The sequence below is a fragment of the Haliotis asinina genome, chromosome 1 (assembly GCF_037392515.1).
Source record: "Haliotis asinina isolate JCU_RB_2024 chromosome 1, JCU_Hal_asi_v2, whole genome shotgun sequence".
NCBI lineage: Eukaryota > Metazoa > Mollusca > Gastropoda > Lepetellida > Haliotidae > Haliotis > Haliotis asinina.
The window spans coordinates 85,740,531-85,801,088 of NC_090280.1; the positions used below are offsets into that span (position 1 = coordinate 85,740,531).

Below are 60,558 nucleotides of genomic sequence, written 5' to 3' on the forward strand. Positions count from 1 at the left end.
ACATCACTTTTCTTAAGAAATGAAATATCATTAATAATCGCAATATTTTGAAACATGATTTCTCTGCTGAGGACTGTAGTCTAGAACAGACAGGGGAAAATGTCTGTCCGTGGCTAGATAACATGCTGTTTTATTGAAAACAGATCAGAAAGATTCACGTCCCTAACAACTCAACTGATTCCAAGAAATGTTTTTTATCAATTGCTAATGGGATTAATTTGTTGAACATTTTTAAATGACTGTTTCACTGTTTTATCCTCTTTGCTCAGTATTCGTAGTTAAGTGGCAACGAAGACTTATACAAGACAGACATATACTAGAGCGGTTTTTCTGAATCAGTGTACATTTTTGTTGTAAGTTCTTTTCTATGAAACTCTGTTATCTGTTTCTGGAAATTGTATTTGTTGTGTACCTGTTGTTGTAAGATATCTTCTTGTAAATACGGATCTGATTCACACTCGGTCATTTTGGTGATATCGTGGTTTAATTACTTACCTTGTACATTCTTATGCTGTTAATAGCACTAATATGACTTGTAGTGAAAAGAAAATATATTTATCTAAACACTTTGAATGATGATCCTGTGTATAGACATCAACTCCCCTTGGCCTTTTGCCTATTTGTATATAGCTAATGACTCCCAACAGGTAACTATAAATGTCACTACTAATTTGTCTATCATCAAATCATACATACTCATTCAACATTAGTTTACACAAATTAGGTTTCTCGATGAATTTTTCCTTCAGCAAATGCTGTCAAGAGCTGCAAAGTTGCTGATGGAGCATTCAGCATAGGTCAGTCTTGTTCATCTTTAGGCAAATGAGGCAGTGTTCAAGTATATTCAGTATATGTTTCCATTACTATAACAAGTGGTCATTATATAATTGCTTCTATTTTCTTTAGATTGCCCATAGTTGTGTATAATGTACCCATCAAACTACAGACATCATTCACGTTCACTAAACATTCTGACAAAATTTGATGATTTTTGATGTTCACGATCGTAAGCTACTATGGCCTTTGTTAACCTTTCTGAAATTTATTGTAACTCATGCAAAAAATAATCACAAATGCTAAATGAAGGTATTCATAAGGTAGGAATGTTCAATGGACATACATTCACCTGTATACAATTCACCTGAAAAAAAAAATTTCCCTTTTTTAGCTCTGTCCATTATAAATGCCCATGACAGTTAGCCTACTGTCAGTATGGTTGATTTATGCTCTTGTATTAGTGCAAGGCTGAATGTCTCATTGGTCACTAAACTGCAGTGGCAATAGATCCAGTTACAATGGTGTTGTAACATGTAAACAGTACTGTGGGGTTTCATTTACAGGCAGAAGATTTGAACGTTCCAAATCCCATACTTAAGACAATCTTAGTTCCAACATTACCGTATGGAAAATTGCATTGGTGCATTGGGAAAGTTGCGATTAATGCAATGTGATTTTGGCCCTACAACTATCATGGGTCAGTATTAAAGCACAGAATTTGAGATTATCAACCATCAAAGTTCATACTGTGGAATAGATAGGGATCAGTTACCGTAGACTAATTAAAGTTTCTCAAGGACATGCATGTGGTAGGCAATGGCCATTGCCAAACCATCTTGGCATTGGGGTGTTTCAAGTTAGTGTTTGGAATTGGTTGAAGTTGCATAATTGATGATTGTTCATTTCCAGTGAGCAATCATTGGTTAGCATCATTTTTTAGATTTTCCTAATCAGGTTGTTATTGCTGATAGGTATAAAGAAAAAACTCCAGGTTCTCTGTTGTAAATCACTAAAATAGTGGTTCCAAAATGGTCTGTGTTTGATTAGGAAAAAATGTGATTGATTGGCTGGGTCGTTTGGTCCCTGTGACCAATCTTTGATTATTTCAATAACTGGAGCACCACTAGTTTAGGTAATAAGGGTGCAGAAACCACAGTGTGGGGATGTCCCTTACTGATAAGTTGAAGAAGACTGAATGCCGTTTCAGTGCTGCAGATGTTCGAGGTTATTGTGTCTTTATTAATCAAGGTGTTTATCAAAGCTTAAGTGAACTTTATAAGATGACAGGAGGGTAGTTTGGGCCAAGTACATTAGACATTTCCGGACCAACTTTTAACATACCTATATTAGGACAAATCAACATTATTTCGGATTTTTTTTGTGTTTTAAGGATTTTAATTTGTATTTTATTCTTATATATCATGAAATACTACTGGCGATTCTGTGAAACACGAAATAAAATTGGTCTGGCTTTAGGTAAAATTGTATAAAGTTTATTTTTAAAAAAATATTTGGATTGGATATATGTGCTTGTTTCCCCAATGAAGTTGACGAGTTGACAAGAAGTGTACACGCTCTACCAGTTGGTGCTAGATATATATAGACTGGTACTAGCCTGAAACAGACTACGTCTTTGCTGAAACTGACAAGATGGTGCCGATATGTACATACGACCATCCTTTCCTGTGATACGCGAACTTCACACACATTGCCTATATCTGCCAATCAAGTCATAATACTGTTGTGTATTTCACCACTGTCAACAGTTGATATACATTTCACTGTGGGGCTTTTGTTGTTTGTTTCATTGTTTGTTTGATCTATCTCCACTCTCACGCTCTTCCCACGTCAATATTACTTGTTGTTTAGAGTATGGTAACTTAGTTACAATAAAGCGTCAATATCAAGTCGTCCTTCTTGTCTGTTGGGACCTGTAAAGGTCAAGGGTAGAATAGGCCTTCAGCAACCCATGCTTGCCATGATAGGCGACTGTGCTTGCCGTAAGAGGCGACTAACGGGATCGGATTGGTTGACATATGTCACCGGTTCCTCATTGCGTAGATCGATGCTCATGTTGTTGATCGTTGTTTTTGACTCGATTATTTACAGACACCCGCCATATAGCTGGAATATTGCTGAGTGCAGCGTAAAACTAAACTCACTCACTCACTCACTCACTCACTCAGAGAATACCATCATTCAGCATCCGAATAATCGTCGGCCCCAAGCCGCTTGGCATTGTATCGGACCGGCAGTTTTAACTATTTGCAGGCCCTTGCGACCCAGTAAATTCTCTGTCCTTTTTTCCAAATGTAATCTGCTCCTTATTTTTTGCATTATTAATGATTCTTCATGTTACGATAACTTACACTTTCACTTTTTGGTATTTCACCAGTCTTAAATAAATACAAACGTATATCTGCGCCATAAGATTCGCAAGTTGAGTCTAGTTTTGTGTTCATTGCTTTGACTTTAACAAAATAGCCCTGCAGATTTCATTCAGGGCCTGTAGATTCAAAAAGCCTGCTAGGGGCCCTAATGACCAACTGGGAAATTAAAGCATTGCAAACACTGTCATCATGTAGCTGGGATATTGCTGAGTGCGGCATGAAACAACAAACATAAGCAGTATCTGAAAACCATTACTGGCGTTCCTCGCCGTGATTTTGTATTAATAACGTTCGAAGTGAGGTAAAGCCATGCATACATAGATTCTTGTCTGTGCACTCACGGAAACAGTCAAGTATTGCCGAATTCTCAAGCGAAAATAACCGCCAACAGCTGAAAATCTCTATCGTACTAATGTCACAGAGCCTCCGCAAGTCTAAGTACACTCTCGACCCCCACCAACAATCTCCTATCCCTGACGAGATCAAACAAATAGTCGCTACTTGCATTACAAATTGAGACCAGGCTTACCTACCTACTTTTCTGCGTTTAAACATTACTGGGACTGTGGATAGTTCCAAGACTTTCCGTTTTGATTTACTGCAATTCCATCACTAACATCGAAGTTCTGTGATAAATCGAGCGTGTAGATAAAAATATATAGCCCGTGATCCCAAGCTGTACTGACTGTCGGGTAGAGGAATGTCGGGTAAGTGGCGGATGCCCAAACATTTCATCTGCAGTTGTGTACACCATCGAGCACTTACCCCAGGTTCCATTCTAGGTATCCGGATCTAGGTTTGTTGTTTAACCGGCAATATCAGCTCAAATACGGCTGAGTGTGGCGTTAATCAACAAACAAAACTGCCAAAGGTACATGTTGAAATATGTCATTGTGACCTTTGAGTGGATTGTGTAGTCCGGCTCGTTGACATGAAAGCTCCATGTCATCCGATGTCGTGGGGCGGTGCTTGTAATACCAATCATTGTTTTTCATTGATCATTAGAGAATCATTACAGAATCGATCATTTACAAAATGTGATATGATAACGGCGAAAGAGGAGGATGAAATTAAACATGTGGTACACTGAAATTGCTTTGTCCTCTGCAACGAACGTGATGCATTCGACGACACGTGACCTCTTTTTAGGTTCGATTCCCCAGATGTGAAGATCATTCCTGGTGTCCCCCACCGCGATATTGCTGGAATATTGCTAAAAGCGGCATAAATCTGAACTCACTTAATGTGTTTTATTTTTCTCTTTCCACTTCTCTATCGTTTATTTATTGTCCTCTCCTCATCCACCCCACCCCACCCCTCCCTCCAATTCACTCCCTCTCAGTTGTGTGATCACCCCAGAAAGAAACGTCGGTCCTAACACACGTTGACCTCGTCAACGTGACCTCCAGTCACACACAGGAAGTTCACCACTAACAATCAATCATAACTGACTTTATATATTTTTTCACCCGATTGTACGAGGGGGTTGTCAAGATGGCCTCTGATAATGAAGGTAAAGCTAAATCAGATTTACTTGGCTAAATAAAAAAGTGAAATGTTTCTCGGGCATCAGCACGTCACTTTTATTTGTGCACGTCATAATGTTTTTATGGCCATGTAAAAATAATGATGTTGAGTTGACCGCGTCCATTTGTCCACTATATCAATAATTGTCTGTAAGAACGAGTGTGACTTAATCTACAACCCATTAACACGTGCTAAACTTTCCAAGCTGTATTTTTGGGAGAAAAGATAAAAATGTGTTCCTTTCTCTTCACACTTTTTCTATATATTGTTTTTTTTAAAAAGTCCTACCGCCCTCGTCACATTGGAAAAAAATGCCCGAGAAACATTTGTTTATGCAGCCTTATACACAATACAAATATACGATAATACTGAGATGTGCTTGTCACACAACTTACAACAACCTTAAGAAGCTGGCATACAAACATTTGCCAGGTGCTAGAGAGGTGGTGTAAATCCTGCTGAGGTACCGTGCAGGTAGCAGAGGGATTGTAAAGTGGCTGGCGATTTATTGCCTGAGTTTATAATTGTGTCGTGGTCAGATTCGCTGACGTGGTTGTCACGGTAACTTCCCTCTGTGGCACTTCTCTCAGTCACACATCACTGATTTCATAGGACACAGAAGGAAACTGAATAGAGTGCCACAGAGGTACAGGTGACAGTTTCAATTAACGAGGTGTAAATGGCTCAAGTTTATTAGTGCTAAATTAAAAGGTGTTAACGGGGCATAATTAATTATTTGTGAAGTCGCTACTGATGGTATTGTTGTAAAATGTTCGATTGTTTCACTTTGGACCCCTGAAGATCCGGAGTAGAATTGGTCTTCAGCATGCCATACGTTGTCACATGTCGTAGTAGATCGATGCTCATGCTGTTGATCACTGGATGTCTGGTCCAGAATGTCGACCAATCAAACAAACAAATAACTATTTCAAGCTAGCTTCTAAAACGTCACCCCACGTGTGATGAGATGGGTTTCACGAAAAAAGCCTCCAAAACATGCGCGTATCTGGTCACAACTCGCCTGAAATATCGCCGTGACATAAAAAGTATGTTCCACATATTCACGTACAGGAATGCTATAGGTAATCTCGTGCAGAAGGAATGAGTGCACTATATGATGTAGCTATTGAAGTACAAACTATAGTTTGGTGTAATTTAACAAAGTTCAAATGGGCTTCAGCAACCCATGCTTGTAGTAAAAAGCGAATAACGGGATCGGGTGATCAGGCTCGCTGACTTGGTTGACACGTCATCGTATCTCAGTTGCATACATTTATGCTCATGCTGTTGATCACTGGATTGTGTGATTCAGATTTGAATATGTATAAACCTCCCTGGATTCTCTGAATTTTTTAGGATTTTACCGAATAATTATTGATGGTGGTGTGAACAGAGTTATCGCCCTTCGGTGATCCGTTAGATGAAAATCCCTAGTGATCAAACTGTCAGCTTAAATCTCAATGAATAAAGAGCTGCTATCCTTATCATATTTTACATTTCCAGGTTCTCTGAAAGGCCTCGTTGCTTTGGTAACGGGTGCAACAAGTGGCATTGGTCTGGGAATCGCCCACAGTCTGGCCAAGAGGGGGTGCAGTATTGTTGTGAATGGACTCGGGGATGCGAAAGTGTTCGAGAACCTCAAGGAAGACTTTGCAAGGTAGGAGTTGTCATGCGGAATATAAATTATCCTGTTGTCGAGTGTAATTATTTCTCCTTTGTAAACTGCAGGGCAAAACAAAATATACATTAGAAAATTGGATTTGACAAACAAATTATAAACGTTGGGGAAACGCTTCTTTACGATTGCACGCTTAATAATAATAGGGGCATTTATATTGCGCCACTCACGGGGTGAATGCTCATAGCGCTAACAGTCAAAGCAAGCATATTATCACCCCGGATAACCCAAGCTGCCTAACAGGCGCTAGAAGGTTACAGTCACATGACTTTTGCCACCGGGTACCCATTTTCTGCAGGGTGAACAGAGACAATTTTGAATAAACCCACATGTGTCATGTGCTTCGTTGTGGGGCACTCCCAGAACCATTGCACAACCTTTGAATGTTCCAGTATATGTATAAACAACTATCCGTATCTGATATCTGTATAACAATTGATATGTGATCTTGTTCTTGTTCTTGTTCTTGTTCTCTTTTGCAGCCTTAGTTACCTTTTTGGTTGAAATCTCGTTCAAAACCCCGTGGATAGATCGAAGCCTTGGGAAAATAGTCGACATACATGTAGTTCGACAATTAAAATAGATTAAAATAACGAGACATTCAACGGGAAAAATAATTTATGCTAGAAATATGGCAGCATTAGTCTTTCGAACTGATAACCTCATCATCTGTATAAATAGTGTGGATCATGTATGCTTGTTTTTCTTCGCACAATATGACCGTTGTATGAAAATAATCAGACATAACCAAGACGATTCACTGATCGATATTGTAATGCAGACTTGATAAGTCACAGATCTATATGTCACATGTGTAGATTATTAATCAATGAAGATGTTTTGTTCTATAATATGTTACAGGCAACACGGTGTAGACACACATTTTTCAGGCGAGGATCTCGCAAAGCTGAGCGATATACAAAAACTACACAACGATGTCCTTAAACTCTACCCTAGAGGACTGGATATTTTGGTAAATAATGCAGGTATGTGAATATTACTGAAGTATACTGAACACCAAAATAAACGTAGCTTAGGATTTTTTAGAAGTTTTTAAATAGAAGACATAAACATAAACGCTTATTTCTATGAGATCATTTTCTATTTAAATGGCGTTTCTTTTGCTGTTCAGTATATATCGGTGATACAGCAACATGCTGGATAATTGCTGGATATAATAATTTGTTCAACTGCCTACATAACGATGGTCAACTCTAGACACCATGGGAAAAGATACACAAACTAATGCAGTAATTATATAATGTTCGTGTCCTGTATGCATCGAGCGTGTTCCAAAGTCGTCATTCCTGTATGTGGTTGGCCAAATACGGATCATCCTTAATGTGGTTTATATACACAATCACGACATTTTGCTGTTTGACGTGTTTCACTAAGAATCCATTCATAGATTTTCATAAGTACAAAACGGGTATTTACACTTGTAAAGGGTAAGAATTTGGTTTTATGGCAGGATGATAAATAGTGTATTGATTTGGTGTATTAATGATTTCATACCAGACCTGACAAACACATCTAGGTTTGTGCTCATGTGTACAGAACACAACATGATATGAGAGACTGTAGCTGTACATACAGTTTCGTTTCCCTTGAGTATCGTTAAATTAATTACAATGGAAGCTGTCGAATCCGGCACGCATTGGGACTTACGAAACCGTCCGTTTTAGACAATGTGCCGGTTTGCATAGCTGATGATAAATGTACAAGCCATGGAAAGGACTTAGATTTCATGCCGGCGTTGACAACTAGCTGGATTACACAGGTGCCGGTTATGACAGCTTTCACTGAAGTATGGTATAAGATGTTACTGAACTGAACGCGCACAAAAGGTCACCCAAACCACTTTCTCCCATAACCCTTTACAAACAGACAGTTCATAAAGACACACAGTTCATTACAAGTCTCGACAGCTTCGCAGCTGACGATGTTTAATACATTCTCCTTGCAGGGTTCCAGCATGTGTGTCCTGTTGAGAGTTTCCCTACAGAGACATGGGACGCCATGATTGCTGTGATGTTGACGGCACCTTTTCATCTTACTCAGCGATTCCTACCGCGCATGAGGGTCAAAGGTCAGTACACAGAAAAGGTTAAAATACTACTGAAGGGACATGGCACTGATGAGATTAGACTAACCCCTAGTATAATAACCCCTCTGAATATATATCGATAGAAACAATTAATTCCTTTAAATTGCAAAGGATCTCCAGTGAGATTTGACATTTTTGACCCTGAGGAATCTAGACCTACTCCATGCAGGACTTTACCGCTGCAGAACGGGCTGGGTGGAAGGGGAGTACCAGAGAGACAGTTATGGCCAGTTATGTGACTAAACTCAGTTTATACGATGTTGATTAATGCATCATTCCTTACGCTATTTACACATCGTCGATGTCATGTTTCTATTTACGAAGTCTAAATCAAGGCTGAAAACATGACTGAGGTGCAGTATGCATAATAGCCAATAGCCCGCTAGCCCGTGGCTAGTAAAAAATACAGTCGGACCAGTTATCGAGGATGATATAAAACAAGGTACATAGTATTGTTTTAGGCATAAACTGTGCTTTCATGAAAACGTATAATCCCAAATGTAACGCATTCTTTATGCAAGCTGTTAAACTGTTCTATTCTTAGTTCCCCAGTCGGTTTTGTTTTGCAGTCAGCCATACTGGTGCTGGTCTCGAGTGAAGAATGCGATTACTTGTTAACATAAAATTTAGCAGAATTGAATATTATTCCTCAAACACCGTGAATATTTTTGTTGGAAAATGACCCTTGTTCCAGGATGGGGACGCATCATCAACATGTCCTCGACTCATGGTCACGTGGCCTCAGCCAACAAATCGGCATACATCTCGGCCAAACATGGCATCATTGGATTTACCAAGGTACTATATACAACTTGTCTGTGAGTCGACGCCCCTCCGTAAGATGTATTCCAGAGTGTTTTTATCAAGGCGCGTAATTCGACTAGAAGATTAAACTGTTTACTACTTCGCGGAGACCCGCGACGGCGAGAAAGGTGCGGATAAACTTAGAAACATAATCAGCGCGAACCCGGATTCGAAACTAATGTCAAAGAGACGTAACTCCGCACAGCGAATTGCTGCTCCTTAACCGAGTTATTCCCATAATTCTGTAAACTATACATGACACGAGTTTACTAGTAGTATATAAATCCTGTTATTCAGAATTTCAGTGCGGTTGAGCGAGCAATGGGCTTCACAAATTATGCCCATGGGTAGAATCGAACCCGGGTTTTCAGCTTTACGAGTGAACGCTTTAACCGCTAACCTACCCCTCCGTCCCGTCAGAAATGGATGGTACTTTTGACGTTACCCTATCTAATGCCCGGGATGAAAGGGATGAAAAAGGACTGGTCAGCTCTGTTCGAGTATCTTCGTACACTGCCACAACTCTTTTCATATCTCTGACTATGCTTGTCGTAAGAGGCGACTAATAGGATCGGGTGGTCAGGCTCGGTGACTTGGTTGACACCAAGTCGGTTCCCAATTACGCAGATCGATGTTCATGCTGTTGATCACTGGATTGTCTGGTCCAGACTCGATTATTTACAGACCGTCGCCATATAGCTGGAATATTGCTCAGTACAGCGTAAAACTAAACTCACTCACTCACTCATCACTCTGATAAAAACTAGCATCCTCAGACTCGAGAGACAGTAGCTCCTGTTGTGTATCCTCTCCTTTTAAGACGGACAGGAAATTTTGGAATTCACGCTGGGCATCCGACGAATATGCATAATGGCGGATGCTGAGAAATGATATTATTTATATATCCTCATTGTCCAGTGTTTAAGGCTAAGTAAAAAAACGGGGAAACGTTTCTCGGGCATCGGCGCGTCACTTTTAATAGTGCGCGTGACGATATTTTACTGCCATTTTGAAAAAGGTAAAATGGCCGCGTCCCGATCATCCATTTGTCCGCTATAACAATGAGTGTCTGTAAGAACGAGTGTAACTGAATCTGCTACTCATTAACGCGTGCTAAACTTCCCAAGCTGTATGTCTGAGAGAAAATAACAATAAAAATGTGTTAAATCTCTCTATCGAAATGTTATAAAAAGTCCAACCTCCCTCGTCACTTTTGAAAAAAATGTGTCATAGAAACATTCATGTTTTTATTGTGCAGCCTTATGTGTCCATACTATCATATTCTGTGACCACCACAGTGACGTAGAACTCTCGTGTGTTGTCGCAAACCTCAATACAGTTACGTGTTATTAAGTCTCTGGAGTTCGTGGAATGGTAGTGTGTGTCAATTCACAGCTCTAGTTTACTCACTGATATGTGACTTTTGTCTTTTGCACAGACGGTTGCCATCGAGACGGCTGGTTCCGGTGTCACGTGTAACGCCATTTGTCCTGGTTATGTTGAAACGCCATGTACGTTTGTTTGCTGTTCACCATAATTGTTGTAAGAGGGATAGGGTGGTCAACCTCACTGAATTGTTGATGCATGTCAGCGTATTTCAGTTTCGTAGATCGTTGCTCATGACGTCTGTCACTTCATTATCTTCTTCAGACTCAATTACTGGCAGACCTCCGACTGTGGTTCAGGGAAACACCCCCAACAACACAAAACAAAAAATACAAAATAAAAAAAAAATTAAGAAAAAACAAACAAACAAACAAACAAAAATAAAACGTGACAATATACTGGACTCAAACATGTAACCGCGAACCTTGGACACACCGAAATGTTGCGGCTGCTGAAAAAGTAACCCTAAAATATGAAAATCTTCAACCGTGTATAATTTTGTGAGGTCATTACTCCCACCAGTGTAATATTAATGTCCAGCGTTTAGATTTTCGAGACGTTCGTAGCCCTAAGAATTCTCAACTTTCACCGTAGCCCTTGTGTTAAGAATGGGCTAAATTTGTTTACTTATAGTTTTGTGACACGAAGCATTGACTAGGATGTTGGTATTTGTACTTTTGTGAAAACCATCTGGGAGAAAAGAGGATGTGACACACGCACGCACACGCACGCACGCACGCACAATGAAGGTCTCAGTAGCCTGGGCAGTATTCTAGCCATGTCTCGACTAAAATTAATGTAACACTCATGGCACATAAACACATCTTATAAAACCTATGGATGAAAACAACTATCACATATACAAATATAAATATAAAACTGAAGACAATGCAATATATAACATACGGTACATGTACAGCGGAAATTGGTTTTCCTGCGACATTTTTCAGCCTAGTGCAGCGTTCAATGTGTGTAAATTACATTGATGTCCTACATACCTACGTCTGTATACTTCCAGTGTCTATGAAGCAAGTCGAGGATAGATCTCGAGACCAGGGAATAACATTAGAAGAGGCAAAGGTATAACACATTACACCACTAAAACAGATCATTTAAAAATCATATTCTGGATGATCCAGTGTGTAAGGTCTCCATCCATGTTCTTATAATCGATGGATACTCTGAAAAGTTTCGTAAACATATACTATCAGCAGAAGGTATGAGATTTTGTATGTACAAGTTTGATGAAATGCAAATGCAGCAGGGTGGTGGATATAACCACTAGTTGTAACCACATAAATACCATCCTCTCATAATCCCATCCACATCATATCCATAAACTATATATACATATTGTCATACATATTGTCATTGTCATCATTTCATGGTATTTTATGTTGTCCTTGTCTACAGTTGAATGTCAGCCACTAACATCTTCAGTCTTCAATACCCTTAGCAGCCTCTCCAGCTTCACCTGGACTTCCCCTTCTGTATTTTTAGAAACTTCCACCACCTGACATAACTTTCTAGCATCTCACTTCCTTTCTCACCTGCCCTCCTCATGCAGTCTGCATGAACTCTTACAGGAGGGAGGTTCTCTTTTCAGCCTTCCTCCCAACTTTGGCACTGCAATAAATTCCATCACTCATTTAGAACTGTGCTTGTTGTGACTAGCAGTCCAGTGGCTGGACATTATACACCACACCCGGCTACACAAAGGATGAAGCCGAGTAGGAAACAGATTATGAAGAGAAATTCATTTCACTTCTTTGAAAATATTTAATCTTTCTGGATATATGCTACTTTTCTCATATCCATTGGCATTGGTCATGGCTAGCGGTATGCTCGCAAAATGGAACATCCCCCACTTTTTTTAATGGTACACTTATATTATCTGCTTCCCTTTCGACTAAACAGTTGTTTTTCTTGAAGTAGTAAACGAAAACATGCCATGTCGCTGCGAATATTGGAGAGCGGCTCACTACGACATTAGGGAAGATCTACGATAGTGAACAATTCTGGAGAAATATTGATAACTAAATCCCTAACCATTTCAGGCTCAAATTGTTGGCGTCCATGCTTCTAAACAGCCAGTCAAGCTGGAACATGTAAGCATACTTTCCATTGGTTTTGATAAATATTTACAACATTATTTTCGAGGATAAGTACATTTCAGTCATTTTACAAATTGGTTGAACTATCTATGTATTTATGTGACAGGTTAAGAGGTTCAGAAAAGCTTGATAACGTCACAGGAAATTAACATTATTGTCGGAATAGAGATCCAACAATGTGTAAATATATACACATTTGACTATCGTTGTCTTTTAATGCCATGTTTGGAAATTGTGATCTTTAAAGAACAGGAAGATAATTAGTTTATATCATGTTAACTATTGTAGATTCAGGTCCTCTATTTTCGGGTTTCCAAGTTTTCTGAAACCTTAATTTTGACAGATCGGCGAAATGGCAGCGTTCCTGTGTTCCCCCGCAGCTGACCAGATGACCGGAGCGTCCCTTGTTGTGGACGGTGGGTGGACAGCACAGTGAATGGTCCTTGCTATGGAAATTTCTCTGCGAGAAAATACTCCCTCTCAGTGGTGAATGCGGAAGTGACGTACATGGTTGTAGTGATGCAAGAAAAGTGTGTGGACTATAAGGACCTTTTTTGTTGGAAGGACGTTTCCATATTTATAGTTCTTGTGAGACTGAAAGAAGTCCAAAGTGATAACTCGGCAGCGCATGTACCGATATATTTATAGGATATTAAACGAGCTGCCCCTTTCATATCAAGTTTATGTCCCGAGTGAAATAATTTTGATTTGTCACGAGCTTTGACCCTGACCCTGACCTAACCCTGACCTAACCCTAACCCTGACCCTAACCGATATATTTATAGGATATTAAACGAGCTGCCCCTTTCATATCAAGTTTATGTCCCGAGTGAAATAATTTTGATTTGTCACGAGCTTTGACCCTGACCCTAGCCCTGACCTAACCCTGACCCAAACCTAACCCTGACCCTAACACGAGGGACATAAATTTGATATAAAAGGGGAACGAGTTTTGTATCCTATTTATTAACCATGTTCTAAAAAGTGAAAATATCGTTAAAATAAAGCAATGTTTTGCTTTCCTATATAGAACCGTGTAACGCGGATTAATACATCATATTGGTGATTGGAATGTCAACCGCTTCACTCCAGGAAAACGTCCGCTGCGTAGAGACAATGTATTTCCCATACGGCGCCAAATCACAAGAAAATAAACAAATTAAGACAGAATCAAGTCGTAATGAAAATGTAATTCTTTTCAGTTGATTTGTTTTTAAAAGCAATAACGTAATTCATCAAAACACTTGTGAGGTGTAAATATTTTGAACTTGACTACGTGACCTAAATCTTGCCCGAACGTCAGTCGGCCATCACTGTCGGCTAGTCGTCATGTTGAGAAGTGTTCCCTAAGAAGACTAGGACTAATGGTTTTTACCATTTCTACCACTGGCAGATGATTAACCTTCAAAGTGTTTCATTTGTTTTCATAATACATTTGTAATGAAGTACAAATGACTTCACCCCAGTTGATCTGTCTATAATTAAACTATCAATTGCGCTTACGGACTGCGCAGCAGAGGTCACGAACCAGTCACGAATTCTGGGATATCATCCGGGTACTCACGGGAGAAAAACAATAACAAAAGTTTACACCAGTCCACGGAAATTGCTCCGCATCAGTGCCCCTTTAATTATGAGGGGCAAACTCAACAGCAAAGATGAATGTGAATAACAGGGAACTGTCTGTCTCAAATAGTTGAACTTAATGTTCTTCATTGGAGGACGAGTTACTGTAAATAATTCGGCGACGCTTTGCGCAGCATGCCAGTGACGCCGTCTCATCTCGGCTTGAAATTCCCACTTGTCGAGATACGATGTTTATGTTGAAGACTCCACCGAACATTGGGTCTGAAAACACAGCTTACAACCTCAAACGAAGACGATTTCAAGCCTTTTCTGTTCAGATTCTGGGAAGTGCTTTTGACCCCTACATAAGAAAACACGTGAGGCATGGCAGTGACAATATGTTTGTGCGGGAGGACGCAAATGGATGCGGCTGACAGTGGCAGTGATAGAGATACAAGAGCGCCGCTCGTCTTTGATGTTGTGTGTTACTGTGCAGCCCTGATAACATACACGCAGAAGGTATTCAATCTGTTGATAACATTTACAACTCTTCCAACCAACTGTCCGTCAGTTTTGACGAAATCAATATAGCTTTTATGGGCGACGCCATATTTGTTTACACTCATGAGAGGCCATATAGACGTATTTGTTTACGTATTTTTATAGATTGTTTTATTTTCGTTTTTATTAGAGAAACTTGAGTTATCATAGAAATGAAATAATGCTAGTAACCACACTAAATGAAATAAATTTTATCTAATTCCATAGAAGTGTTTTCGTTTTACATGCTCACAGGTGTGGAAACTTGAATGAAAATCATGACTGGAATGAGTGATGAAAGTAGTACCAGTAATGTCAAAGTTCACGCATTAGCCAATCAAATCACTCGAAGGTATTATGACACACCTCTACGTGGTAATAATTAGTATTAACCGCCCATTTATAGTATACTTGTGCATTACTATATTACTGTTTACATAGCAGCCAGGGGCTCTTTTTAGAAAGCAATCTTTACTAAGGTTAACCTAACTCCCATTCTTTAATACTGCACTATGATTACCTTAGACTAAGGTAATCTTAGTGCTATGTTAAAGAATGGGAGTTAAGGAGCCACTGAGCTTGATGAGAGAATGTTTGGTTTATTGTTAGGTGAGTGAGTATGAATACTATGGGGAACACAAAACATCTCTTCATACAGAGTATCCACGTCGAGAACGGAAACGAGCAAATGCGGTAATCACTCGGCTATCCACCATGTTCAATGGAAATGGCAGTACTCAGTTGCATTTTCATTCTATTCCCATACAGGCTACTTGCTACGAACCTCAGTTCTCACACGGCGATATTTCCCGGTTCTCATAACTCCTTCCACCCCGCTAGCAGCACAAAATCGCAACAAGAACTATCTCCCTTTTTCTATCCAATCAGAACACGTGTTGCATCGACTTAAATTCAACATGACAAATTCGAGCAAATGTGGGGCAACAAATATCTCTCCCTGCCGGGGACTTCTGTTGACGTGACACACAAGAAATTCAATGGCCAGTTTGTCCGTTCTCAGCAAGGGCGTTGGAGACGCCATTCATCCGCCGTAACTTGACTCAGTTCTGACCAGAAGAAAACTTTGCTCATCGCGCTGGGGAAGTGGTTGTAGTTTTCTCGAAGCATGCGGAAATTACCGAAGCTTACGAATAATCACTATTGAAACAACGTCGCTGATTGCACAATTACGTCCGATTGCAACCAATCACGAATCCTGAACGTATTGGAACAGAGGTTCGTAGGAAGATATGTCAATTAACCTCTGTGGGAAGAAAATGTTGTATTTTATACGTTCTACTTAGTATTCACTACGTCCTAACCTGACAACCCCACATCACGTGGAAATTCCAACCATCTCAAATGGCTCTAAAAAGATCAACAAGAGGGGAGCAAAGCGAAAAGAGCATCTGATTCAGTGTCGACCGGAAACGACCTTGAACGAGTAAAGCAAATAAAACAAATGACTGTAGACATTTTCCTTCTATTTGTGTTTTTGGAGTTCACCCAGAATGAGGTACTTTAGGCGAACTCATTTGCATTACGTTGGTGTTGCATGGTTCCGTCAAAGGGACTCAGATGGGAAACAAAATGTGAGCAACGCTGTCGGACCCAATAGGACAGTGAAGTCAAATCGAAAGGTTATATCTCATTACCACAGAAGTATGTTGGTGTCACAAAGAAACTAAAATTGTCTGTTAATTAGGACTTAATATCTCCTAATTATAACTCAACATCTCCTAATTAGGGATCTCATGAATACGTTTGAAAAGTCAGTGAGTTGTCATTCACTTATGATAGGGTTTAGCGTCCTGGATGAGTGAGAGAGTGAGTTGATATTTCAGCCATATCGTGACGAGAACATATTTGATATTGAAATGAAATATGTATACATTATAAGAACCTGTCGTCAAAGGACAGTAAAACAACTAGAATATCACAGTTACAATTAAAAATAGCGTGGAAAGTTAAAACTAACATCACTAATTGGACTATACCACCGATTTACACCATCCCCTCAGCTGCTGGCATTTGCTTCCTGCATGGACATCATCCCCTCAGTTGTTAGCAGTTTAGATACATCTAACCCAAAATTAAAATTACACATATACCACGATTAAAACAGTGTAAGGTTTAAATGTACTTGGAATGTTTTGGGACTTACGTACCCTCTCAAGTGGTCAATAATTTTACGGTACTTTAATCCCCCTCGAGGAAACAGCCATTAACAATCTTAGTTACTAATTCAAACGTCCAATCATAAACTATATACCTATTTACAAATCAGTTAGTAAATCCAATTCTTTTTAAAATGGAACAGTTAAATGAGGACTGTTATTACTAAAAAGATCCTTCATAGTTCGCGATTTAAAATATTTATCCCTTGTGATGGAATATTCAGCACAGTCAAGCAAGACATGCTTGATCGTGATTCTTTCATCGCAAGGGATACAAAACGGAGGATCTTCGCCTTTCAATAAATATTCGTGAGTGTATCTCGTATGGTCAATACGACATCGTCGCATGATGACCTCTTCAAATCTGGACTTGCAACCCAAGTAGATGTCATGCCAGTTGCTACAACAATATCAGAGACACAGAAACAGTCACATCCAGTTGTTTCAATAACGGCAGGAAGGAAACATTTTAACATTCCAAGTCATTATGAAACTTCATCTTGTGTAGAAGATGTATTATGTCATCTAGATTGACCCTGGGACAGACATGCAGAATACATCATATGGTCTTCCAAACGTGAGCATATGAATATCAAATCAGAAGAAATATTCCAATAATGATTAAGTCATAAAAACTCTGAAAAACAGTCAGCATTTTGAGGTTATGCTGACATTCTGCATTTTTTCAGGTAATTATGTGAACTCAGTCGGAAATATATACATTGTTGACAATGAACCTAAGCGTGATACAAATACAAAGAAGAAATCATATCATCTATTAATACTTGCTGTACCATGTGAGGCTGGCATTAAGTGAACTGGGAGACAGTTCAAGGAAATCAGAGCACAGCACAACATTCACCACCATCACCTAGACATGCAGATACGAACTACACAACAATGATTCATATCATTCTGGTCATCCAGCGTATTTAACAGGCATCCTGAATTCCATTACTCCTCTTAAAGAAATCAATGAATAGGAGTTGGCGGTGTGGTAGATTTTGCAATAGAAAACTATATGTATCCAAGATGGAAAATTAAAGGTACTAAATGATAGTTATCCATGTTCCTTGTGGCACCACGCGGACGCTCTACCACTGTAGAGAAATATTAAACCTGAACTGTCCTTATGAAGTTTGATATTGACAAAGTTGATATGTTAATTACGTCAACTCACACATAAGACAGATTTAATCTGGGATTATGTGTCTCTACAGCAATGTAGGTCAGACTCTTTGAAAGTTAAACTTGACAAGATTCATGAAATCGCTCCGAATCACCACCACTACATATTCATTTCCGTTTCTTTGAAGTAAAAGACCTTTCATCTAAACAATTTGGTTCTGTTAAAATGCTACCATTTGCTGTTACTACTTGTCCAGAATAAATGTTACCACCCTTTAAAATCAAACAAATAAACAGTATCTCGCCTAAAGTGAATCTGGTGCTGAATGTATCTAGTAATCGATGAAACAGGAAAAAGTATAGTAGGTCACCCAAATCGACTGGGTCCTGCGTCTTCCCAATATGAAGCTTGGTGATGAATAAGAAAATCTAGTGACAAGCTTAACATGCAGGTAAACATGAAATCATCAAAGTGTGTCAGTGACCTTGAACATTATGTGAAGGTCACCAAAATCTACTAAACTCTGTTCCTTCCCTAGATAAAGCTTGATGTCCGATGCGAAGAAAATCCAGAGAACGGTTCTTGAGGTAACTTGCTGACAAACTTAACATGCAGCTTAACATGCTGAAATCTTCAAAGTGTCACTATAACCTTGAAAATTAACCGTAGGTCACCTAAGTCGACTGGGTCCTACATCTTCCCTGGGAATTCTGGGAATGGTTCCTGAGATATCTCGCTGACAAGGCTAAAAGGTTAAAAGTCCCCTTGTGACCCTGATATAAAGGTAAAGGTCACCAAACCTGACTGAGACCTGTCTTTTACTATGATAAACCTAGGTACCAAATATGGAATAAATCTAGAGAATGGTTCTTAACGTATTCCAGTTCGTACGTACGTACGGAGCTAATACCGTATCCCCCGCTTTCGCTAAACGCGCGGATATTCGTTTCTTGAGAAGTGCTACTACTCCATTTTTTTGAACCCAGTGTTCACTGAGGCATCGGCAGAACCAAACGCAACAACTTGTCAGAATTCAGGGAACATGATCAGCTCCTAAATTATGACTAGCCCGTGTCAGCGTCAGTGACTTTTCACAGGCCCGATCAAAGGTGAACTAGCATTTTGCTAGCGGGCAGGCAGATATTTCGAACATGGATCCAAACATATTGTCTATGATGATATGATTCTTCATCACGGGCCTAAACTACGCGTGACATTCTGTAGGGTCAGCAATTTGCAAGGAAACGTTGAAACAATTACACGACGAGTAATTTGATTAGATAACCGCCAGCCCAGAGGCCCATCATCGCTTGTTTTGTATCGGCCGGCAGTTTCAAATATGTGCAGGCTCCTATCGCCTTCAGCAAATTAGCTGTCAATTATGTTTCAGCGGGAATGTTTCATCCGTTTTGTTTATTAGTACGGAAATCATCCACGATCCTTCATCTTACGAACTTACAATTTCACTTCCTGTTTTTTTCTTTTCAGCGCTTTGGCGTAGGATTGTCAACAAATAAAACAAATAGTCTAACAAATAAAAACTCATCTTTGTACCATATTCTTGGCTTGATTCTGTAGAATTAGTGTGAAACTGTGCACAATGTAGTCTACTTTGTTTTTATTGACTTTAAGCAAACGGGCCTGCCGATTTCATCCAGGGCTTGTAGATTTTAAAGCCTGCAGGTTGCAATTGGCCCTGATGGTCAGCTGGTATATTAATGTATTGCAAACACTGGGTCCAAAGCATAAGAAAGATGCCCTTAAACAGTCATCTCAACCTTGCCTCAAATGGTTAAAGTTTACTGCAGCTAAAATGGACAGAATTATCATAAAACGCCCACATATTTTCAGAAATGAGCGATTCACGGTAACCTGATGATGCCCCCAAATTGCTTGAGGACTGGTCATTGTCATTCCCGTGGTTCAAATACTCAATAACAACCGGAAATTGGCCAACACATGATGTTTATCGACATTGTAAACACAAAAGTAAACCAAAGGGTTTTAGTGTCTGCACTCGTTTACATCGAATACGGATACAACAGTGAAGTGTCATCAGCTGGCCGTTTCAGCTGGTTCCCATAGTAGCATCGGGAGCTGCTCATTTGTCACGTCATTCTAACTTTAAGTCACAATATGATTTGAATGACGTAACCACTGTTGATGACACAACAAAACAATTGTTTACGTGTCAATACGCGGTGAATAGTCTTTCAGTTTCCGGGAATCTAATACCATTTAATCATGTTTTTCAACCAATCAGATTACAGAACACAGTAACTTTTGGTTTACAGTTGCAAATACAGTAAAGTGTATTATCAAAACCAGACAAAAAAAGAGGCTGAAAGCAAATTTGTCAAATTCAGCTATGGTCTGGAAAGCACTCAGAAACATTTCGTCCAGACGAGAATTAACGAACAGTATAAGTGAGGGAACTTGGTTTGATCATTTTCGTAATGTATTTAACTGTAAAACTGCGAGTGGTACAACTAATGATGATATTGTGGTTGATGACAATGACCATGACAATGATATGGCTTTAGATGACATTGATTATGTCGTGTTGGAATCACCCATCACGGATACAGAAATACACATAGCTCTTAACCATTTGAAGAATAACAAATCGCCCGGCAATGATGTTATCATATGTGAAATGTTGAAATGTTGTGAAAAACATATAATGTCCTTCTTAGTTACATTATTTAACAAGTTCTTCGATACGAGGTCGTTTCCTGAAGATCGGACAAAATCCACTATCACCCCTCTCCACAAACAAAAACAATCCTGATAACTACAGAGGTATCTCCTTATTGTATGTAGTTAGTAAAATATATACCTGTGTGCTAAATACCAAATTGACGAATTGGGCTAATCTAAAGGATAAGATAGCTGAGACTTAAACTGGTTTTAGACAGCGGTATTCCACTGTCGATCTATAAAAAATGAAAGACATTATACGTTGCATTCGTTGATTTAAAAAAACCCATTTGACTCTGTCAATTGTGTTTTATTATGGTCATGTCTAAGAAATACAGGCGTCTGTTGTAAAATGCTGGCAGCCCTTCGAGAAATATATAATATCAGTTAAAGCTTGTGTAAGAATTAGCAAGAACTGTTTACAAACTACTTCGACTGTCCAGTTGGTCTGAAACAAGGTTACATATGACGTCCAATCCTTTTTTCCCTTTTCATAAATGAATTGTCAGATGATATCATCTTAAATGGCAAATATGGTGTTTGCTGATGATGTCATTCTAGTATCCGATGCCATATCTGGATTACAGGGACAACTAAATGTTTTAGAAAGTTTTGCTGACACTTGGTGACTAAGTGTCAACCTAAATAAAACTAAGAATGTTGTATTTAGAAGGGGTGATCGTTTAGCAAAATGTGAAAAATAGTTCTATAAAAATAAAATGAAACATGATCTCAACTGTTAATACATACAGGTATCTATCTTGGTATTTTTTTTCTACCTCTAACATGACAATATGTGCATCTCCATAACCTGAATAGGCTGAAGACCGTCCACCCCGCTGTAAAAAGCTTTGAACCTATTATACGGCTCTGAGGTGTGGGGACTACATAGATTCGAAAAAAATCGAAAAAATTGAAAATGCATATATTACAGCTTGTGAAAGATTTCTAAATGTTGGTCGACACAGGCCAAATGTTATAGCGTACGGCGAATGTCGCCGATATCCACTATACACCAATGCATTATGTTGGGCTGAAAAATGTTGGTTAAAGTTAATTGAAATGTCCAATAAAATACCTAAGAAAGCACATGACATGTTGATTATTTTAGATAATCATTCATACACAAACTATGCTTCATCAATACGTCTTTTGTTGCTTAACCATGGATTTGGTTTTGTATTGATTAGCCAATCAGTTGGAAATAAGTTGATATTTCATCGACGCTTCAAAGATGTTGCTATAAACATGTTTTATTAATCTTGGAATGAAGTTCTTCAAAATAGCACAAGATATTGATTATATAAGGAGTGCAAAAGTCTTCTATCTAAAGAAAAATATTTAACTGCCATTACTATAAAGAAATATCGTACCCTATATACAAGATTAAGAGCTGGTTTACTAAAGTTAAACGTAAATGAAGGCAGATGATCGAATGTTGACTATTGTTTAAGAATATGTCCACTGTGTGAATTAGACGTGGAATCATTTTCTACTTATGTGCGAACATTATAATGACTTAAGAAAATTATATTTCCCATTGTATTTTTGTAGTAATCCAAATATCTTCAAGTGTAAGCTCCTTATGACGACAGACAATGATACACTAATGCTATAAGTATGTAAATATATGTTACATACCCTTAAAAGAAGGCAAACACCATTGAATGTGTGATTATTCTCAAAATTGAGCAAGAAGTATGCATTGCAATGTACTTGTAGATGGGCCAACGACCTAAAGGCAGGAATAAACATACTTGAACTTGAACTACTATTCTGCACGTGATGTTTCTATGTGGTTATAAATCAATGGCCTTTCATTCTCAGTGTTGAACAGCTCAGTTAGTGACTTTTGAAAACACACACACTTTAACACAAATCTAGTAAGTTTGTTTCAAGGAAGTGAGTTTGGTTTTACGCTGCCCTTAGCAATATTCCAGCAATATCACGACTGGGGAGACAGGAAATGAGCTTCATAGTAGCCATGTGGGGAATCGACCCTGTGGCTTCATTCTTGTTGGACGCATGGGACGGAGAGACACTGTGCTTACGTCCGTGTGAATGAAGGACGTCTGATAGGCAACCTCGAAGGGTTTAGATTTTGTGCATGTTAGTGACAGGCTTCTTCACTGATCCCCGAAGGCACCGTATGACCCCGAGAGAGCTAAATACATCATTCTTTGACAGAGCAAGTTCCAGGCGACTATGAATATTGTCAACCTCTTGGATATTACTGTGACCTGGCTCACAGCACTTCTGTGTTATCTTGATTAAATTGTGATTTCGCTGTAATTTCATCAGGGAAATGGAAATTCCAGAGTTCATGTTTTGTGCCACACAGCTGTCTGACCACAACGTCAGTTCTGTGATATTGTGGTCAGTCAGCACTTTCTCCAGGAAACTAAAGGCACTTGCAATTTCGCTTCCACCTCTTCCGGTCATCTTCTCATGTCACATAGCACAGAAGCCGCTCTTATCCACAGAACAGTGGGCTGTGAGATTGTAGACTGATAACTTACGTCTGTAAAAACACTCGAGATATTCGCCATTGGACCACTTACAACATTCTGTAAGTCAAAGCATACACCAGCCAAGCCATTCTCTCTGTCAATGTTTCTTTGAAGTCGGATTGCAACTTGCGAGGCCCTGTGCTGAAAATAATCTGATTTCATAGCCTCTGACAAGATTATGTGACTGGGCAATTCTATGTTCCTCGCACTTGTCACATCGATCCTTTTTTGGTTTCATAAAATCGAGGTTGAACTCTCTGTTGAAAATTGCCCCATACATATGACGTTTTCACTGGTTCATCCTCATTTTTTTCACAGTTGTCAAGATAATGGTAATACATCTTGCTCAGCATGAGATCCTGTTCTAGGTATTGTTTTTTTACTGCTGGTCCTGCAGTAATGGGACTTAATCTGTGGGAACGAATTAATGTGGTCCCGCACCTTTTACTTCGGTGCATCAGAGATCCTAGAGGATGACTTCCGACCTCTCCTATCACCCTCCTTTAGCGTTGATGCATTTTCAGAATGCTTGCATTCAAAGTAACAGACTTCAAATTCAACAGACCCTTCTTTGTGAACCGTGGAGAGTCATTAGGTAGTACCCCTTACACACCCGAACCTTTTCTCCTTTCACAAAAAATATTATGAGTAAGAGTACTTCATTCTGCTCTGCCCCTCAGTATGTGATCTGTTTGTCAAGTCTCTCAACTGTCAACTGTTAATAAAGAAGTGTTGCTTCTCTGTGTCCTTTAGATTCCAAAATGCTTTGTGAATTTCATTTCGTTCATCTGAACATTTTTTTGAAACTATACCAAAGTCCTCTGCAATTCCACATATTCGTAAGCCATGGTTTAATAATGAATGTACACAGGCCAGAAAGTGTAGGAAGAAAGCAGAAAAATATTTCCGCAAACATCCTACTGTTCATAATTTAGATAAAGATAAAATATCAAATGCCAAGGCTCGACGCGCCTTTAAACAGAATAAGCGTCAGTCTTGGAGGAATTATATTTCCAAAATAAACTCACGCACACCTATGTCCAAAGTGTGGAACATGGTCCAAAGAATGAAGGGCAAAGGATCAACATCTGCTGTTCATCATCTGAAGGATGGTGATAATCTTTTAACTGATAAAACTGACATTGCAAATAAACTTGGTGAAACTTTAGCCAAACACTCATCTTCATCAAATTATGTTCCTGAGTTTCAAAAGTATCAGACACAACAGGAAAAGAAAATAATCAATTTTACCTCAGACAATGGTGAAGATTATAATGAATTATTTTCACTACATGAGCTCCATACCGCCCTTGAGCAGGCTCATGATACAGCAACAGGAGATATCCACTATCAGCTCTTGAAGCATTTGCCCGAGTCGTGTTTGGAAACAATAAGTATAATTGATACCACATGGACTTCGGGGAATTTCCCAACTTCTTGGCGTAATGTCATTGTAGTGCCTATACCAAAACCTGGACGGGATCATACTGATCCGTCTAACTACAGACCAATCTCTTTAACTAGTTGTGTCTGTAAAACCATGGAACGTGTGGTGAATAATAGATTAACTTGGTATCTTGAAACCAATAACCTAAGAACAAATATTCAATGTGGTTTCAGGAAAAATCGCAGTACCATTGATCATTTGGTACGTTTGGAATCCTTCATTAAAAATGCTATAGTCAATAAACAACATGCTGTATCAATTTTCTTTGATCTTGAGAAAGCTTATGATACGACCTGGAAGCATGGCATTTTAAAGGATTTACATTAGTTTGGTTTGAGAGGCCGTTTGCCTCTTTTTATATCAGAGTTTTAAAAGACAGGCAATTTCAAGTCTGAGTGTGTTCAACCCTGTCTGATCATTACAATCAGGATCAGGGTGTCCCACAAGGCAGTATTTTGTCCGTCACTTTATTTAGTATTAAAATCAACAGTTTATCCAAGGTTTTAAATGATTCGTTTGATGGATCACTTTTTGTGGATGAATTTAACATTTCCTCTCGTGGTAAAAAATTGAATACTATTGAACGACAACTGCAGCTGTGTTTAAATAAAATAAATAAATGGTGTCTTGAGAATGGTTTTAAATTCTCAAAGTCGAAAACTAATTGTGTACACTTTTGTAGGAAATATAAACCGCATAATAACCCTGAACTATACTTAAATGGCACTCCTATCAAAGTGGTAAAGAGGCAAAATTCCTGGGTCTAATATTTGATTCTCACTTAACCTTCTGGCCTCATATTAAATCTCTTAAAGCTAAATGCCTGAAAGCACTGGATTTGTTAAAGGTTGAAATTCAAAGTGGGGAGGGGATCAGACTAGCCTCCTTCGCTTATACAGATCATTGATACGGTCTAAACTTGATTACGGTTCCATCGTTTATGGTGGAGCCTGCAAAAGCAACCTAAAACTTTTAGATACTGTCCACCACCAAGGTCTAAGACTTTGTCTTGGATCTTTCAGAACTTCACCTGTTGACAGCCTTTATGTCGAGGCTGATGAGCCATCTCTTGACCAACGCCGTATAAAATTATCTTTACAGTATGTCACAAAACTTTGTTCCAATGAGTCAAACCCTGCATATGACTGTGTCTTCAATCCTCTCTATGAGGATTTGTACTATAAGAAATCTTCCCTTCTTCCGCCTCTTGGTTTAAGAATAAAACCACTTATTTTTGCTGCCGGCATTGAGCTGGATGATATAGCTCCCCCCCCATCTTCTTTATTCTCCTCCTTGGCAGTTGGTTAGGCCACAGGTCGACCTAACATTAACTACATTTAAAAAATCAGAAACAAATGAATTACAATAAAAACAAGAATATAATCAATTAAAAAAAATATAGCAATTATAAATCCTTATTTATAGATGGGTCTAAGGATGGTGGCGCAGTTGCTTGTGCCACTGTCATTGGATCCAGAACAATATCTTCTCGATTACCGGATAAGAGCTCTATTTTTACAGCTGAAGCCAACGCCATATTAACAGCTCTTAAATATATTCAAAGACACCCTAAACTTAAACAGTATATAATCTATTCAGACTCTCTTTCTTGTCTTCAGGCAATTAAAAATCTTTCTTGCAGACATCCACTTTTAATTTAAATATATTGAATTGCATAATGATCTTGCTACTGGCCAATATGGCATCGTCTTTTGTTGGTTACCAAGCCATGTTGGTATCTCTGGCAACACTGTGGCTGACCTTGCGGCCAAGGCAGCCCTCAACAAATCTGTGACACCCTTCTTATTCCCTATACTGATTATAAAGCTACCATTAGATCTTACATCCGTGATCTGATGCAGAAGAAGTGGGACACTCAAGTAGGTATCAATACATTACATGCAATAAAACCAAACATCGGTTATACTTACTTGGAGTGTCAGTCCAGATTTGAGGAGGTCATTATGCGACGATGTCGCATTGGCCATACGAGGTATACTCACGAATATTTATTAAAAAGTGAAGATCCCGCGTTTTGTATCCATTGTGGTGAAAGAATCACAGTCAAGCATGTTTTGCTTGACTGCGTTGAATATTCCATTGACTGTGTTGAAAATGCCATCACAAGTCACAAGGGTTAAGTATTTTACATCATGAACCATGAGCAATCCTTTTGGTAATGACGTTTTCATCTAATTATTGCATTTGAAAAAGAATTAGATTTGTTATAGACTTATATATGTATGAGGGTGATCATGTTAAATGTCTCTATATCGCCTGAAACGGTATCCATGTTAGATCTCTCTCGTGTCTAAGAGGATGGCCATGTTAAATGTCTCTATATCGCCTGAAAGGGTATCCATGTTAGATCTCTCTCATGTCTAAGAGGATGGTCATGTTAAATGTCTCTATATCGCTTGAAAGGGTATCCATGTTAGATCTCTCTCGTGTCTAAGAGGGTGGTCATGTTAAATGTCTCTATATCGCCCGAAAGGCTATCCATATTAATTCTCTCTGTAGTGTCTAATAGGATATGCATGTTAAAACACTGTACGTCGTTTAAGTGGGTATCCGTGTTAAATCGCTCTGTCGTGTCTAAGAAGGTGACCATCTTAAATCTCTCTCTACGGTGTCTACCTTGGTGGTCATGTAAAATCTCTCTACCGTGCCTATCCATGTTAACTCTTTCTAAAGCGTATCTGTTTGAACTGCTCTACAATGATTAATAAGCTATTTTTCTTAAATCATTTTGCAGCGTCTGAGGTTATCCATGTTAAACTTTTCTGTAATGTCCACAGGGTTACTTAGTCTGTCCACGCTGGTCAGACTCACTCGTTCTCAACAACATAGTATCTTCCGGAAGGACGCCATCGACCCTTCAAGACTTGCATGCCGTGATTCTTAGGTTAGGTGACTGACAGTTTAAAATGTGCACGTCAAAAATTTTAACACTTATCTAAGGTTCAAGTCCTATTATCTAACAATAAAACATTAAAAACTTAAAATTCCGTGAGTCCACATGAAAAGTCTTACAATCGTATGGAAGGGCTCGTCCTACCAGAGGTCAGTCAACATATGTTATTTCACAAAGATATTCACAAACATGCGGATAGTGGTATCATGAGGTAGCTATGAGACGTCAACACTCGGCTGCGTGTGTTTAGCTATGTGGAGGCGGTCTGTTTGCAATTCAACGAGTCTGGACCAGATAATCCAGTGATTTGCAGCATAAGCATCGATTTAGGCTGCATAAAAAATAAATGCATCACGGGCACATTTCTTTCAAAAGTGACGAGGGCGGTCGGACTTCTTTTTTAATTTGTGGTAGAAAAAAGTTGGGGTACATTTTTTTCACCTGGAAATACAGCTTGGAATGTTTATCACATGATAATGAGTTGTAGATTCAGTCACGCTAGTTCTTACAGACATTCATTCTTATAGTGGACAGTGGATGATCGGGATGTGGCAAAGTCAAATATATTTCGTTTTAAATGGCAATGAAAAATTTTTACGCTCACAAATAAAAGTGTCACGCCGATGCCGAACAAACATTTCACTTTTTTATTTAGCCTTACGCATTTGGGATATGTAGACATGTGTCAGGGAGCCTGACCACCCGATCCCGTTAATCGTCAACAAAAAAAAAAAATAAAAATAAAATACCGATAAAAAACAAACAAAACCAGGGGCATGGCTCACAGATGAATCTACTTATATCGCCATGGTTACCTGAAAAATGTGCCTTAAATATGCGGATTTCAAACTGAGTTTGACAATTTGAAACCACTGAATTTTTATCTCAACTGCATCTTTCAAAATAGAAAATTCCCAAACACCTTAAGGTAAATATTCACAAAACTCAAACTGTCTACTATTTTTAGTTTAATATCAATATTCAGTACATTCGAGGAAATGTGTTTTTCTCAAATTTGAGTGAAAACTCGAACTTAAGTCAAACCTCAGACCTAAGATTGTTTCGAGAAATCGGGGCCGGATCTCTGATCTAGACAAAGTGTGACGAACGCACGCACGGATGGACGAACCCGTTCGTTGTTGCGGGGGATAAAAAACAACAATAGAGTATGATTATTCTTGCTCCAGTGGCATGTTTCAATTTGTAGTGAATTGTAGCATCTAGCCTGTCGCCGAACCGTATTTCTTTCTTGAAGTCCAACATCACCATAATACAAAAGCTGTCAGTGCTCAAGGTAGATTTTAGTTTCTGTATCTCAAATATCATTTAGGCTTCTTCTCAATTTTAACAAAGGTATCTGAACAAACACTAACATAATTCTTGAACTCTAAATACGTTGCACCAGAAGTGTTGCGTTCCTGCTTCGGTCAAAGTAAACTTAGCCCCAGTGTTACTCGTTTCACTCCTACAGTGGGTCTCACAAAACCTAGTACGAGGTCGCGTCAGGTAACCTTTAAGCGACCTATCTACGTCCAATCAAAAGCGAGGCGGCTAAACTGATTTAACCAAACAGACAACGGCTGCTGTTTCAGCCCTCGGTGTGACTTCCAAATTTCACCGGTCACGGACACTGATCTCTCAACAAACAAAAATTAACATATAACACTAATATTTGACCGGCAGTAAATACGCGATTTGGTTTCTGTTGACATGGTTACCATTTGCTAATATTTTCGCAAGTTGACATCCTAAAATATTGCCCAAAACGTTACTTTCAGCGACTGTCCTTTTCACTGTTGTGTCGTGCTCCATGTACATACCCGAACGATTCCGAATGCGATCGTAGGGAAAACAGCAATCGGAATTGTTCGGGTACAAACCTTTGTGTGGGTTAAAGTTCAAACAGTATGTGCGAATGTCCACTTTCGCCATGTGTTAAGCTGTGCTTTGATTGGTCAATCTCAAAGGTTACCTGACACGAGTTCCTATTCGGTTTTGTTAGACCCAGTGTAGGAGTGTAACGAATAACACTGGGGCTAAGTTTACTTAGACTGCGCTTCAGTAAACGTTTAATAATGTAAACACTTCAGACTGAGTGGACAGGGCTTGTGGTACAATTTTGCGCTGAAAGACATCACTGTTTTGTAACAGGCTGCTATTTTTGAGAAATAGAATATATTTAAACATGTTCTGCGTTTACTGAAGCCGAAAACATGTAAGTGTCTTTCCCCGAACCGGATACGCCTGACGTGAATTTTGGTTAGTATAGCGCTGAACTCTATAAATGGAAAATTTCATTTTTATTTCAGTTTCATCCCACGACTGTATTCAAACTTCCACATGGTGGCTTGACGTCATACTCCCAGTCGCAGTACTGCTTTTCTTCGTTGAACACCAGCACTGAAATCAGATCAACATTCACCCTCACCAAGCAGCTAATAGAGCAGTTCTAAGGCATGAGTTGGTCTTGCAACCTAATGCCATACCAGGATATGGTAGTCAAGCTGGCAGATTTAGCTGACACGTCATCGAATCCTTATTGCAAAGATCTATGCTCATGCTGTTATCACGGGATATCAAACGAATTATTTACAGACCGCTCATTAGCTGAAATATTACACTGACATTAAAGATTTACAAAACCATATGATCAGGCACTCACCCCCGGGGCAGTAGTTGTGTCCGTAGAAATAGCCATTGTGGCAGGTGTAGTATGTCTTGCACTTCTTATCAGGTTCCTTGTTGTCGACGTCAGTGTACCTCTTGTCGGGCAGAGTGCTACAGTCCACTACGTCCGCGCATGGCCAGTGGCCCTTCTGTGGACTGAAGTTGTAGAAAGGGTGTAGACTACAACACCAAAACGCCACATTCCCACGGACGCAGGAAACAAAACAGTTATTGGTGAGCTGAGTCTTAGTTTACGTCCCACTTCGCAATATTCAAACCGCATCAAGAGATGGGAAGACCAGAAATGGACTTGAAACATTTTACCCATGTAGGAAATCGAACCAGTGTACGCGGCTCCAGCGTGTTGGGCAACCCCAACGTCCCTGTCAGGCGATCGTGATAGGTGAACATAAACTGCCGCTCCGTCAAGTCAATTGTCAGCACGAAACAGTAGTATTGTATCATAACTCGAAATGCGATATGCGTCATTTCTATTGCTCAACGTGTTAAACACTTCCTGTATAAGTCCACACTAGAACCTGTTGAACGCTATGCTACGCACAACTCATTGACAAAGACAAGTCAATTGTTAAAAATAATTGTTAAAAACGTATAAATGGAAACAGTAACGTTACATATAGTAAAAGTCCAAATTGTTATTTTGTTGTCACCCAGTAAGTTAAATATTTCTCTCATGTCCGCAAAAGAAGCTACTGAAAGCTACGATGCGCTGGCGTTCGAGAAAGGCATTTCTTGGTTGTGTCGAGGTCTATGGTAAATCAGTAACACTCACGTAACACATGTATTAACGGCTGGGTCGAAGACTTCGGTGGAATTACATCTGATCTCCGCGATCACCCCATGCTCGTCAATAAGAGAGTAACTGAAGCACGTGTACTCGTAGATGGCTGTCTTGGCGCAAACACAAGACAGCAGCGCTGAAACATAGTCAAGCAAGTTCAGGTAAAGACCAAAGGGGCTTGTATCGCTTACGAACAGTGTTAGAAAGACATATAGGTGTATAGACCCTACCCTAACACTATGTAAAAGGAAAGGGATGTAACGATAAAACTGCACCGTCCTCAATCCGGTTCAACGCAGTGAAGGAACAGGTTATTATTCCGTGTGGAATACATAAAGAGTTTCCTCCCCTGTTTCAAACGTCCACTACGCCAGAGTGTTTTTATTGTTACAATAAATGTTACAAAAATCTGACAATAAGACGACAGTGAAGACAAATAAACTCCAATAGGATCATGATAAATTTACGCAATATGGTTTTTCGTTTTCATTTCTGCTTATTCTTGTTCCTTCACTCCGCTGAGTCGGAAGCTGGCAGGGGGGATGGAGGAGAAGACCGATCTGCATATCTCGAGTGGCGCTTAAAATGTTGAATAAAACATTTCACGTGAGGAAATATTAAATATGGGGTTGAAAATCTGCGGGCACAACCAAATGAGGAAATGGGAGCGTACCTTGGATGGTGGCAATATTTTATTGTGGTACGCAAAATACTTTTTGAACCGAAGGGAGGTAAATGCGTTGCCAAACTTTGTTCGCTTCGCTCGCACATAAGAAGACTGGTCGTATTCTCTACGTTGCGTAATGCCATTTGCGCGAACAGTTTGCCTGTGATCGGCCTCACTTTAGCTATACGACCGCAAACTGTAAAGCATGCTGTCTGGACCAGACAAGCCAGTGAGTCATAGTGTGAGAAACAATTGTTTATCGCCATAATAACTATACATCTGCTATACGACCGCAACCTGTAACGCATACTGTCTGGACCAAACATTCCAGTGATTTATGTTGTGTTAAATAATCTCCGCGATTTGGGGAGTGAGTGAGTGAGCGAGTTTAGTTTTACGTCGCACTTAGCAATATTCCAGCTATATGGCGATGGTCTGTAAATAATCGAGTCTGGACCAGACAATCCAGTGATCAACAACATGAGCATCGATCTGCGCAATGGGGAACCGATGACATGTGTCAACCAAGTCAGCTAGTCTGACCACCCGATCCCGTTAGTCGCCTCTTACGACAAGCATAGTCACCTTTTATGGCAAGCATGGGTTGCTGAAGGCCTATTCTACCCCGGGACCTTCACGGGTCCGCGATTTGGAAACGTTGAGAAAATATTATGTCTTCCAGAGTCCGAACAACATAATTCATCTAGTTTGGTTTGTTAAGACCTACATGTTCAGAGAAACAGTTACCATTGCTTGTACTGACATGTTTATATTTCACATCTGCTTGCATCAAAATCATATAGACGGTAGTGCAACTCTTATCGAAAAAATTATTCATTTGCACAATGGACATGCGGAAAAGACGAGGAAGAGATGGGATAATGCTTGATTTCATGAAATGAATTTTTAAACGTTTATTCATTGTAAACAAAATATATCCTTTCCCAAAAACATAAATATATTATATTCATGAAAACAAATAAGGAAAGACACAAAAGTAGAAGTGTTCCTTTGTAATTTTCCTTTGTACGTTTCCTCACAAGATATGTATTCCACTGTGAGTGAATGAACTAGTTTATTCGAAAGTAAATAAGACCACCGGCCCATTTTACATGTGGGGGTATAAAAACAATCATATTACCTTTAGAGCACCAGCTTAGTTGAGCACATATAGCTATAATGAATACATACATAAGTACTAACTTGACTTCAGTAAGTTAATTGAAGTGAAGTACGAGGGTTGGCTGAAAAGTTCTCAGCCTGAGTGGTTTTTCCCCACCAGGTAGAGACAGGTGTTTGCCACCAATGAGGACAATCATTTAGTGAATCATAGACACAAGAACTACAAACGTACTAATAGTTTTATCTCAACTACAGCTCTTTTGGTAAACCTACCCTCTGAAATCATCAGAAATGGACAAAACTGAATACAGGGCAGTCATCAAGTACTTGCAAAAGAAAGGGATGTCCCCAACACAGATACATGCTGACATGGTCTCCACTCTAGAGGATGATGCTCCTTCATTTTCCACAGTAAAGAAGTGGGCTGCAGAATTTAAGCGTGGCAGACAAAGCCTTGATGATGACCTACGCTCAGGAAGGCCTTCAACAGCAACCACTCCAGAAAATATCACGCGAGTGCTCGATATGTTGATGGATGATCGACGATTGACTACTCGACATATTGCTAGTGTAGCGGGCATCTCTCATGAGAGGGTTGAGCATATTATCACCAACGAATTAGGAATTACTAAAGTTTCTGCAAGATGGGTGCCAAAGCTCTTGACAGCACAACAGAAACGTGTCAGGTTCCAGACGTCCCTTGACAATTTGCGTCGTTTTGAAGCAGATCCCGATGATTTTGTGGCACGATTTGTAACCATGGATGAGACCTGGATACATCACTTTCAACCAGAAACAAAAGCACAGTCAAAACAGTGGAAGCATCCTGATTCACCAGCTCCGAAGAAAGCCAAGTCTGTTCCTTCAGCTGGAAAGATGGCATCAGTCTTTTGGGATTCCAGGAGTATTCTGCTCATTGATTATCTTGAAAAAGGTCAAACTATCAACGGCAGATACTATGCTGATCTACAGAACCAGTTGCGAGAAGCAATTAAAGCCAAACGACGAGGGATGATAGCTAAAGACAATGCGCCTGTTCACAAATCGGTGGTGGCCATGTCAACAATCCGCGATTGTGGCTTTGAACTCATTGACCATCCTCCTTATTCACCTGATTTGGCTCCTTCTGACTTCCATCTGTTCCCCAAAATGAAAAAAGGAACTCGCCGGTCGCCATTTTGCAAGTAATGATGACGTCATTTCCGCTGTGACTGATTTTTTTGGGGTGGCTGAAGAAGATTTCTTCCTGACCGGGATTCGGGCCTTGCAGCATCGCTGGTAAAAGTGTGTGAACTTGGAAGGGGACTATGTAGAAAAATAAATTACAAACGTGGACTTTGTAACTTTTTTTCACAGTGAGGCTTAGAACGTTTCAGCCAACCCTCGTATGAGGAAAAACATACTTAACGAGACAATCAGTGGTATAGTTAATGAAATTACAAAGTGGAAAAGTTTCTTGTAAGAACATTAAGGCACGGTGATTCATGGATGAATGCACGATAAAGCAATACAACAATAGCATTAATATGGAACACAACATGTAATGGATAAACAAAGTTATAATAATAACATATGAGTAAATGCATTATGTTAACTTTTGCTTTAAAGAGTTGCCGATTATTTAATACAAAAGTTATACTTTACAAGACAGTCTATGGTGTCCTTATCAATTTTGCTCAACAAATATATTTTTATACTGAAGGTACTAAAGATAATAGTACACAGATAGTGAGCATCTAGAGTCTAAGTATAAATAGCATTGAAACCAAAGATTTGCCATGGAATGTATCGCCAGACCATTTTGCATGTGCAAGAGGCAATATAACGATTATATTATGCATATAAATATAATGAGCTATTTTAGTCATATATATAAATAAATAAAAATATTCATACATATATATGCACGCCATTGTTGCATTTCCTTAAATGATTTTCACACCTGCGGAGAGTATTTTAGTCACAGTCAACATATCAGATTTGTATAGTAGATATATTATATAAGGACAAAGCAATTGCATTACCTTGCAGAGCACCATTATAGTAAATACATATAAGTATATTTGATGCTAGGCATTGATATATTTCTTTAATAGATTCTATAAGCTTTGTACTATAGGGGTACACACTTTACCAAGCAAACAATAACGTATTTTAATATCAGATTTATACAGCAGATATACGTTCACAAAGGCAACAGAACACTATAGTATAGGAGTGGAGGACATCCAAAGTCTAAGGAAAAGTGACACTGCAACAATCAGTACACCATGAGTGTACCATCTGACCGTTTTACGTGTATGAGCATTATTGCACTGAGTGAAATTCTGGAAATAGATAAAGGAACACTTGTACTTTCATGCTTTCCCATATTTTGTTCATGAATGGATTATAATAGATGCTTGGGTAGGCATGATAAAACTAAATTATGTAAAATATCAAAATATGAAAAGCTCACAGAAACGAGAATGGAATCTGCTACCCTGGAATCTGCTACCCAAAGTCACAAAAAGCTTAACTACAATATGTATTAAGAAAACTGTTCTAAGAGACGACAACAGGACCGGGTGATTAGACTCGATAACATGGTTCACATGTGTCATCCTATCTCAATGGCGTAGATCGATGTTAGCGATATCTAGCGCTGGATTGTTTGGTTCTAACTCGATCATTTACATATAACCATATTACAGAAGGCAACACTGTATCAAACAGCACACCAACGAAGCAGTCAGATATTATGAAACGTCTATATACCTACCAAGGAATGTCAATCCGTACGTCAGCATTGTACACTCTTCTGGAACTAATACCAGCCTAGCTGGTTATATCATTGTAAGTACCGGATGCAGTCTGTCAGTTCTCAAGCTTAACCTGCACACGACTATAATAACATATCAGATAAGACAAAAGTGGTATGTGGCTATAAGTAGAAACAGATTGAAAGGATTACAGACAGTGTTCACTGGTAGAACCAATGGGCTTCCAGTGCAAAATTACACCTGTAACACTGTACCGTCCTCCAGAAACTATGACATCCGGGTTTGCTGGTGCAGCACTGATAACACCGAGAAAAAAAAACATGGTTTGTACAGTGAATGAGTGAGTTTCTCGCCACACTTCGCAATATTCCATTCCTACGTGACAACGGTCTGTAAATAATGGAGTCTAGACCAGGCAATCCAGTGATCAGAAGCTTGGGCATCGATCTAAGCTACTGGAGTACGATGACATGCGTTCAGCGAATCTGACCACTCGAACCTGTAATGTGAAGTTATTGCTCACATTCGGGATTCGAATCCCGGATCTGAATACTTTCCATATTTGGTATTTTTGTAGATTCGACACTCGGAATTCGATATATGAGCTTATTTGGAATTTACACATTTGGAGTTCGGAACCTCAACGTCCTTGTAGGCATACTCTTTGCAACTTCACTTGTCAAAATTCGAAATTAATATCAACTATGTCTCCTCAAATTTTGTACGTGATGAGGGCAATTCCAATTATGCAGAAATAATCCCTCAAACCTTATTTCTTCATTCAGCTATAGCGAAAGCAAGTCTCCTGCGGAGGATTGGATGAAGACGATGCTTGCACGGGAAAGAAACGCTTGTCGCCAATTGAATTTATCAATGAGATGAGAGATGTTCTCCAGGGGAGACATCGAGAGTTTCAAGAACACAAGAAGAGTTAAAAAGAACCGTGCAAAGTCTCCATGAAAAGTTTTGAAAAATGAAACATTCACGGTGCTGAAGAAGATTGGGAGGAAAGAAACCATCTAAAAGCACATATGACCAAGGGCCTTAAATTTTCCAAGATGCAGACCATCAACAGAATCTGGTCAAAGCAGAATCCATTCTGAGCATTCTCTACACTTGAGAGAGACTCAAATTCGAGGGTGGACGAACAGGCAGATTCCAGGGAGATGAAAGCTGCTTTCATCAACGATCAAGAAATACTCATGTTTGCATAGTAGAAAGTTTACAGTCTCTCTACAGCTGAAAAGTGGTCAGAAGGTAGGCACTTGTGGATCAGTGAACACTGCTTAACACTACCAGAACATACCTGGAAAGTGTACTGAAGTGGAAGTGTACACTTAATCCAGCACTTTGGTGTTCTTCGGGTAACAATCACCACAGGAGAATGTTCTAAAAGGAGATGCTCAAAACAAGAAGGTAGGTGCAGCGAGACACTTTTGGGGTGAGAGTAACAGATTTACCAGAAATATGAAAACATAAACATACAGGAGGAACAGGCACACATTCACACACACGAAAGCATATACATGCACTTTCAAATGATTTTATTAACTTACTAATTCACACAAGTCGCTAAATAATTATATGTTTTTTTTAAAGAAATCTTGTTTTCGATTGTAGAGACTGATGTTCAGAAGCGGGCTATGTATCCCTAATACACAATGTATATGGTAAGGTCGATAAGTCATCACCAAGAGCTAATGTGGCTAAGATAATCTATTATTGAAGTAGTGGGGAAATTCACCTGCTGAACGTGTCCTGCTCTCTGTGCCTCCATGGAGGAACTGAAGAACTAAGTTGCACGGGACGACCATGGTGCTCAAGGGGTCCTCTTGGGTCAGGTGCGACGAAGGGCGAACACTTCGCCGAGCTTTGACATAAAACTGCATATTCAAACCGATTGCCGAGATGAGGCTATCGGTTGTATTTTGCTAACGGAAGCTCCAGCAGCGAATGCGAGGGAGCGTGTGGTACAGTAGTTGGATGATGGGAATTGTGATTCTCTCAGTGGGAAGCTGGCTGGAACATGTCTTTTCCCGAATAGGTGCTTTAACTGGATATACCAGCAACAGAACTTAACTTCGATGAGTCCTTTTGAGGTATATGACCCAGAAGCACCCAAGATTAAAAGCATCATCATCTGAATGTGGTGGAAGTAGTGAAAAGAACGCACAGTTCCAGGTTACTCCTACTACCTCTGTAGATAAGACAGCAGCTAGAGGCGAGAGCTGTGTACTCCCGGGGAGTTGAGAGTGACAATACGACGGGCCGTTGATATTGACATCCAGTGATCGAGGGAAGTATATGTCAGCGCCTTGAGCAAGCACTAGTTCCCTGGATATGTGCGCTATATGAATATCTTATGACACAACACAACACAACTCAAATCTTGAAAAAGCCAGAAATTTGAGCACTTAGCCTTAAAAAGCCTGGAAATTCTAATTTTGCCTTAAAAGCCTTAAATTGCAGGTTTCCACTGTTTTTTAATCATAGTATATGAGAAGTTCACAAAAACAACAAATGTACGCATCGATGGTTGTTGGTTTCTTCTCACACAATACCGCCTTGACAGTTGCAGCTATTGAAAGTTGATTCGTTCCCTTTTCTTTTATTGTAGGTGACTGTTACATATATTTCAACGAAGGGATATAGCTTTATAACATCTTCTCCTGTCAGGTTTAAGTGCTGATTTTATGCTACAAATATAAAGTCATAGATGTCTTTACGAAAGGTATTAAACAAATACTTTCGGACACTTTCATTTTTTTGCTACCCCCTCCCCCCCCCCCCCAACTTTTTACTAAACGATAATTAACTTAAGTAGAGAGACCCTACAAAGTTTTTACGCGGATATTCTCGTGCCTTGTGATGGAAAAATCAATAAGTCAAGCGAGACATGCTTTATCGTGATTTCATCTGTAAAGAGCATCAAATTTCAGTAAATATTTACGCATGATTAGCTCTTTAAATCTGAGTTGACAAACCGTGTGGGTGTAACAGATGATTGATTCAATGTCATGTGACTTATTGATACCTATTTGGGCGTCCCTCTTGCATGGCAGAACTGCTGCTTCCTCTGATGATGTATGTCCATACAAGATTTAACTTTCAGATTTGGAATAGCAAAACCACCAGCCTCCGGAATCTTCATTCAAGTAGCAGAACTTGCCAGAATGGCCTGAAGCAATAGGTTTCACCCCCTATGGAGCCGTCACCTCTCTATTCCCAGTGTGGGCTGGAAGAGTCAGTGACAAGGTACCTACTCTTTAGAAAGGGATCACCGAGAAGATTGTTCTTGGTAAAATCAATAACATCATAAAATTTATATTTTGAAGAAATTATACAATTACAGTACCAACCGTCATAGTTTGTTTTCACACTTTACCTCTTGACTCGACGAATAGCGAGGGGGGCATATTTGCTAAATTAATAACATGTTGGTGGGGTGGGGAGGGGTGCATGAATTCTGCACAAGTGTAGAGGGGGTGGTGGTCATTTGAATGTGAACATGACATGCAGGGCGATTGTGTCACTTTGTACAGTAGTTTCAATCTACTCATTTTCTATTATATTTTTGTTTTCAAATTGAAATATGAAGGGAAGGGGTTATTCACAGTGTACTTGCTGCTTTGTTAAAAATGTGAAAATCATCACACCCCTAGCCATAAATAATGATGAACGGCCCTTTAGTTAGATTTCTGTGGTCATCACGTTTATGTGAGCTACAGTATATGTACTAAATAGAAAACAGAATGTAGTATAAACCATGACAGTTTATGTTGAAGGTCTGCAGTGAATATTGTGTTAATAAGTCGTGGAAGACGGGGAGAAGAGAAAACGAAAGATAACTTAAAGTCAATCATGTAATATTTAAGGTCTTTCGGGCTTGTGGGAACTCTTGGGAAAACTTGAATCATGTAAGTTCTACATGGAGACTTTTAGTGTACCACTCCACAGTGTTTAAGATTACTAACATATTACTGCCCTTGAATTTGATAGTAGTGATAGTGAGAAAGCTTAACAGCCTTGCCACTGAGTGGTGTTTGACATAGTGTGGGGACTGCGGAAGAGCTGTTGGTATGCTAACCTACATGGCTCTTCATCTTTATGTTTATTATAAAGACATTTACCCTCCTCCTGTTATGAGTACATGAAACTCTTTAGTGAGTAACTAATGTTTCTAGCATTATCATTTGCAGAGGTCCGAGGTCTTTCGTTGATTGCTAAAGAATCCTAAAATGGATAGGATTTTTCATAAAACAAAAACAACAGTTTTGAAGCATTTACTGCTAACAACAAACGACGGAAGTCACTGACAAAATTGATATGGAAACATCACAGAACAGTATCGATATGGAAACATTATAGAACAAAACAGATGAGGTCACTTTCAGCGTGACGACATTTGACCTTGGCCTATACTACCATCCGCCATATTTTCAGTGCTCAACAATGTTAGAGTTTCAGTCCGTGTTCTTTGCTTCGTGTCGTAATTTATTGTACAATTGTTACGGTTGGCACCGGCAAGAAAGTACATTGTGGCATTCGGGGCTGGAAACAGGTACATGTGACGAAAGGGAGTCAGAAATAACTGAACTTTTACAAATCGTGAGGACCAAATGTTCTATCTCCACTTTTTGTCCAAAATGAGATATCACACATACATGGATATTTTTGGTCTTCCGTTTCCTCTTCTGGTGGTCTTGAACTCCAATACGCACATTTTGCTACATTTTCCAAAACACTAATTTGTTATATCTCCTGAAGCTATCTAGACAATAAGTCCTAAAATGTTCTCCGCATCCAATCAGGTAACAAGATTTTTTCATGTGACGTGGAGATCGAGCAATATGATACTGACTGTTTCCAGGGAATCACATCATTGCATGGTGAGTGTAAATAGTGAATAATTCTTGTAAATATTAAACCATTTGCTATGTTTCAGAATAATGTTCAAATTCCATTGTAGTTCACAATTGAGTGAAAATTAATTAAAACTATGATTAACCATTTTATGAACATAGAACAATATGGCACTGATCACGTCTTAATGGAAAGTAAAGAATAAATGATATAAAATCATGGTCAGATCTTTCGGTGATGGATCTTTAAAAGACACTGGCAGATGTTCTTGAAATGTTGGTATCAAATGAACATTATGAAGATGAACAAGTGCCAGTGGAAGTTAGTGTTGATCCAGTAATAAATGTATTACCAGGCGAGGACTTCAGTTTGGGAGAAAGCGTGGACATTGATACATTCAGTGAGGTGTCTGAGAAAAGTGAAGAAGATACAAATGATGAGGACTATAGTCCATCAGAAACGGAGGATGCAGAAGATGATGCAAATGAAGAAAGGGATGGAACTGTGTTTAGAATCAGAAAAAGAAAACGAAATTAAGAAATGTGGGGAAAAAACGTAGAAGACAGGAAAGAGCAATTTAAGTTGTTCTGGAAAGGAGATTTTAGAGCGAAGAGTAACATCAACAATAAACTGTCGAGGAAGGCGCGGATTTCGCTGTTCTCAAAACAATTGTTTAGGTGAACGAAATGAAATTCACAAAGCATTTTGGAATCTAAAGGACACAGAAAAGCAACACTTCTTGATTAAGACAGTTGAGAGACTTGACAAACAGATCACGTACTGAGGGGCAGAGCAGAAGGAAGTACTCTTACTCATATTATTTTTTGAGAAAGGAGAAAAGGTTCGGGTGTGTAAGGGGTACTACCTAATGACTCTCCACGGTTCACAAAGGAGGATCTGTTGAATTTGAAGTCTGTTACTTTGAATGCAAGCATTCTGAAAATGCATCAACGCTAAAGGAGGGTGATAGGAGAGGTCGGAAGTCATCCTCTAGGATCTCTGGTGCACGGATGTAAAGGGTTCGGGACCACATTAATTCGTTCCCACAGATTGAGTCCCATTACTACAGGGCCAGCAGTGAAAAACAGTACCTAGAACAGGATCTCATGCTGAGCAAGATTTATTACTTTTATCTTGAAAATTGTTAAAAAACTGAGGATGAACCTGTGAAACGCCATATGTATGGGGCAATTTTCAACAGTGAATTCAACCTGGATTTTATGAAACCAAAAAAGGATCGATGTGACAAGTGCGAGGAATACAGAATTGCCCGGTCACATAATCTTGTCACAGAGGCTATATAATCAGATTATTTTCAGCACAGGGACTCGCAAGTTGCAATACGACTTCAAAGAAACATTGACAGAGAGAATGGCATGGCTGGTGTATGCTTTGACTTACAGAATCTTGTAAGTGGTCTAAGGGCGAATATCTCAAGTGTTTTTACAGACTTAAGTTATCAGTCTACAATCTCAGTGTGCCTACTGTGCTATGTGACATGAGAAGATGACCGGAAGAGGTGGAAGCGAAGTTGCAAGTGCCTTAGTTTCAACCCTGGAGCAAGTGCTGACTGACCACAATATCACAGAATTGACGTTGTGATCAGACAGCTGTGTGGCACAAAACATGAACTCTGGAATTTCCATTGTCCAGATGAAATTACAGCGAAATCACAATTTAATCAAGATAGCACAGAAGTGCTGTGAGCCATAGTCGCCTGGAACTTGCTCTGTCAAAGAATGATGTATTTAGCCCTCTCGGGGTCGTAAGATGAAGGATCGTGGATGATTCCCATACTTTAATAAAGAAAACGGGGGAAACATTCCCGCTGAAAAATAATTGACAGCTAATTTACTGAAGGCGATAGGAGCCTGCACGTAGTTGAAACTGCCGGCCCGATACAAAACAAGCGATGATGGGCCTCTGGGCTGGCGGTTATCTAATCAAATTACTCGTCGTGTAATTGTTTCAACGTTTCCTTGCAAATGGCTGACCCTACAGAATGTCACGCGTAGTTTAGGCCCGTGATGAAGAATCATATCATCATAGACAAGATGTTTGGATCCATGTTCGAAATATCTGCCTGCCCGCTAGCAACATGCTAGTTCACCTTTGGTCGGGCCTGTGAAAAGTCACTGACGCTGACACGGGCTAGTCATAATTTAGGAGCTGATCATGTTCCCTGAATTCTGACTTGCTAACTTTTGCGACAACATCGACCTCAAAAACATAAACAAATAGTCAAATGCATATTGTTAAAAATAACTGAGTCGTAAGCTGTAACGTCATTGGTCAGATGAAAACTGCTCACAGAAATTAATAATAGTAATAATGCTCCGAAAACTGAATGAAAAACAATTTGCACGTTTGAAAGTACTTTTCAGTGACTGTCATGCCATTGCTGAAAATGCCAGGCCATTTACTGATTATGTGTGGTTGTGACAATTGGATTAAAAGGAATGAAGTTCAAATTGGAGATTCTTATTCTTGAAATAAATTTGCTGCTGACTTTATTTCTGCTGTCTCTGCTACAGAATCGCTGAAAGTAGAGCAACAGGTGGAAATTTGTTGCTGTTCTGTCAGATGGATCAACTAATATGTGTAAATAAATATGAAATTGTTTATGTCAGATCTGTTTACAAGGGCAAGTGCAAACCAATTTCATACACCTAGTGCATGTGAAAAAATCCAGTGCTGAAAGCATATACAATGCTTTTCAAACAGGACTTCGTATTTTTGATAACATTTCCTCTGCTGATCTACAGAAAAAAGTTGTTGCGTTTGGTTCTGCCGATGCCTCTGTGAACACTGGGCTCAAAAATGGAGTAGTAGCACTTCTCAAGAAACGAATATCCAACTCAAAGGCGGCGTCCAAATATTTGAAGATATATGCCAAAGTCATCACAATGCCGCATTCAGTTTAATTCTTTTGCAAGGGATGCTTTCAGAGGTAAAGCGTCTGTCTTAAAATAAAATTAAATTCTTTAATTCTAAATTAGACTTGCTGTCTTAATTGTCTTCATTATGTCCCACCGTGTGTTTAGCGAAAGCGGGGGATGCGGTATTAGCTCCGTCCGTCCGTCCGTCCGTACGAACTGGAATATTTTAAGAACCATTCTGTAGATTTTTTTCATATTTGGTACCTATTTGGTACCTAGGTTCGTCATAGTTAACGACAGGTCTCAGTCAGGTTTGGTGACCTTTACCTTTATTTGAAGGTCACAAGGGGACTTTTAACCTTTTAGCCTTGTCAGCGAGATATCTCAAGAACCATTCCCAGAATTCCCAGGGAATCTGTAGGACCCAGTCGACTTAGGTGACCTACTCTTAATTTTCAAGGTCATGGTGACACTGTGAAGATTTCAGCATGTTAAGCTGCATGTTAAGCTTGTCAGGTAGATACCTCAAGAACCGTTCTCTGGATTTTCTTCGCATCCGACATCAAGCTTTATCTAGGGAAGGCACAGAGTCTAGGTCACTGAGGCAGTTTGATGATTTCAGCATGTTTACCAGCATTTTAAGCTTGTCAACATACCTCAAGAACTGGTCACTAGAATTTCTTATTCATCACCAAGCTTCATCTTGGGAAGACGCAGGACCCAGTCGATTTGGGTGACCTGCTATACTTTTTCCTATTTCATCGATTACTAGATACATTCAGCACCAGATTCCAGAGAAGAATACTGTAGGTGAGAAACTGGGTGGTAGCATTTATTTTGGACAGGTAGTAACAGCAAATGGTAGTATTTTAACAGAACCAAATTGTTTATATGAAATGTCTTTTACTTCAAAGAAACGGAAATAAATATGGAGTGGTGGTAATTCGGAGAGATCTCATGAATCTTGTCAATTTTAACTTTCAAAGAGTGGAGTACATTGCTGTAGAGACATATTATCCCATATTAAGTCTGTCTTATGTGCAAGCTGACGTAATTAAAATATCAACTTTGTCAATATTAAACTTCATAAGGACAGTGCAGGTTTAATGTTTCTCTATAGTGGTAGAGCGTCCGCGTGGTACCTCAGGGAACGTGGATAACTATCATGTAATACCTTTTATTTTCCATCTTGGATACATATAGTTTTCTATGGCAAAATCTACCACACTGCCAACTCCTACTCATTGATTTCTTTAAGAGGAGTAATGGAATTCAGGATGCCTGTTAAATACGTTGGATGACCAGAATGGTATGAATAATTGTTGTGTATTTTGTATCTGCATGTTTAGGTGAAGGTGGTGAATGTTGTGCTGTTCTCTGATTTCCTTGAACTGTCTCCCAGTTCACTTAATGCCAGCCTCACATGGTATAGCAAGTATTAATAGATGATATGATTTCTTCTTTGTATCTTTGTATTTGTATCACGCGTAGGTTCATTGTCAATAATGTATATATTTCGGACTGAGTTCGCATAATTACCTGAAAAAAAATGCAGAATGTCAACATAATCTCAAAATGCTGACTGTTTTTCAGAGTTCTTATCACTTAATCATTATTGGAATATTTCTTCTGATTTGATGCATTAGTTTGTATGGACAAAGGTCACATTATTTACCACTTCTGTCTTTCTTAAGAAATAATGTTGAAGGCAACTCTTGTTCATATGCTCACGTTTGGAAGACCATATGATGTATTCTGCATGTCTGTCCCAGGGTCAGTCTAGATGACATAATACATCTTCTACACAAAATGGGATCCGTGAAGGTCCCGGGTAGAATAGGCCTTCTGCAACCCATGCTTGCCATAAAAGGCGACTCAGCTTGTAAGAGGCGACTAACGGGATCGGGTGGTCAGGCTCGCTGACTTGGTTGACACGTCATCGGTTCCCAATTGCGCAGATCGATATTCATTTCCTGTGCTCTTAGTATGTTTCTGTTTGAGCATATGTTTCATTTACTTCAGGTATAGTTATGAAACGTGCAGGCACTATGTCTAGTACGTTTGTTCTGACTAATAAACAGCTACATTTGTAATTTACGTCTGAGATCTATAAAATGTAAGTGCAAGTAAAGGCTAAGGACAGACAACACATTCACAAATGATGAACAGAGATGCTGGTTCATGATACAGACTTATGATTCTTTCCTATTTTTCAGCTTGGTAGTGTAGATTTGTCACTAAGTCACTAGGATTGTTAGTGGCTGTGCCCTTTAAGTAGGATGAAGTACTGTAAAATTATTGTCCTGAGAGAGTAGTCCAAAACGTCTATGTAAATTTGGTTCTGCCAAACCTTTTATCGTAGTATTTTTGGTTAAATGTCAGTATAATCGCCAACGCCTAGGGTTGATGCTGGTAGCAAAAGTAATGTAAGTCCCCATGGACTCTAGTGTGGTGATCTACCGTCAGCTGTTGGTGATCTATAGCCTGTGTTCTATATAGATTACTTGTCTGTTCGAACATTGATTTTGGCTCCATTCTATATGGTGGAGCATGCAAAAGCATCTTAAAACTATTAGATTCTGCTCATCATCAAGGTCTACGACTTTGTCTCGGATCATTTAGAACTTCACCTGTTGACAGCCTGCACGTCAAGACTGATGAACCATTTCTTGAGCAGCGCCGTATAAAATTAGCTTTACAGTATATAACAAAACTATATTCCAACGAGTCATACATTCGTATAACCTTGTTTTCAAACATCCACTTTAATTGAAATTATTGAATTATATAATGATCTTGCTACTGACCAATACGACATCGTCTTTTGTTGGTTACCAAGCCACGTAGGCATTTCTGGGAACACAATGACCGATCTTGCTGCCAAGGCAGCACTCAACAAATCTGTGACAACAAATCTTCTTATTCCCTATTATGATTATAAAACTGTCATCATATCTTATACCCGTGATCAAAACCCTACATTGGCTACATCTACTTGGGTTGCCAGTCCAGATTGGAAGAGGTCATCATGCGACGATGTCGTATTCAATTCAATTTAATTCAATGCTTTATTGTTTTCAAGGCCATATGACCCATAATACATCGTTACATGTTTTATACATTAATTGCTAACATGCGTATCAAAGATATTCTCCTCTTATGCGAAACACATTATATAGATATGAAACTGAAACAAGTGGTCACAATCAGTAGAAATCAATAATGATTTTAAATTATCAGTATTTTTGCTATGAGTGGAAATGTATGGAACATCCTTACGAAAATCTTTGTCCAAAGGACAATGATATATAATGTGACATTCCTCTTCGGTAACTTTGCAAAGAGAGCACATAAAATCATTATCTTCATAATTGCTTAAGCCTTTTCTAATACGCTGTATGCCTAATCGATTAAAACAGCATCTAAACAGGAGAAGCGCTTTTCTATATTTAATATTTTTAACATTGTATATGTACAATTCTGGAGAAAGTGAATGTTTAATTAAGGAATAAAATTGTAACGACGCTTTATCAGATAGCTCAGAATGCCAATCTTGCCTGGCGCAGTCAATCACTCTTACTTTAAAAGCATTCAAAAACATATCAATATCCCCTACCCCTTGTTGCATCCACACATGGCCAAACCCGTAAGTAAATAATAGTTGCATTATATTAGTTGCCCAATTTGACCGTTTTCTATTACAGGATTACGGGATTGTCGTATTGGCCATATGAGATACACTCACGAATATGTATTGAAAGGCGAAGATCCTCCGTTTTGTATCTCTTGTGATGAAAGAATCACGATCAAGCATGTCTTGCTTGACTGTGCTGAATATTCCATCACAAGGGATAAATATTTTAAATCGCGAACAATGAAGGATCTTTTAGTAATAACAGTCCTCATTTAATTATTGCATTTTTTAAAGAATTGGATTTGCTAACTGATTTGTAAATAGGTATATATTTTATGATTGATATTTTATATATTTTAAGTTTAAATTAGTAACTAAGATTGTTAATGGCTGTATCCTCGAGGGGGGTTAAAGTACCGTAAAATTGTTGTCCATGATACGCAAGTCCCACTCACTCCAAGTACATTTAAACCTGACACTGTTTTAATCGTGGTATATGTGTAATTTTAATTTTGGGCTAGGTGTGTCTAAGTTGCTAACAACGGAGGGGATGATTGATGTCCATGCAGGAAGCAAATGCCAGCAGCTGAGGGGATGGTGTAAATCCAACTAGAGTCCATGCAGGAAGCAAATGCCAGCAGCTGAGGGGATGGTGTAAATCCAACTAGAGTCCATGCAGGAAGCAAATGCCAGCAGCTGAGGGGATGGTGTAAATCCAACTAGAGTCCATGCAGGAAGCAAATGCCAGCAGCTGAGGGGATGGTGTAAATCCAACTAGAGTCCATGCAGGAAGCAAATGCCAGCAGCTGAGGGGATGGTGTAAATCCAACTTGGGTCCATGCAGGAAGCAAATGCCAGCAGCTGAGGGGATGGTGTAAATCCAACTAGAGTCCATGCAGGAAGCAAATGCCAGCAGCTGAGGGGATGGTGTAAATCCAACTAGAGTCCATGCAGGAAGCAAATGCCAGCAGCTGAGGGGATGGTGTAAATCCAACTTGGGTCCATGCAGGAAGCAAATGCCAGCAGCTGAGGGGATGGTGTAAATCGGTGGTATAGAAGCAAGTGTGCTGTAAGTCCCCATGATTCATAGTACGGTGATCTGTCTTCAGTTGTTGGTGATGTATAGCCCGTAGTTTATATTGTATTGTCCAAATAGTGATATTAGTTTTAACATCTCCACGCTATTTTTAATTGTAACTGTGATATTCTAGTTGTTTTACTGTCCTTTGACGACAGGTTTTTATAATGTATACACATTTCATTTCAATATCAAAAATGTTCTCGTCACAATATGGCTGAAATATTGCCGATGTGACGTGAATATCAACTCACTCACTCACTCACTCATCCAGGACGCTAAACCCTATCATAAGCGAATGACAACTCACTCTTTTCTAGCGTATTCATGAGATCCCTGAGTTCTAATTAGGAGCTATTAAGTCCTAATTAGGAGCTATTAAGTCCTAATTAACAGACAATTTTAGTTTCTTTGTGACACCAATATACTTCTATGGTAATGAGATATAACCTTTCGATGAGACTTCACTATATTATTGGCTCCGACAGCGTTGCTCACATTTTTTTCCCCATCTGAAACCCTTTGACGGAACCATGCAACACCAACGTAATGCAAATGTGTTCGCCTAAAGTACCTCATGTTGGGTGCACTCCAAAAACACAAATAGAAAGAAAATGTCTACAGTCATTTGTTTTATTTTCTCTACTGTTCATGGTCGTATTCGGTCGACACTGAATCTGATGCTCTTGTCGCTTTGCTCGCTCTTGTTGATCTTTTTAGAGCCATTTGAGATGGTTGGAATTTCCACGTGATGTGGGGTTGTCAGGTTAGGACGTAGAGAATACTAAGTAGAACATATAAAATACAACATTCTCTTCCCACAGAGGTTAATTGACATATCCTCCTACGAACCTCTGTTCAGGATTCGTGATTGGTTGCAATCAGACGTAACTGTGCAATCAGCGACGTTTTTTTTCAGTAATGATTATTCGTAAGGTCTCGGTAATTTCCGCATGCTTCGAGAAAACTACAACCACTTCCCCAGCGCGATGAGCAAAGTTTTCTTCTGGTCAGAACTGAGTCAAGTTACGGCGGATGAATGGCGTCTCCAACGCCCGTGCTGAGAACGGACAAACTGGCCATTGAATTTCTTGTGTGTCACGTCAACAGAAGTCCCCGGCAGGGAGAGATATTTGTTGCCCCACATTTGCTCGAATTAGTCATGTTGAATTTAAGTCGATGAAACACGTGTTCTGATTGGATAGAAAAAGGGAGATAGTTCGTGTTGCGATTTTTTTTGCTGCTAGAGGGGTGGAAGGAGTTATGACAGCCGGGAAATATGGCTGTGTGAGAACTGAGGCTCGTAGGATGATATGACAAGTAGCCTATATGGGAATAGAATGAAAATGCAAATGCGAACTGCCATTTCCATTAGACATGGTGGATAGCCCAGTGATTACGGCATTTGCTCGTTTCCGTTCTCAACGTGGAAACTCCTAACAATAAACCAAACACCCTCTCATCAAGCTCAGTGGCTCCTTAACTCCCATTCTTTAACATAGCACTAAGGTTACTTAAGTCTAAGGTAATCTTAGTGCAGTATTAAAGAATGGGAGTTAGGTTAACCTTAGTAAAGATTGCTTTCTAAAAGGAGCCCCTGGCTGCTATGTAAATATAGCAATACACAAGTATACAATAAATGGGCGGTTAATACTAAATATATCGGTACATGCGCTGTTGAGTTAACACTATGGACTTCTTTCAGTCTCACAAGAACTATAAATATGAAAACGTCCTTCCCAACAAAAAAAAGGTCCTTGTATTCCCCACACTTTTCTTGCATCACTACAACCATGTACGTCACTTCCGCATTCACCACTGAGTGGGAGTATTTTCTCGCAGAGAAAATTTCCATAGCAAGGATTATTCACTGTGCTGTCCACCCACCGTCCACAACAAGGGACGCTCCGGTCATCTGGTCAGCTGCGGGGGAACACAGGAACGCTGCCATTTCGCCGATCTGTCAAAATTAAGGTATCAGAAAACCCGTATAAAAAAACCCCGAAAATAGAGGATCTGTACCTGCCATACTTAACATACAAACTAATTTTCTTCCTGTTCTTTAATTATGATCACAATTTCCAAACATGGCATTTAAAGGAAACGGAAGTCAAAGCCTCTTCTATTTACACATTGTTGGATCTCTAATCCGAAAACATTTAATTTCCTGTGACGTTATCAAGCTTATCTGAACCTCTTGACCTGTCACATAAATACATAGATAGTTCAACCAATTCGTAAAATGACTGAAATGTTATTATCTTCGAAAATAATGTTCTAAATATTTATCAAAACCAATGAAAAGTATGCTTACATGTTCCAGCTTGACTGGCTGTTTAGAAGCATGGACGCCAACAATTTGAGCCTGAAATGGTTAGGGATTTAGTTATCAATGTTTCTCCAGAATTGTTCACTATCGTAGATCTTTCCCACATCCTAATGTCGTAGTGAGCCGCTCTCCAATATTCGGAGCGACAGGGCATGTTTTCGTTATCTACGTCAAGAAAAAATATTGTTTAGTCAAAAGGGAAGCAGCTGATATAAAAAAATAAGCTACAAAAAAGTAGGGGATGTTCCATTTTGCGAGCATACCTCTAGCCATGACCAATGCCAATGGATATGAGAAAAGTAGTATATATCCAGAAAGATTAAATATTTCCAAAGAAATGGAATGAATTGTCACGTTTTGTTTTAATTTCTGTTCATCATCTGTTTCCTACTCGGCTTCATCATTTGCATTTCATCAAACTTGTACATGTAAAACCCCACACCTTTTGTGGATAGTATCTGTTTATGAAACTTTTCAGAGTATCCATCGATTATAAGAAAATGGATGGAGACCTTACACACTGGATCATCCAGAATATGATTTTTGAGTGATCTGTTTCAGTGGTGTAATGTGTTATACCTTTGCCTCTTCTAATGTTATTCCCTGGTCTCGAGATCTATCCTCGGCTTGCTTCATAAACACTGGAAGTATACAGACGTAGGTATGTAGGGCATCAATGTAATTTACACACATCGAAAGCTGCACTAGGCTGAAAAATATCGCAGGAAAAACATTTTCCGCTGTACATGTATCGTATGTTATATATTGTATTCTCTTCAGTTTTGTATTAAATTTTACATTTGTACATGTGATAGTTGTTTTCATCCATAGGTTTATGTAAGATGTGTTTATGTGCCATGAGTGTTAAACTAATTTTAATGAAGATATGGCTAGAATACTGCCCAGGCGACTAGGACCTTCACTGTGCGTGCGCGTGTGCCAGTGTGACTTCTTTTTTTCTCAGATGGTTTTCAAATACCAACATCCTTGTCAATACTTCGTGTCACAAAGCTATAAGTAAACAAATTTAAAAGATCTTATTTCAAAGGATTTCGAAACGTTCGCAATCCTCCGAACTTCTTAAGCCCATTCTTAACACAAGGGCTACGGTGAAAGTTGAGAATTCTTAGGGCTACGAACGTCTCGAAAATCCAAACGCTGGACATTAATATTACACTGGTGGGAGTAATGACCTCACAAAATTATACACGGTTGAAGATTTTCATACTTTGGGGTTACATTTTCAGCAACCGCAACAGTTCGGTGTGTCCAAAGTTTCTCGATTATATGTTCGAGTCCAGTATATTGTCATGTTTTATTTCTTTTTGGTTGGTTGGTTGGTTGGTTGGTTGGAGGTCTGTCAGTTATTGGGTCTGATGAAGATAATAAAGTGACAGACGTTATGAGCAACGATCTACAAACTGAAATACGCTCACATGCATCAACAATTGCGACAATTATGGTGAAATAGCAAACAAACTTACATGGCGTTTCAACATAACCAGGACAAATGGCGTTACACGTGACACCGGAACCAGCCGTCTCTATGGCAACCGTCTGTGGAAAAAACAAAAGTCACATATCAGTGAGTGAGTAAACTAGAGCTGTGAATTGACACACACTACCATTCCACGAACTCCAGAGACATAATAACACGTAACTGTATTGAGGTTTGCGACAACACACGAGAGACAGAGAGTTCCATGTCACTGTGGTGGTCACAGAATATGATAGAATGGACACATAAGGCTGCACACAAACAATTAAATGTTTCTCGGGCACAATTTTTTCAAAAGTGACGAGGGAGGTTGGACTTTTAAAAACAGTTTGATACAGAAACCTGAGGCGGGAGGAACACATTGTTATTTTCTCTCAGAAATACAGATTGGGAAGTTTAGCACGCGTTAATGAGTAGTAGATTCAGTCACACTCGTTCTTATAGACAAATGGATGATCGGGACGCGGCCATTTTACCTTTTTAAAATGGCAGTAAAAAATCACGCGCACTAATAAAAGTGACGCGCCGATGCCCGAGAAACATTTCACCTTTTTATGTAGCCTTAAACACTGGACAATGAGGATATGTAAATAATATCATTTCTCAGCATCCGCCATTATACATATTCCTCGGATGCCCAGCGTGAATTCCAAAATTTCGGTTAGCGGTTAAAGCGTTCACTCGTAAAGCCGAAAACCCGGGTTCGATTCCACCCATGGGCATAATTTGTGAAGCCCATTGCTCGCTCAACCGCACTGAAATTCTGAATAACAGGTTTAGTATACTACTAGTAAACTCGTTTCATGTATAGTTTACATAATTATGGGACTAACTCGGTTTAAGGAGCAGCAATACGGAGTTACCTCTCTTTGACATTAGTTTCGAATCCGGGTTCGCGCTGATTATGTCTCTAAGTTTATCCGCACCTTTCTCGCCGTCGCGGGTCTCCGCAAAGTTGTAAACAGTGTATTCTCATGGTCGAATTACGTGCCTTGATAAAAACACTCTGGAATACATCTTACAGAGGGGCGACGACTCACAGACAAGTTGTATATAGTTACCTTGGTAAATCCAATGATGCCATGTTTTGCTGAGATGTATGCCGATTTGTTGGCTGAGGCCACGTGACCATGAGACGAGGACATGTTGATGATGCGTCCCCATCCTGGAACAAGGGTCATTTTTCAACAGAAATATTCACGATGTTTGAGGAATAATATTCAATTCTGCTAAATTTTACGTTAGCAAGTAATCGCATTCTTCACTCGAGACCAGCACCAGAATAGCTGACTGCCAAACAAAACCGACAGGGGAATTAAGAATAGAACAGTTTAACAGCTTGCATGAAGAATGCGTTACATTTGGGATTATACTTTTTCATGAAAGCACAGTTTATGCCTAAAAACAATACTATGTACCTTGTTTTATATCATCCTCGATAACTGGTCCGTCTGTATTTTTTACTAGCCACGGGGTAGCGGGCCATTGGCTATTATGCATACTGCACCTCAGTCATGTTTTCAGCCTTGATTTAGACTTCGTAAATGGAAACTTGACATCGACGATGTGTAAATAGTGTAATGAATGATGCATTAATCAACAGCGTATAAACTGAGTTTAGTCACATAACCCGTCTCTCTGGCACTCCCCTTCCACCCAGCCCGTTCTGCAGCGGTAAAGTCCTGCATGGAGTAGGTCTAGATTCCTCAGGGTCAAAAATGTCAAATCTCACTGGAGATCCTTTGCAATTTAAAGGAATTAATTGTTTCTATCGAAATGATATATATTCAGAGGGGTTATTATACTAGGGGTTAGTCTAATCTCATCAGTGCCATGTCCCTTCAGTAGTATTTTAACCTTTTCTGTGTACTGACCTTTGACCCTCATGCGCGGTAGGAATCGCTGAGTAAGATGAAAAGGTGCCGTCAACATCACCGCAATCATGGCGTCCCATGTCTCTGTAGGGAAACTCTCAACAGGGCACACATGCTGGAACCCTGCAAGGAGAATGTATTGAACATGGTCAGCTGAGAAGCTGTCGAGACTTGTAATAAACTGTGTGTCTTTAAGAACTGTTTGTAAAGAGTTATGGGAGAAAGTGGTTTGGGTGTCCTTTTGTGCGCGTTCAGTTCAGTAACATCTTATACCATACTTCAGTGGAAGCTGTCAAAACCGGTACCTGTCTAATCCAGCAAGTTGTCAACGCCAGCATGAAATCTAAGTCCCTTCCATGGCTTGTACATTTATCATCAGCTCTACAACCCGGCACATTGTCTAAAACGGATGATTTCCTCAGTCTCTATGTGTGGCGGATTAGACAGCTTCCACTGTAATTAATTTAACGATACTCAAGGGAAACGAAACTGTATGTACAGCTACAGTCACTCATATCATGTTGTTTTCTGTACACAAGAGCACAAACCTAGATGTGTTTGTCAGGTCTGGTATGAAATCATTAACACACCAAATCAATACACTATTTATCATCCAGCCATAAAACCACATTCTTACCCTTTGCAAGTTTAAATACCCGTTTTGTACTTAAGAAAATCTGTGAATCGATTCTTAGTGAAACACGTGAAACAGCAAATAACTTATAATGTCGTGATTGTGTATATAAACCACATTAAGGATGGGCCATATTTGGCCAACTACATACAGGAATGACTACTTTGGAACACGCTCGATGCATACAGGACACGAACATTACTGCAGTAGTTTGTGTATGTTTTCCAATGGTGTCTAGTGTGCACCATCGTTATGTAAGCAGTTAAACAATTATATCCAGCAATTATCCAGCATGCTGCTGTATCACCGATATATACTGAACAGCAAAAGAAACGTCATTTAGATAGAAAATGAAATCTCATAGAAAAAGGCGTTTATGTTTATGTCTTCTATTTAAAAACTTCACAAAAAAACTAAGCTGCGTTTCTTTTGCTGTTGAGTATACTTCAGTAATATTCAAATACCTGCATTATTTACCAAAATATCCAGTCCTCTAGGGTAGAGTTTAAGGACATCGTTGTGTAGTTTTTGTATATCGCTCAGCTTTGCGAGATCCTCGCCTGAAAAATGTGTATCTACACCGTGTTGCCTGTAACATATTATAGAATAAACATGTTTATTGATTAATAATCTACATGTGTGACTAACAGCTTGACAAATCAAGTCTGCATTACAATATCGATCAGTGAATCGTCATGGTTATTTCAGATTATTTTCATACAACGGTCATATTGTGCGAAGAAAAACAAGCATACATGATCCACAATATTTATACAGATGATGAGGTTATCAGTTCGAAAGACTAATGCTGCCATATTTCTAGCATACTTTTTTTCTTCTGTTGAATGTCTCTTTATTTTAATTTATTTCAATTGTCGAGCTGCACTATTTTCCCAAGGCTTCGATCTATCCACGGGGTTATGAACGAGATTTCAACCAAAAAGGTAACTACGGCTGCAAAAGAGAACAAGAACAAGAACAAGAACAAGATCACATATAAGTGGTTATACAGATATCAGACACGGATAGTTGTTTATACATATACTGGAACTTGCAAAGGTTCTAAAATGGTTCTGAGAGTGCCCCACAACGAAGCACATGACACATGTGGGTACCCGGTGGGAAAAGTCATGTGACTGTTACCTTCTAGCGCCTATTAGGCAGCTTGGGTTATCCGGGGTGATAATATGCCTGCTTTGACTGTTAGATCTATGAGCATTCACCCCGTGAGTGGCGCAATATAAATGCCCCTATTATTATTAAGCGTGCAATCGTAGAGAAGCGTTTCCCCAACGTTTATAATTTGTTGGTCAAATCCAATTTTCTAAAGTATATTTTATTTTGCCCTGCAGTTTACAAAGGAGAAATAATTACACTTGACAACAGGATATCTGGTATTCCGCATGACGACTCCTACCTTGCAAAGTCTTCCTTGAGTTGCTCGAACACTTTCGCATCCCCGAGTCCATTCACAACAATACTGCACCCCCTCTTGGCCAGACTGTGGGCGATTCCCAGACCAATGCCACTTGTTGCACCCGTTACCAAGGCAACGAGGCCTTTCAGAGAACCTGGAAATGTAAAATATAATAAGGATAGCAGCTCTTTATTCATTGAGATTTAAGCTGACAGTTTGATCACTAGGGATTTTCATCTAACGGATCACCGAAGGGCGATAACTCTGTACACACCACCATCAATAATTATTCGGTAAAATCCTAAAATTTTCAGAGAATTCTGGGGGGGGGGGGGGGGGGGGGTGTGTATAAATAATCAAATCTGAATCACACAATCCAGTGATCAACAGCATGAGCATAAATGTACGCAACTGAGATACGATGACGTGTCAACCAAGTCAGCGAGCCTGATCACCCGATCCCGTTAGTCGCCTTTTACGACAAGCATGGGTTGCTGAAGCCCATTTGAACTTTGTTAAATTACACCAAACTATAGTTTGTACTTCAATAGCTACATCATATAGTGCACTCATTCCTTCTGCGCGAGATTACCTATAGCATTCCTGTACGTGACTATGTGGAACATATTTTTTATGTCACGGCGATATTTCAGGCGAGTTGTGACCAGGCAAGCTCATGTTTTGGGGACTTTTTTTCGTGAAATCCATCTCATCACACCTGGTGTGACGTTTTAAAAACTAACTTGAAATAATTATTTGTTTGTTTGTTTGATTGTTGTTTAACTCTTTACTCAGCTATATGTCGACAGCCTGAAAATAATCCAGTCTGGACCAGACATCCAGTGATCAACAGCATGAGCATCGATCTACTACGACATGTGACGACATATGTCATGCTGAAGACCTATTCTACTCCGGATCTTCAGGGGTCCAAAGTGAAACAAGCGAACATTTTACAACAATACCATCAGTAGCGATTTCACAAATAATTAATTATGCCTCGTTAACACCTAGTTAATTTAGCACTAATAAACTTGAGCCATTTACATTTAATTGAAACTGTCACCTGTACCTCTGTGGCACTCTATTCAGTTTCCTTCTGTGTCCTATGAAATCAGTGATGTGTGACTGAGAGAAGTGCCACAGAGGGAAGTTACCGTCAGCGAATCTGACCACGACACAATTATAAACTCAGGCAATAAATCGCCAGCCACTTTACAATCCCTCTGCTACCTGCATGGTATCAGGATTTACACCACCTCTCTAGCACCTGGCAAATGTTTGTATGCCAGCTTCTTAAGGTTGTTGTAAGTTGTGTGACAAGCACATCTCAGTATTATCGTATATTTGTACTCTGTATAAGGCTGCATAAGAAAATGTTTCTCGGGCATTTTTTTCCAATGTGACGAGGGCGGTAGGACGTTTCGAAACAATTTTATAGAAAAAGAGTGAAGAGAAAGGAAACATTTTTATCTTTTCTCCCAAAAATACAGCTTGGAAAGTTTAGCACGTGTTGATGGGTTGTAGATTCAGTCACACTCGTTCTTACAGACAATTATTGATATAGTGGACAAATGGACGCGGTCAACTCAACATCATTATTTTTACATGACCATAAAAAACATTATGACGTGCACAAATAAAAGTCACGTGCTGATGCCCGAGAAACATTTCACTTTTTTATTTAGCCAAGTAAATCTGATTTAGCTTTACCTTCATTATCAGAGGCCATCTTGACAACTCCCTCGTACAATCGGGTGTAAAAATATATAAACAGTCAGTTATGATTGATTGTTAGTGGTGAACGTCATGTATGTGACTGTAGGTCACTTTGACGAGGTCAACATGCGTTAAGACCGAAGTTTTTTCTGGGGTGATCAGACCAACTGAGAGGGAGTGAAGTGGAGGGAGGGGTGGGGTGGATGAGGAGAGGACAATAAATAAACGATAGAGAAGTGGAAAGAGAAAAATAAAACACATTAAGTGAGTTCAGATTTATGCCGCTTTTAACAATATTCCGGCAATATCACGGTGGGGGACACCAGGAATGATCTTCACATCTGGGGAATGGAACCTAAAAAGAGGTCACGTGTCGTCGAATGCATCAGAGTCGGGCATCACGTTCGTTGCAGAGGACAAAGCAATTTCAGTGTACCACATGTTTAATTCCATCCTCCTCTTTCGCCGTTATCATATCACGTTTTGTAAATGATCGATGCTATACAAAATGAGAGGACAAACAATGATTGATATTACAAGCACTACCCCACGACATCGGATGACATGGAGCTTTCATGTCAACGAGCCGGACTACACAATCCACTCAGAGGTCACAATGACATATTTCAACATGTACCTCTGGCAGTTTTGTTTGTTTTTGTAACGCCACACTCAGCCGTATTTGAGCTGATATTGCCGGTTAAACAACAAACCTAGATCCGGATACCTAGAATGGAACCTGGGGTAAGTGCTCGATGTTGTACACAGCTGTAGATGAAATGTTTGGGCATCCGCCACTTACCCGACATGCCGCAGTCAGTACAGCTTGGGATCACGGGCTATATATTTTTATCTACACGCTCGATTCATCACAGAACTTCGATGTTGGTGATGGAACTGCAATAAACCAAAACGGAAAGTCTTGGAACTATCCACAGTCCCAGTAATGTTTATACGCAGAAAAGTAGGTCGTGTCGAGTAAGCCTGGTCTCAATTTGTAATGCAAGTAGCGACTATTTGTTTGACCTCGTCAGTGATAGGAGATTGTTGGTGGGGGTCGAAAGTGTATACTTAGACTTGCGGAGGCTCTGTGGCATTAGTACGATAGAGATTTTCAACTGTTGACGGTTATTTTCGTTTGAGAATTCGGCAATACTTGACTGTTTCCGTGAGTGCACAGACAAGAATCTAAGTACGCATGGCTGTACCTCACTTCGAACGTCATTAATACAAAATCACGGCGAGGAACGCCAGTAATGGTTTTCAGATACTGCTTAGGTTTGTTGTTTCATGCCGCACTCAGCAATATCCAAGCTACATGATGACAGTGTTTGCAATACCTTAATTTCCCAGTTGGTCATCAGGTAAGTTATCGTAACATGAAGAATCATGGATGAATCCCGAATACTAATAACGTAAAAAATAAGGAACAGATTACATTTGGAAAAAAGACAGAGAATGTATTGAGTCGCAAGGGCATGCAAACAGTTAAAACTGCCGGTCCGATACAATACCAAGCGGCGTTGGACCTTGGGGCCGACGATCATTCGGATGCTGAATGATGGTATTCTCTGAGTGAGTGAGTGAGTTTAGTTTTACGCGACACTTAGCAATATTCCAGCTATATGGCGGCGGTCTCTATATAATCTAGTCTGGACCAAACAATCCAGTGATCAACAACATGAACATCGACCTGCGAAATTGGGAACCGATGACATACGTCAACCTAGTCAGCGAACCTGATCACCCGATCCCATTAATCGCCTCTTACGACAAGCATAATCGCTTTTAATGGCAAGCATGGGTTGCTGAAGACTTATTCTACCCCGGGACCTTCACGGGTCGATGGTATTCTCTAAATAGTCGAGTTTGGACTATTCACATGATTGCCATTATGAGCATCGGTCTTTGCAATTGATATACGATGGCATGTGCAAACCAAATCAGCGAGTCGGACCACCCTATCCCGTTACTCGGCCCTTAGTTATTCTACACTCACTTACACTTACGACAAGCATGGTTTGCTAAAAATCAGTTCTAAACAGGATCTTCACGGTTTTACTCTAGGTATATCACGGCTTGTCGAATTAATGTGGGATAGAATGTTCCACCTTTCTGGTTCCTGGCGGACGTTAATCCACAACAAGGTGTTGTGCCTAGTGTCCATAACCACTGGACCGCTGGTCCGTGGCTAGTAAAATCCAATCAGGCCAGTAAATCTTCAGTCACTGGCCCGACTGACAAGTGAATGTTCGTGGGGTTATTTTGTAAATATATCCCTTTCTTCAACGTATAAAGTTATAACACACTTTTTGATTATGTAAGATTAATGGGGCGATACAATGTTCGTCATACTAGAAACTAAATTGTCATGCCGACAATATCAGGGTTAGATGGATGCCTGTGCTTGCGAGTTTGCGCCTTTCTTTGCGCGCGAGTTCGAATCTCTGAAGGAGAGGAACCTTGTAAAAGCACTAGAACCGATGCTTCAGTAATTATAATCCCAAAATGTATCATCTGTTACTTTGCAACATTTGGTAACAGCTGCAACCACCACAGACTGCTTGGGACTTGTTCTTGCCCCATATCCTCAATGATGCATCCTACAGACAAGAGGCGAGGTTTAGGGTTTAACGTCAACTCAGGAATATTTCGCTCATACGACGACGCACATGCGTGTGTAATTGGAGCTGTTCGTACTATCCCAAACTTAAGCTGGTTTCATAGTGCTAGCTCACTGAGATACTCCACTGAGCTCTCTGAGCCTAACGGTGAATGTTGTACCCATAGATGAGGAGCGCCAAGCAGGCACCAACAAGTACCATATTTCAACGTGTTTTGGATAAG

At 39.5% G+C, this 60,558-nt stretch overlaps 3 protein-coding genes and 1 long non-coding RNA gene across 6 annotated transcripts; 2 read left to right on the forward strand and 2 right to left on the reverse strand.

Annotated features, from left to right (window-relative positions):
- Positions 1–3,659: 3,659 nt before the first annotated feature.
- LOC137283717 (D-beta-hydroxybutyrate dehydrogenase-like) lies at positions 3,660–13,970 on the forward strand. Its single transcript, XM_067815385.1, has 9 exons — positions 3,660–3,874; positions 6,198–6,351; positions 7,234–7,358; positions 8,339–8,461; positions 9,174–9,277; positions 10,722–10,794; positions 11,688–11,749; positions 12,727–12,777; positions 13,127–13,970. The coding sequence occupies exons 1-9, from the start codon at positions 3,868–3,870 to the stop codon at positions 13,217–13,219; spliced, it is 792 nt and encodes a 263-aa protein (XP_067671486.1). The 5' UTR covers positions 3,660–3,867; the 3' UTR covers positions 13,220–13,970.
- A 2,331-nt stretch (positions 13,971–16,301) lies between these two features.
- LOC137298605 (D-beta-hydroxybutyrate dehydrogenase-like) lies at positions 16,302–58,763 on the reverse strand. 2 transcript variants are annotated; one of them, XR_010957759.1, is made up of 10 exons: positions 58,514–58,728; positions 55,993–56,146; positions 55,040–55,164; positions 53,942–54,064; positions 53,129–53,232; positions 52,054–52,126; positions 51,149–51,210; positions 50,555–50,605; positions 48,911–50,200; positions 16,302–16,324 (listed from the first exon to the last, which is right to left on the reverse strand). XR_010957759.1 is itself a non-coding variant. In XM_067830903.1 (9 exons), exons 1-9 carry the CDS (start codon positions 58,518–58,520, stop codon positions 50,108–50,110), a joined length of 792 nt encoding a protein of 263 aa, XP_067687004.1. In that variant the 5' UTR covers positions 58,521–58,763; the 3' UTR covers positions 46,583–50,107. The 2 variants fall into 2 exon arrangements, 1 of the variants encoding a protein (XP_067687004.1); XM_067830903.1 differs by lacking the exon at positions 16,302–16,324 and having other exon boundaries at positions 46,583–50,200; positions 58,514–58,763.
- LOC137283726 (uncharacterized) lies at positions 28,153–35,879 on the reverse strand. The gene is made up of 4 exons (XM_067815395.1): positions 35,786–35,879; positions 31,227–31,371; positions 30,429–30,589; positions 28,153–30,166 (listed from the first exon to the last, which is right to left on the reverse strand). Exons 1-4 carry the CDS (start codon positions 35,811–35,813, stop codon positions 30,078–30,080), a joined length of 423 nt encoding a protein of 140 aa, XP_067671496.1. The 5' UTR covers positions 35,814–35,879; the 3' UTR covers positions 28,153–30,077.
- Positions 35,978–48,495, forward strand: LOC137298621 (uncharacterized). Of its 2 annotated transcripts, none has more exons than XR_010957760.1 (4): positions 35,978–36,109; positions 36,572–37,202; positions 37,407–38,289; positions 48,328–48,495. It is a non-coding gene; the product is annotated as an uncharacterized lncRNA (long non-coding RNA). The 2 variants fall into 2 exon arrangements; XR_010957761.1 differs by lacking the exon at positions 35,978–36,109 and adding an exon at positions 36,118–36,437.
- Positions 58,764–60,558: the final 1,795 nt, after the last annotated feature.

What these genes read in the sequence shown, in the direction of transcription:
- LOC137298605 (XM_067830903.1), bottom strand. An exon ending in CTCAAGGAAGACTTTGCAAG is followed by an intron (nt 55,165 to 55,992) that starts GTAGGAGTCGTC and finishes AATATGTTACAG; the next exon opens with GCAACACGGTGTAGATACAC. An exon ending in AGCCAGTCAAGCTGGAACAT is followed by an intron (nt 50,201 to 50,554) that starts GTAAGCATACTT and finishes TAATTTTGACAG; the next exon opens with ATCGGCGAAATGGCAGCGTT.
- LOC137283726 (XM_067815395.1), bottom strand. Translation starts at nt 35,813, where the DNA reads ATGCTGACGTACGGATTGACATTCCTTG. An exon ending in GCCGTTAATACATGTGTTAC is followed by an intron (nt 30,590 to 31,226) that starts GTGAGTGTTACT and finishes CTACAACTTCAG; the next exon opens with TCCACAGAAGGGCCACTGGC. An exon ending in ACACAACTACTGCCCCGGGG is followed by an intron (nt 30,167 to 30,428) that starts GTGAGTGCCTGA and finishes ATCTGATTTCAG; the next exon opens with TGCTGGTGTTCAACGAAGAA.
- LOC137283717 (XM_067815385.1), top strand. An exon ending in ACCGCGCATGAGGGTCAAAG is followed by an intron (nt 8,462 to 9,173) that starts GTCAGTACACAG and finishes CCCTTGTTCCAG; the next exon opens with GATGGGGACGCATCATCAAC. An exon ending in AGCCAGTCAAGCTGGAACAT is followed by an intron (nt 12,778 to 13,126) that starts GTAAGCATACTT and finishes TAATTTTGACAG; the next exon opens with ATCGGCGAAATGGCAGCGTT.